Here is a 72,089-nt window from a genome sequence, read left to right as displayed (position 1 = left end):
TACAGACGATACTTGCCAGCGGAGCCGGGTGGTTATGAGATGCCACTGTAATCAGCCTGCTAGGCCTTTGATTTATTTCCTCAATGAATGAGGGTATTAACCCTTCCAGGACAGGAGTCCTACGTTTCTGGTCCTTTGTTGCGGCTGCCAGTTTGTCCACGGCTCAGTGGTAGGTGTTGACCACTGAAATCACAAAGTCAGCAAGGCCACGTTTGTTTCCAGGACCTCCTGCCTGCTTTTGTACCCCACACCAAGTTGTGCCTGTTCCTTTGGTTGCACCTTTTACCCTTCCCCCCCTTTTTAGGTTGATCAGGGGTATTACAGCACTTGTCTTTGCTGTCCTTTTATTGTGCAACTTCATACTAAGGAACCGTGCCCGGAGACAGACTCAAAAGTACCTGAGCCTCTGAGATTCTTATTCTTTTAAAAGTAATGTGCCCAGAGATGGACTCCACCGCATGAGAGCCTCTGTGATTTAATAAGAAATAACCTGGGTACGGACTCATGTTTGTTCTTTGAGCCTCCAAGAACTTTTATACTGTTTTATCCATTTTGCTGTTCTATTATGGACTTATTCATTGTCATAGACTATCCTGGTTATAATGTTACGCTGTGCCAGGTCAGCGTCCCCGTTCCATTCATTATCCTGAGAGAAGAGAACGACGCCCCTTGTCACTACCCTTCACTTTTGCCAATTGGACCTGATGTAAATGCAGATGAATTACATGTATGTATGCCTGCATGTCTCTATTTTCTATTTCAGGTAGAGATTCCAGTTGGGCGACCCATAATGGAGTACGAGGTCGTACTCAGCTTAAAGCAGTGGGGTATGTAGTGTACGGGAACTGTAATGCCCGTCACTACCAAAGTGTCCCTTAGTGTGCTGTCGTCCCTCCTAATTATGGGGAAGTTGTTATATGTCAGTTTTATAAAATGTCATGTAATGTATGTATTTTTCTGTTACTGAAACTTGCATGTACAGGCTTGCTAGGGATGTCATTTCAGCTTCTAGTCGATAGAGGGAGCTAGGGAGCCCTAGTTTATATAAGGCCCAGTCAGGGAAGTGCAAGGCAGACGGAGTCTAGTGTCTGTAATCTACAGTTGGAGATTAGACAATGTCTGAGACAAGTCCAGGCCTGAAGCCTGCTGTCCAGGAGAAGATTCCCTCCTGAATTCCCATATGCAGAAACAGGAATATGTTAGCTCAAGAGCCTGAGGAAGTTTCCAGAAGCTGAGAGAGACAGAGGCAAAGATCAGAAAAGCCAGAGGTACTCAGAAAGACAGAGGAGGTACTTATAAAAGCCATAGCCAAGGATATAAAGCCAGAATTAGGTTAATGGGCCTTGGTGAAGAATTGCTGTATTCCAGGATCAGACAGAATTAGAGTGCAAGCTCCTGTGCTGCAAGTCCTGTGTTCAACACTCTGTAATTACCCTGCTGTAACTGAATTGCCTGCATCGACCGAATTGCAAAATCGACTGTATGCTTAGGAACTGCATTTCCAATATTGTCTCTGCTTGCAAAACTACTAAAGTTGGAGTTCTGTTTTAAGACCACGTTTCCTCGATTTATTCCTGTATCCGCAAACGGCGTGCCACCGTTTACTTGGCACTGGCGTCACGAACTATCTTTACCTATACCTGCCCTTGCAGAGAGTCAGCTGTACCAGGTTAGTGTCTATTGCACTACATCACCCAGAAACACCTACTACACACAACTTGAGTACGCTGCAGGGTGCCATTAAAGCGCTCGCAGAGACTGTTAGTCTGTGGGTGGTAAGGTGAACTAAGCAGCGGGTTAATGCCGCACACCTCCCACAGCTGCTGGGTGAGCACAGCGGTAAATTGGGTTTCCTGGTCAGAGAGAATCTCCTTAGGGAACCCCACTCTAGTAAAGATCTTAACCAGGGCATCAGCTACTGTCTCTGCCTCTATGTTGGACAGAGCTACTGCCTCTGGGTAACGGGTTGCATAGTCCACCACGGTGGGAATATATTTCTTCCCGGATGGACTAGCCCTGGCCAGTGGACCCACGATGTCAATGGCTATGTGGGAAAAGGGCTCCCCAATAATAGGCATAGACATGAGTCTAGCTTTTGGGTGGTCCCCCCACTTACCTACCCGTTGGCATGTGTCTCACGTCCTACAATACTGTCGCACAGCCTGGTTAAAGTTGGGCCAAAAGAAATTCTGAGTAATCCTATGCCCTGTGCGACGTGACCCTAGATGTCCGGCTAATGGTACATCATGCCCGATTCGCAAAATCTCCAGCCGGTATTTCTGGGGCACCACCAGCTGGCGTTTCTGCGAAGGGGCTTTACTTTTCTGGGATGGCTTGGGGATCCTATACAGTCTATCCCCCACCCACTCATAGCATTCACCGTCTGCCCTCTCTTCCCCGGAGTCTGCCTTAGCCCTATACTTGTATAAAGTCGGGTCCTCCCGGGTTTCCCTCCTAAATGCCTCTGGGGTATCCCAACCTAAGGGGGCTCAGTCCACAGTAAATGTCGGGGGATGTGGTCTTACCTGGGTCTCAGCAGCAGGTGGGTCGGCTCCGGCAGCACGGGTCTGGGCACGGGTGGTCACAGCGTTGGCTTCAGCGTGGCCCATCGGGGCGTAAGCGGACACCAGGGGGGCCAAATCATTTCCCAGTAATACATCAGCAGGTAAGTCCTTCATAACTCCCACATGAACATGTCCAGAGGCCACCCCCCAGTCCAGGTGGACACAGGCCACAGGTAGACTAAAAACTGTACCTCCAGCTACCCCTAGTGCCACAGTGTCCCCGATGTGTTGACTCTCAGGGACAAGGTTCTTTTGTAAGAGAGTCATGGTAGCACTGGTGTCTCTCAATCCAGCGGCTGCTTTGCCATTGACTCGAACTGACTGTCGGTGCTGTTGCCGGTTGTCCCAGCTGGCTGCTTGCGCTGGATTAACCGCATGCAGGATACCCCAGCACTCCTCTTCTTCCACACAATGGGCAGCTGGTACTGCTGGATGGTTGTTTCCCCATGCTTGTTCCCTCCAGGACTGGGCCTGACCGTCCGGGTTCAAGGGACAGTCCCATCTGGTGACAGCCATGGCACTTGATATTCTGAAAATAATTATGGGGACTGAACCTCGGTGGTTGTGGTTTTGGGTTCGTTGGAGGGGGTGCTGCAGGTCGGTAGTGTTGTGTCGGTGGGGCGACCACTTGTCTGTACTCGGTACGAGAGGCAGCTTTGGGTGCTTGGGTATCCAGCTTGCAGGCATCAGAGTACTCATCCACTAAGTGAGCTGCCTCTGGTAGGGTGAGCAGCTTTCTATCCCGGACCCATTCTCTTACCCCTGAAGTCAGCCTTTCGTAGAAATGTTCTAGCATGAACAACTGTAGCACCTCCTCCCCGGACACCGCTTGGCATCCAGCGACCCAGTGGTCAGCCGTGCGATGGATACGGCATGCCCACTCGGTGTATGAGTCCCCACTCAGCTTATTAGTGTCCCGGAACCTCCGCCGGTATGCCTCTGGGGTCATAGCATACCTGGCTAAGAGGGCTTCTTTAACAGACAGGTAACTTGTAATCTCCTTATCGGGGATGGCTCGGAAGGCTTCGCTTGCCCGGCCAGATAGCTTCTCAGAGAGGATGGCGACCCACTCGTCTGCGGGTACCTGGTGTAGAACACACTGTCTTTTAAAGTCAGCCAGGTACCCATCGATCTCCCCCTCCATTTCTACAAAGTTTTTAAATGCAGCGAAGTATACCTTCTTCCTTCCGTTATAGTTAGGTACCTCCGCTGCTGCAGAACCTCTTTGCTGAAGATCCCGGTTGGCATCTACGGCTGCCATGACCCGGTCGACGAGCTCTGGGGTCGGGTTGGGACCATAGTATGCCAGCCCGATTTGGACTGCCCGGTCAAAGCTTGCTTCCTCGGGTGTCCGTTCCATGATGCTGGGCACGTTAACTCTCCCGATTCCTTGTGCTCCGTCCATGTTGACTAGCACTGCAATAATCTCTCCTTTTTTCAGGTTACTGGCTTGTCGTCCTCGGTGTTCCAGTAGATCCTTAAGGGTAGCATGCTTTAGTTTCTCATATGTTATTTCCATCAGTCTGGATTGTGTTGCTGACCTTCTGGGCTGTGAGGACCATCCCACCGCTGCCACCAGTTGTTACGGTATAACCCGGTATAGTGAGGGTTAATACCGTTCGGGCGATTCACCTGGCAAAGAGAGCAGCAACCCACGAACACTCGAATCCATCGAATTGGAACCATGCGAAATCCACCTTTCTGGGAATGGGCAAAAGAATATTCCAAAGTAGCAATTCCCCCCCCCCCCTCCCACAAGTACGAGACGAGGCTGCATATTGATGGTTAAACAGGAATCTGGTTTATCGAGGGCTACCTAACCGGTATTTATGCAGGACACTCCCCTAGGGGACCAGAAGGAAGACTGGGACACAGGAGATACAATAGCCAATCACAGTGGCACAGGCATAAACCCTTCTCCTTTAGTTACACAAGCCCTCCCCTCTATCCCGGAGACAATGGGTAAGTAATCCAATTATCTCCCAGGATAGAGATAAAACTCAATTTTTATAGTGGGTGAAAAAAGAGCATAAAAATAGATAAAATACAAAGTACCGTCTTTCACATAGTCTTTCGGTATGCACGGCTCCATGGCACAGCTATCTGAGGGTAATGTCTTTCGTGTGGTACGTACCGGATGGGCCGACGTTGGTATGCAGGAACGAACCAAGAAGGGAGGCTGGTGGCTTTCAGCAGTGTTCGAGAAAAATAGTAACCATTTTGCGTTCCATAGAATCGTCGTCTAACACCGCTGGGCATTCGTGTGTCCAAGATGGCCGCCGCCTCGTGGTTTGTATGCGAACGACGGCCAAGGGGTTGACAAGCAGCACACTTCCATGCTGGGTGGCCGGCCGTTCGGTAGTTCTTCGGTAGAAAACAAGGGAAAACATGGGGCCTGTACGGGCAAGGAAACAGCCGAACAAACAGACGAATGGAAGGAGAATACAAGCAATCCATAGACAGACGGTTCTGTCACACAAGATGAGATATAACCTGTAGCCTGGATACAAGATTAGATACGGCCTCTAGCCTGGATACAAGATGAGATAGGGCCTCTATCCTATATACAAGATGAGATACGGCCTCTAGTCTGTATACAATATGAGATACAGCCTCTAGCCTGGATACAAGATGAGATGCAGCCTCTAGCCTAGATAAAAGATGAGATACAACCTCTAGCCTGGATACAAGATGAGATACAGCCTCTAGCCTGGATACAAGATGAGATACGACCCCTAGCCTGGACACACGATGAGATACCGCCTGTAGCCTGGAAACAAGATGAGATACGGCCTCTAGCCTGGATACAAGATGAGATGCGGCCTATAGCCTGGATTCAAAATCAGATACGGCCTCTAGTCTGGATACAATATGAGATACAGGCTCTAGCCTAAATACAAGATGAGATATGGGCTCTAGCCTGGATACAAGATGAGATACAGCCTCTAGCCTAAATACAAGATGAGATACGGCCTCCAGCCTGGATACAAGATGAGATATAACCTGTAGCCTCGATACAAGATTAGATACAGCCTCTAGCCTGGGCACAAGATGATATACAGCCTCTAGTCTGGATACAAGATGAGATACGGCCTCTAGCCTGGATACAAGATGAGATACTGCCTCTAGCCTGGGCACAGGATTAGATACAGCCTCTAGCCTGGATACAAGATGAGATAGGGCCGCTATCCTGTATACAAGATAAGATACGGCCTATAGCCTGGATACAAAATGAGATACGGCCTATAGCCTGGATACAATATGAAATACAGCCTCTAGTCTGTATACAATATGAGATACAGCCTCTAGCCTGTATACAAGATGAGATGCAGCCTCTAGCCTAGATAAAAGATGAGATACAACCTCTAGCCTGGATACAAGATGAGATACAGCCTCTAGCCTGGATACAAGATGAGATACGACCCCTAGCCTGGACACACGATGAGATACCGCCTGTAGCCTGGAAACAAGATGAGATACGGCCTCTAGCCTGGATACAAGATGAGATGCGGCCTATAGCCTGGATTCAAAATCAGATACGGCCTCTAGTCTGGATACAATATGAGATACAGGCTCTAGCCTAAATACAAGATGAGATATGGGCTCTAGCCTGGATACAAGATGAGATACAGCCTCTAGCCTAAATACAAGATGAGATACGGCCTCCAGCCTGGATACAAGATGAGATATAACCTGTAGCCTCGATACAAGATTAGATACAGCCTCTAGCCTGGGCACAAGATGATATACAGCCTCTAGTCTGGATACAAGATGAGATACGGCCTCTAGCCTGGATACAAGATGAGATACTGCCTCTAGCCTGGGCACAGGATTAGATACAGCCTCTAGCCTGGATACAAGATGAGATAGGGCCGCTATCCTGTATACAAGATAAGATACGGCCTATAGCCTGGATACAAAATGAGATACGGCCTATAGCCTGGATACAATATGAAATACAGCCTCTAGCCTGAATACAAGATGAGATATGGCCTCTAGCCTGGATAAAATCTGAGATACGGCCTCTATACTGGATACAATATGGTATACGGCCTCTAGCTGAGATAAACGATGGGATGCAACTTCTAGCCTAGATATAGGATGAGATACAGTCTGTATCCTGGATTCAAGATGAAATATAAGATGAGATACGGCCTCTAACCTAGAAACAAGATGAGAAACGGCCTCTAGATTGGATACAAAATGATAAACGGCCTCTAGCCTGGATACAAGATGAGATATGGCCTTTAGCCTGGATACAAGATGATAAATGGCCTCTAGCCTGGATATAAGATGAGATACGGACTATAGCCTGGATACAAGATGATATATGGCCTCTAGCCTGGATACAAGATGAGATATGGCCTCTAGCCTAGATACAAGATGAGATACGGTCTCTAGCCTGGATACAAGATGAGATGCGATCCCTAGCATGAATATAAGATGAGATACGGCCTCAATCCTGGAGACAAGATGAGATACGGTGTCTAACCTTGATGCAAGATGAGATACGGCCTCTAGCATGGATATAAGATGAGATTTGGCCTCTAGCCTGAACACAAGATGAGATACAGCCTCTAACCTAGATACAAGATGAGATACGGCCTCTAGCCTTGATACAAGATGGTATACAGCCTCTAGCCTGGATACAAGATGAGATACAGCCTCTAGCCTGGATACAAGATGAGATACAACCTCTAGCCTGGATACAAAATGAGATACGGTGTCTAGCCTGGATACAGGATGAGATACGGCCTCTAGCCTGGGTACAAGATGAGATACAGTTGTGCATGGAGATATACAGGTTCTGTATGTATCCTGCAGCACATTTTCCTACAGATATCACAGCTGGGCCTGTAGATCCTGCACACTTGTAGGTTGGATAAGCCGGCGTCCGAGCTGGTTGCAAAAATGCTGGATTGGTGATAAATCTGGTGATGTGCAGCCAAGAAAGTGTTGTAATCTGGAGAAGACAATCCTGGAAACCCCTTGCTGTTTGCGACCATTATCCTGCTGGAAAATACCAGTTGGAAGCCCTGCCATGAGAGGAACACACGTGGCAGCAGGATGTCCTGCACATATTGCTGATCTGTTGGTGTCCCTACATCTCGAGATAAACATTGTGATAGTAATAACTTATCATGATGGTCTTGGCCATATAGAAAAGAAAAGGCAAAGTAAAAGATTGTTAGATAAGGTAATATTAAACAGGATCAACTCTACGAGTTATTATGCCTGCTTTAATAGGGTTGATCCTGCTGAGGTGTGCTCTATGAGTCCCTTCTACAAACCATATTCAAGGCAGTGTAGAAAATGGTATAGCCGTTCATCATCCGTTTGTCATGTGATATTTTTCTGAAATGTTCCTGACCCCACTACTTGGAAGTTTCCACTTGTCACTGCTAACAAATGCATCTTCAGTACATTGCGTCCTATGGACTGACATTACCCAGAAGGTCTATATACCGCTCACTGACATGTGGAGGACACACCAAATGCTTTAACATCATCTATGTATCCAGGCATTCTGAGGCTCAATGTGATGGTTTATTGAATTTCATCCATCATCAGCCGACATAGAGCTGCCGCTGATCTCTACTGAGGAGGCTGTGCGGCCCCTGCAGATGAAAGGCCGCTCCACTATCACCTTATTCACACACCTCCATTCTCAGTCTAAATGATTACCTTTAGCTATTACGGTCATATCATTCATCAATGTGCGGCTCATGTTCACAGTCTAAAGGACAAACCTGTTGGCTGGCAGAAGGTCATAAAAGGAAGCGCAACACCACCAGGGATCCTGAAATATACCATTTGCTGACCATGACCATTAGGGACTTAACGATGTAGCTAAATCTGGCCATACTGTAGTGCTATATTGTTATACATGGGAGCAGTATTATAGTAGTTATATTCTTGTACATAGGAGCAGTATTATAGTAGTTATATTCTTGTACATAGGAGGCAGTATTATAGTAATTATATTCTTGTACATAGGAGCAGTATTATAGTAGTTATATTCTTGTACATAGGAGCAGTATTATAGTAGTTATATTCTTGTACATAGATGGCAGTATTATAGTAGCTATATTGTTATACACAGGAGGCAGTATTATAGTAGTTATATTCTTGTACATAGGAGGCAGTATTATAGTAGTTATATTCTTGTACATAGGAGCAGTATTATAGTAGTTATATTCTTGTACATAGGAGCAGTATTATAGTAGTTATATTCCTGTACATAGGAGCAGTATTATAGTAGTTATATTCTTGTACATAGGAGGCAGTATTATAGTAGTTATATTCCTGTACATAGGAGTAGTATTATAGTAGTTATATTCTTGTACATAGGAGGCAATATTATAGTAGTTATATTCTTGTACATACGAGCAGTATTATAGTAGTTATATTCTTGTACATAGGAGCAGTATTATAGTAATTATAGTAGTTATATTCCTGTACATAGGAGCCGTATTATAGTAGTTATATTCTTGTACATAGGAGCAGTATTATAGTAGTTATATTCCTGTACATAGGAGCAGTATTATAGTAGTTATATTCTTGTACATAGGAGGCAGTATTATAGTAGTTATATTCTTGTACATACGAGCAGTATTATAGTAGTTATATTCTTGTACATAGGAGGCAGTATTATAGTAGTTATATTCTTGTACATAGGAGGCAGTATTATAGTAGTTATATTCTTGTACATAGGAGGCAGTATTATAGTAGTTATATTCTTGTACATAGGAGGCAGTATTATAGTAGTTATATTCTTGCACATAGGAGCAGTATTATAGTAGTTATATTCCTATACACAGGAGCAGTATTATAGTAGTTATATTCTTGATCATAGGAGCAGTATTATAGTAGTTATATTCTTGATCATAGGAACAGTATTATAGTAGTTATATTCTTATACATAGGAGGCAGTATTATAGTAGTTATATTCTTGTACATAGGAGGCAGTATTATAGTAGTTATATTCTTGTACATAGGAGCAGTATTATAGTAGTTATATTCTTGTACATAGGAGGCAGTATTGTAGTAGTTATATTCTTGTACATAGGAACAGTATTATAGTAGTTATATTCTTGTACATAGGATCAGTATTATAGTAGTTATATTCTTGTACATAGGAGCAGTATTATAGTAGTTACATTCTTGTACATAGGAGGCAGTATTATAGTAGTTATATTCTTGTACATAGGAGGCAGTATTATAGTAGTTATATTCTTGTACATAGGAGAAGTATTATAGTAGATTTTTTTTGTACATAGGAGGCAGTATTATAGTAGTTATAAGTAGAGTTGAGCGGACACCTGGATTTTCGGGTTCGACGGGTTCGGTCGAACTTCACAAAAAAAGTTCGAGTTTGGGACCCGAACTTGACCCCGAACCTGAACCCCATTGAAGTCAATGGGGACCCGAACTTTTGTGCACTAAAATGGCTGTAAAAATGTCATGGAAAAGGCTAGAGGGCTGCAAATGGCATCAAAATGTGGTTTAGAGCATGACAAGTGCTGACAAACAAATGTGGATTGGGAAATGACTTTAAATAACATAAAATATGTAAAAATAAAAAATAATAATCTTGATCTAGGAGGACGAGGTCCATATGGAGTAGGAGGTTGAGCAGGCGGTGGATGTGGCGGTGTAGGTGGAAGCGGCGGTGGAGGAGGAGGAGGTAGCCTACACTGCTTTTTGGTTTTAAATTTATTTTTATTTTTTTAAATTAGGGTACACCTCAAAACATTGGGAAATATAACCTGTGATAACCCCTTCCAGTCGTGCTAAACACACGTTCAGATAATACACTGGCTGCAGGGCATGGCCAGCACCTCCAAGGCGTAAAGGGCAAGCTCAGGCCATGTGCCCAATTTGGAGACCAAGAAGTTGCAGGGGCAGACCCCTGTCAGTCAGTTTGTGTAGGCGTGTGCATACTTACTGCCCCATGTCGCACGTCCCCCCGTGATGTTCACGATCCAATTTGATATCTGCTCTATCAACTTTTGATGTTCTTTTATGCGCCTACCATGGTGATCACGGGTGGCAGGGAATCAGGGTTCCAGGCCGGAGAGGGAGCGTGAGAAAAAGAGACCAAATTTAAGGTAGATAAATTAATAAAAAATTTTAGGGATCGAGCGGAAATGTGGGAAAAGCTATTAAGGCGCAAATGTGGGACAAATTACAGAAGCCCAAATGTGGGCCAAAAGAGTGAAGCGGAAATGTGGGAAAAGCTATTGAGGCGCAAATGTTGTACAGATTACAGAAGCCCAAATGTTGGCCAAAAGAGTATAGTGGAAATGTGGGACAAATTATTGAAGTGCAAATGTGGTTCAACTTGTTTAAGTTTAAGCATTGAATCAAAGGAGGTGGCGCGCATCAATTAAAGAAGCATTTCAGAAATTTTATTCCCTGTCACCTATGCAGAGCAGGGGTTTATTCACATCTAAAATTGTATAATGTCAACCCAAGAATGTAACAGAAAAATTACAGAAATGTATTAACCTGTCTACTTGGTAGAGCAGGGGTCTATGACAGAAAACAATTGTTTATTGTCACCCGAAAATGTAAAATAAAAATTGTTGAAATTTATTAAGCTGTCAACTAGGTAGAGGAGGGGTATATTACACCCAAAAGTTGGTGAATTTGACCCTAAAATGTAACTGACAAATTTTTTAAAATATGTTACCGGTCTAATAGGTATAGCAGTGGTACATCACACTAAAAAATTGCTGAATTTCACCAGAAAATGTAACTGCCAATTTTTTTTTTTTTTTTACCGGTCTACTAGGTATAGCAGTGGTACTATACACCCAAAAATTGTTGAATTTCCTCTGAAAATGTAACTGACAATTTTTATTTATTTTTTAACCGGCCTACTAGGTATAGCAGTAATACATCACACCCAAAAATTGGCGAATTTCACCAGAAAATGTAACTGACATATTTTTATTTTTTAACCGGCCTATTAGGTATAGCAGTGGTACATCCCACCCAAAAATGTGTTAATTTCACCAGAAAATGTAATAGACAATTTTTTTTATTGTTTAACCTGTCTACTAGGTATAGCAGTGGTACTTCACACCCAAAAATTGTTGAATTTCAACTCAAATGTAAATGATAATTTTTTTTTTTTTTTACACAGGCCTACTAGGTATAGCAGTGGTACAACACACCCACAAATTGTTGAATTTTAACTGAAAATGTAACTGACAAATTATTATATTTTTTTAACCGGCCTACTAGGTAAAGCAGTGGTACATCACACCCAAAAATTGGTGAATTTCAACCGAAAATGTAAATTACAATTATTATTTTTTTAACCTATCTACTAGGTATAGCAGTGGTACTATACACCCAAAAGTTGGCGAATTTCACCAGAAAATGTAACAGAATTTTTAAAAAAATTTTTAACGGTCTACTAGGTATAGCAGTGGTATTATACACCCAAAAATTGGTGAAATAGTGAAATGATATAAAATAAAATACAGTCCTGATCAAAAGTTTAAGACCACTTGAAAAATGGCAAAAAATCATATTTAGCATGGCTGGATCTTAACAAGGTTCCAAGTAGAGCTTCAACATGCAACAAGAAGAAATGAAAGTGAGACAAAACATTTTTTGAGCATTTAAGTTAACCCCCTCAGCCCCCCTAGCTTAAACACCCTTAATGACCAGGCCACTTTTTTACACTTCTGACCTACAGTACTTTCACCGTTTATTGCTCGGTCATGCAACTTACCACCCAAATGAATTTTACCTCCTTTTCTTCTCACTAATAGAGCTTTCATTTGGTGGTATTTCATTGCTGCTGACATTTTACTTTTTTTGTTATTAATCGAAATTTAACGTTTTTTTTGCAAAAAAATGACATTTTTCACTTTCAGTTGTAAAATTTTGCAAAAAAAACGACATCCATATATAAATTTTTCTCTAAATTTATTGTTCTACATGCCTTTGATAAAAAAAAATGTTTGGGTAAAAAAAAAATGGTTTGGGTAAAAGTTATAGCGTTTACAAACTATGGTACAAAAATGTGAATTTCCGCTTTTTGAAGCAGCTCTGACTTTCTGAGCACCTGTCATGTTTCCTGAGGTTCTACAATGGCCAGACAGTACAAACACCCCACAAATGACCCCATTTCGGAAAGTAGACACTCTAAGGTATTCGCTGATGGGCATAGTGAGTTCATAGAACTTTTTATTTTTTGTCACAAGTTAGCGGAAAATGATGATTTTTTTTTTTTTTTTCTTACAAAGTCTCATATTCCACTAACTTGTGACAAAAAATAAAAACTTCCATGAACTCACTATGCCCATCAGCGAATACCTTGGGGTGTCTTCTTTCCAAAATGGGGTCACTTGTGGGGTAGTTATACTGCCCTGGCATTCTAGGGGCCCAAATGTGTGGTAAGTAGTTTGAAATCAAAATCTGTAAAAAATGGCCGGTGAAATCCGAAAGGTGCTCTTTGGAATGTGGGCCCCTTTGCCCACCTAGACTGCAAAAAAGTGTCACACATGTGGTATCTCCGTACTCAGGAGAAGTTGGGCAATGTGTTTTGGGGTGTCATTTTACATATACCCATGCTGGGTGAGATAAATATCTTGGTCAAATGCCAACTTTGTATAAAGAAATTGGAAAAGTTGTCTTTTGCCAAGATATTTCTCTCACCCAGCATGGGTATATGTAAAATGACACCCCAAAACACATTGCCCAACTTCTCCTGAGTACGGAGATACCACATGTGTGACACTTTTTTGCAGCCTAGGTGGGCAAAGGGGCCCACATTCCAAAGAGCACCTTTCAGATTTCACCGGCCATTTTTTACAGATTTTGATTTCAAACTACTTACCACACATTAGGGCCCCTAGAATCCCAGGGCAGTATAACTACCCCACAAGTGACCCCATTTTGGAAAGAAGACACCCCAAGGTATTCGCTGATGGGCATAGTGAGTTCATTGAAGTTTTTATTTTTTGTCACAAGTTAGTGGAATATGAGACTTTGTAAGAAAAAAACAAACAAAAAAAAACATCATTTTCCGCTAACTTGTGACAAAAAATAAAAAATTCTAGGAACTCGCCATGCCCCTCATGGAATACCTTGGGGTGTCCTCTTTCCAAAATGGGGTCACTTGTGGGGTAGTTATACTGCCCTGGCATTCTAGGGGCCCTAATGTGTGGTAAGTAGGTAAATGACCTGTGAAATCCAAAATGTGCTCTTTGGAATGTGGGCCCCTTTGCCCACCTAGGCTGCAAAAAAGTGTCACACATGTGGTATCGCCGTATTCAGGAGAAGTTGGGCAATGTGTTTTGGGGTGTCATTTTACATATACTCATGCTGGGTGAGAGAAATATCTCGGCAAAAGACAACTTTTCCCATTTTTTATACAAAGTTGGCATTTGACCAAGATATTTATCTCACCCAGCATGGGTATATGTAAAATGACACCCCAAAACACATTGCCCAACTTCTCCTGAGTACGACGATACCAGATGTGTGACACTTTTTTGCAGCCTACATGCGCAAAGGGGCCCACATTCCTTTTATGAAGGCATTTTTAGACATTTGGATCCCAGACTTCTTCTCACGCTTTAGGGCCCCTAAAAAGCCAGGGCAGTATAAATACCCCACATGTGACCCCATTTTGGAAAGAAGACACCCCAAGGTATTCAATGAGGGGCATGGCAAGTTCATAGAATTTTTTTTTTTTTGCACAAGTTAGAGGAAATAGTTTTTTTTTTTTTTCTCACAAAGTCTCCCTTTCCGCTAACTTGGGACAAAAATTTCAATCTTTCATGGACTCAATATGCCCCTCACGGAATACCTTGGGGTGTCTTCTTTCTGAAATAGGGTCACATGTGGGGTATTTATACTGCCCTGGCATTCTAGGGGCCCTAAAGCGTGAGAATAAGTCTGGAATATAAATGTCTAAAAAAATTTACGTATTTGGATTCCGTGAGGGGTATGGTGAGTTCATGTGAGATTTAATTTTTTGACACAATTTAGTGGAATATGAGACTTTGTAAGAAAAAAAAATAAATTCCGCTAACTTGGGCCAAAAAAATGTCTGAATGGAGCCTTACAGGGGGGTGATCAATGACAGGGGGGTGATCAATGACAGGGGGGTGATCAATGACAGGGGGGTGACCAGGGAGTCTATATGGGTGATCACCCCCCTGTCATTGATCACCCCCCTATAAGGCTCCATTCAGATGTCTGTATGTGTTTTGCGGATCCGATCCATGTATCCGTGGATCCGTAAAAAACATACGGACATCTGAATGCAGCCTTACAGGGGGGTGATCAATAACAGGGGGGTGATCAGGGAGTCTATATGGGGTAATCACCCCCCTGTCATTGATCACCCCCCTATAAAGCTCCATTCAGATGTCCGTATGTGTTTTGCGGATCCGATCCATGTATCCGTGGATCCGTAAAAAACATACGGACATCTGAATGCAGCCTTACAGGGGGGTGATCAATGACAGGTGGGTGATCAATGACAGGGGGGTGACCAGGGAGTCTATATGGGGTGATCACCCCCCTGTCATTGATCACCCCCCTATAAGGCTCCATTCAGATGTCCGTATGTGTTTTGCGGTTCCGATCCATGTATCCGTGGATCCGTAAAAAACATACGGACATCTGAATGCAGCCTTACAGGGGGGTGATCAATGACAGGGGGGTGATCAATGACAGGGGGATGACCAGGGAGTCTATATGGGGTGATCACCCCCCTGTCATTGATCACCCCCCCATAAGGCTCCATTCAGATGTCCGTATGTGTTTTGCGGATCCGATCCATGTATCCGTGGATCCGTAAAAAACATACGGACATCTGAATGCAGCCTTACAGGGGGGTGATCAATGACAGGGGGGTGATCAGGGAGTCTATATGGGGTGATCACCCACCTGTAAGGCTCCATTCAGACGTCTGTATGTGTTTTGCGGATCCGATCCATCTATCAGTGGATCCGTAAAAATCATACGGACGTCTGAATGGAGCCTTACAGGGGAGTGATCAATGACAGGGGGGTGATCAATGACAGGGGGGTGATCAGGGAGTCTATATGGGGTGATCACCTCCGTCATTGATCACTCCCCTGTAAGGCTCCATTCAGACGTCCGTATGTGTTTTGCGGATCCGATCCATCTATCAGTGGATCCGTAAAAATCATACGGACGTCTGAATAGAGCCTTACAGGGGGGTGATCAATGACAGGGGGTGATCAATGACAGGGGGGTGATCAGGGAGTCTATATGGGGTGATCACCTCCGTCATTGATCACTCCCCTGTAAGGCTCCATTCAGACGTCCGTATGTGTTTTGAGGATCCGATCCATCTATCAGTGGATCCGTAAAAATCATGGGGGGTGATCAGGGAGTCTATATGGGGTGATCTGGGGTGATCAGGGGTGAATAAGGGGTTAATAAGTGACGGGGGGGTGTAGTGTAGTGTGGTGCTTGGTGCTACATATTACTGAGCTACCTGTGTCCTCTGGTGGTCGATCCAAACAAAGGGGACCACCAGAGGACCAGGTAGCAGGTATATTAGACGCTGTTATTAAAACAGCGTCTAATATACCTGTTAGGGGTTAAAAAAATCAAATCTCCAGCCTGCCAGCGAACGATCGCCACTGGCAGGCTGGAGATCCACTCGCTTACCTTCCGTTCCTGTGAACGCGCGCGCCTGTGTGCGCGCGTTCACAGGAAATCTCGCGTCTCGCGAGAGGACGCGCCGGCGCGTCCAGGAGGAATCAATCAACCACCTCCAGGACGCGTCGCTGCGTTCGGCGGTCCGGAGGTGGTTAATGAAAACAAGGAATAAACTGAAAGTTTAGGACCACACCTCCAAAAAACATCTAAACCACCCCAAAACAGAAATCCAACTTCCAAACATGAACTCAGTAATGAGTAGCTCCGCTGTTATTTTTTATCACTTCAAAAATTCGTTTTGGCATGCTTGATGCAAGCGTTTCCATGAGGTGAGTGGGAACATTTCTTCAAGTGGTGAAGACGGCCGCACGAAGGCCATCTACTGTCTGGAACTGTTGTCCATTTTTGTAAACTTCCATTGCCATCCATCCCCAAAGGTTCTCAATTGGATTTAGATCAGGGGAACACGCAGGATGGGCCAAAAGAGGGATGTTATTCTCCTGGAAGAAGTCCCTTGTCCTGCGGGCATTGTGTACTGTAGCGTTGTCCTGTTGAAAAACCCAGTCGTTACCACACAGACGAGGGCCCTCATTCATGAGGAATGCTCTCTGCAACATCTGAAAAAGCACCCAGACCATTATGGCGCCCCTCCACTGTGGCGCGTAGAAAACATCTCAGGTGGGATCGGCTTGTCATGCCAGTAATGCTGGAAACCATCAGGACCATCAAGGTACAAAAAAATCTCATCAGAGAATAAAACTTTCTTCCACCTTTGAATGTCCCATGTTTGGTGCTCTCTTGCAAAGTCCAAACGAGCAGTTCTGTGGCGTTCAAGGAGACGAGGTCTTTGAAGACGTTTTTTGTTTTTGAAGCCCTTCAGTCTCAGATGCCGTCTGCTGGTTATGGGGCTGCAGTCAGCACCAGTAAGGGCCTTAATTTGGGTCGAGGATCGTCCAGTGTCTTGACGGACAGCCAATTGGATCCTCCGGCTCAGTGCTGATGACATTTTTGTTGGGTCTTCCACTTGACTTTTTTGTTCCATAACCCTCAGGATCATTTAAGAAATTCCAAATGACTGTCTTACTGCGTCCCACCTCAGCAGCGATGGCGCGCTGTGAGAGACCCTGCTTATGCAGTTCAACAACCCGAACACGTTCAAAAAGGGAAAGTTTTTTTGCATTTGCCATCACAACGTGTGACTACCTGACAGAAAATGACAATGAATCTACATCTTTGCACAGATTTGGCCTTTTAAAGGCATGTGGTCCTAAAATTTGGATCAGCTGAAAAACAGCCTGTTTCAGTTTAATCGTTATTTTCAATTAATTGAATGCTCAAAAAATGTTTTGTCTCACTCTCATTTCTTCTTGTTGCATGTTGAAGCTCTACTTGGAACCTTGTTAAGATCCAACAATGTAAAATAGGATTTTTTGCCATTTTTTAAATGGTCTTAAACTTTTGATCAGGACTGTACGTACAAATAATATTTTAATTTTTTTATGAGGTGGAGTTCCATATGGAGTAGGAGTTTGAGGAGGCGGTGGACGTAGCTGTGTAAGTGGAAGCGGCGGTGGAGAAGGACGAGGTAGCCAACACAGGTTTTTGGTTTTAATTTTATTTTTTAGTGTGAAATATCCAAAATACAAGAATGAGCAATTGCGCTGCAGTATAACAATGGCTGGTTAGTGCCAGTATACATGTCTATTCTGCACAAGGTACGGACAAGTCCTGAGGGATCCATGCCTGGTTCATTTTAATGAACGTGAGCTTGTCCACATTGGCTGTGGACAGGCGGCTGCGCTTGTCTGTGATAATGCCCCCTGCCGTGCTAAACACACGTTCAGACAATACACTGGCTGCAGTGCAGGCCAGCACCTCCAAGGCGTAAAGGGCAAGCTCAGGCCATGTGCCCAATTTGGAGACCCAGAAGTTGAAGGGGGCAGACCAGTCATTCAGTACGTGTAGGCGTGTGCACACATACTGCTCCACCATGTTGGTGAAATGCTGCCTCCTGCTAAGACGTTCCATATCAGCTGGTGGTGCTGGTTGTTGTGGCGTGCAGACTAAGCTTTTCCACATTTCGGCCATGCTAACCCTGCCTTCTGAGGTGCTGGCGGTGCCCCAGCTGTGTTGGCGACCTCTTCCTCTGCCTTCGCCTTGTGCTTCCACTGTGCCCCCCGCTGTCAGGTGGGAATGCCACCAGCAGCGCGTCTACCAGCATGTGCTTGTACTCTCGCATCTTACGATCACGCTCCAGTGACGGAATTAAGGACGGTACGTTGTTCTTGTAACACGGATCCAGCAGCGTGGCCACCCAGTAATCAGCACAAGTTAGAATGTGGGCAACTCGGCGGTCGTTGCGGAGACACTGCAGCATGTAATGTGTGCCAGGCTGCCCAGAGGCAACGAAAAGCTGACCTCTGTGGGAGGTTTATCGTCTGTGTCCTCTGTATCCCCCCAGCCACGCACCAGTGATGGCCATGAGCTGGTCTGGGTGCCACCCTGCTGTGAACATGGTTCCTCCTCCTCCATCTCCTCCTCCTCATCCTCCACCTTGTCATCCTCCAGAACAGTGCCCTGGCTGGACAATTGTGTACCTTGGGTTTGTGGGTGCAGGAACCCACCCTCGGAGCCACTTGGGAATGACTGGCCGGAAACCCTACGAAACGATTCCTCTTCCACCTCTTCCATCCTCTTCTATCATCTCCAGAAGTGTTTTTTCAAGGAGGCATAGAAGTGGAATAGTAACGCTGAGAACGGCGTTATTGGCACTGGCCATGTTGGTGGAGTACTCGAAACAGCGTAACAAGGAACACAGGTCTCGCATGGAGGCCCAGTCATTGGTGGTGAAGTGGTGCTGTTCCGCCGAGCGACTCACCCGTACGTGCTGCAGCTGAAACTTCACTATCACCTGCTGCTGCTCGCACAGTCTGGCCAGCATGTGCAAGGTGGAGTTCCACGTCGCATATGAGGCGGTGAGCGGGAAGGCCGAAGTTACGCTGCAGCACTGACAGACGAGCAGCAGCAGGGTGAGAACGCCGAAAGCGCGCACAGACGGCCCGCACTTTATGCAGCAGCTCTGACAGAATCTCTGCACCACCAAATTCAGCACATATGCCAGGCAAGGGATGTGCGTCAAACCGGCTAGTCCCAGAGCTGCTACGAGATTTCGCCCATTATCGCACACCACCAGGCCGGGCTTGAGGCTGACTGGCACCAACCACTCATCGGTCTGTAGGGTTTGGGGTTTGTCCCCCAAAAAGATAAATTTGAAAACTGACTGCTGTCGTTTACCCTTGGCTGTGCTGAAGTTGGTAGTGAAGGTGTTACGCTGACTGGATGACATGCATTTCAAAGGCCAGTAATTTAGAAATGCTGGCATTCTGGGCTAGGGATCGCGGGTGGGTAGGGGGGTACTTCCTCTTCCTCTCCAGCGTTTGGGAGATGGAGAGCTGAACGCTTCCGTGGGACATTGTGGAGATGCTTGGTGACCCAGGTGTTGGTGATGCTGGCAGATCCTCTGTTTGCGGGGTGGCAGGTGGCACTGTCACTCCAGAAGTGGATGAAGAGGCAGAGACTGTAGCACAAGAGGAAGCAGGAGGAGCCAGAGACCTTTCTTGATTTTTGAGGTGTCTACTCCACTGCAGGTCGTGCTTTGCACTTAGATGCCTGGTCATGCAGGTTGTGCTCAGGTTGAGAACGTTTATGCCTCGCTTCAGGCTCTGATTGCACAGCGTGCAAACCCCTCGTGTCTTGTCGTCAGCACATTGTCTGAAGAACTGCCACGCCAGGGAACTCCTTGGAGCTGGCCTTGGTGTGCTTGGTCCCTTGCTGCGGTGGGCAGTAGGAGGCGTACTGTCTAGAGGACGGCCGCTCCGCTTTTGCACCCTGCTCCCTCTTCTGCTGTCCTGGTGGCTCTGTGCGACCACCGCCTCTTCCTCCGAATTACATAGGTCACTCGCATGATCTTGATTCCATGTGGGGTCGAGGACCTCATCGTCCTCCACATCATCTTCCACCCAGTCTTCACCCCTGCCTTCCTTGTCGGTCTGCACACTTTCGAAAGCCCCAGCAGTTGGCACCTGTGTTTCGTCATCATCCGAGACGTGCTGCGATGGTCCTCCCATGTACTCATCTTGAAAGATAAGTTATTGGGCATCGGAGCACTCAATCTATTCCACTTCTGGGACAGGACTAGGTGGATGGCCCTGGGAAACCCTGCTAACACAGTCATCAAAAAGCAGAAGAGACTGCTGCATGACTTGGGGTTTAGACTGCTTGGCTGATTTTCAAGGGGGTGAGGTGAAAGACTGATGGACATCGGCTGCAGGTGCCAACTGTGGTCTTTCAGCAGGAGACTGGGTGGGGGACAATGTGAAGGAACTGTGTCCACTGTCAGCAAACCAATCTACTATCGCCTGTACTTGTTCAGGCCTCACCATTCGTAGAGCTGCATTAGGCCCGACCAAATACCGCTGCAGGTTCTGTCGCCTACTTGCACCTGAGGAAGGGTTTTCACTTGTGCGTGTAGCTGGCACAGATCAACTACGTCCTCTCCCTGCAACAGGAGCTCCACCAGCAGCACCACAACCTCGGCCACGTCCCTTATTTGACGCTCTCCTCATATTTCTCGAATTTAGGATCTTGCCCTAAATGGGTGTTTAATTAATAGTAGAATATAACGACAGTATGTAAAGGGTGTATCTCACACGGCCTGAACCAGACTAGGCCTCAATTAAACATTTGTTTGCCCAAAATAGCTGTATTTCAAATACCTGAATCAAACCCCTGTATTTAAAGGGTGTATCTCACACGGCCTGACCCACAGTAGGCCTGAATTAAAGATTTGTGCACCAAATGGCGGTATTTCAAATATCTGAATATAACCCAAATGTATAAAGGGTGTATCTCACAATGACATATGCAGCAAAGGCTGCCAAGTAAACTTTTTTTTTGCCCAAACGGGTGTTTGTTTAATAACTCTATATGGCAGCAGTATATAACCCAGGAATTTCAAGCGTCAAGATGCTGCAAGGCCTGAAATATTGTGTATTTTGCCCCAAAAATTGTGTTTTATTAATGAAAGAATATAAGCCCTGTAAATTCAGGGTGCATCTCACACGGCCTGACCCACAGTAGGCCTGAATTAAAGATTTGTGCACCAAATGGCGGTATTTCAAATATCTGAATATAACCCAAATGTATAAAGGGTGTATCTCACAATGACATCAGCAGCAAAGGCTGCCAAATAATTTTTTTTTTGCCCAAACGGGTGTTTGTTTAATAACTGAATTTGACAGCAGTATATAAGCCTGTAATTTCACACGTGCTGATGCTGCAAGGCCTGAAAATAGTGGTTTTTGGCCCCAAAAAATGTGTTTTTAAAATCCCAGAAAATCATGGCAGTATTTCTTGCTTAAATTGCACACTGACTAATCCAGATGTTGTATATTGCCAAAAAAGTGTTTTTTTGGTAACAGAATATGAAAGCTTTATATATTAAACTTGAATTTAACACTTGCAGATCAGGAAAATAGTTGTTTTTGGAAAAAAAAAGTGTGTTTTTAAGACCCCAGAAAATGATGGCTGTATTTCTAGCTTACATTGCACACTGACTAAGCCTGCAAATGCACCAGATGTTGTAAATTGGCCAAAAACTAACTGACTATTTTTTTTCGGTCACTGGGCTCAGGGCAGGATAAAAAAATTGTGCCCTGCAGACACAAAACACAATGTATGTAGATCGCTGAGTTAGATTCCGATTTTGAGCAAAGAGTCTCTCCTATTCTCTCCCTGAAATCACCAGCAGCATCCTCTCCCTACACTAAGCACAGCAGAGTGATGTGCAGCGCTATGTGACTCCAGCTTATATAGAGGCTGGGTCACATGCTACACTGGCCAATCACAGCCATGCCATTAGTAGGCATGGCTGTGATGGCCTCTTTAGGAAAGTAGTATGGCGCTTGTTGATTGGCTGCTCTGCAGCCTTTCAAAAAGCACCAAGAAAGCGCCGAACACCGAACCCGAACTTTTACTGAAATGTTCGGGTTCGGGTCCGGGGTCCAAAAATCCTAAAGTTTGGTACGAACCCGAACTTTACAGTTCGGGTTTGCTCAACCCTAGTTATAAGGCTTTAGCCTGGTCAAGACCAACAACATATCTCCCACACCGTAGAGCTTTACATCTCTCAAACATCTCCCTTATTGAGATGACTGCTCCAGAGATGTTCCGCCCCTTTACTGTGTGTGAGGGCAATTACCCCTGCGTCTATGATTATGGGTTCCAAATTTATATAGTGTAATGTGCACAGAGAAGGCTGATACACGCAATGGTTGTAATCAGTAATCTGCTTTATTGTAACATTAGCACATAATCTTATACCATAATTATTGGTAGACGCCCAACAGCCGTACGTCACATAAACCACAAAAAGACAGAAGAAATGAAACCTTCAGCAGAAAGAGGATCTTAAACTTAGAACAGCAGAAACTAGCATTTATACAAATAGAACAGGAGGGGGGGAGGTTGTCAGCTGAATCCCCCCCTTCCCCCCCCAGCGTGCCTGAAAAGAGCTGACACTTGTCTAACATTTTAATAACCTCTAATTGAACTCTGGTTCAGATAGATATAGGATATACAAGATGGAGTTCTATCTCTCACACTGTGTCAAACTGACAGCCTGCCATCAGTGCCCGGGACAAACAGACTAATCTAGAGAAAAGGATTTTTGCCAAAATATTCCTGTCGACATTCAAGAGGGCAATTGGCCTCCAGTTCTTGATGTCACTAGGCTCCTTACCTTTAGACAGCAGAATTAATGAGGACACCCTCATGGATGGCGACATCAGGTGGTTTTCTAGACAATTTCTGTACACGTCAACAAGAAATGGAACTAAGTGGTCTCCGAACTTCTTATAAAATTCAGCGGTAATACCGTCTGGACCTGGTGCCTTCTTCAGCTATAATTATCAATCGCCTCTTTTATCTCCTCCACCGTTATTTCTGCTGTTAAAGGAAAAACGTCAAAATCTACAGTATCAGGCACTGGAGTTGCATCCGAGAATTGGGTCACTTTTTCCTTATCCAAAGCCTTCCTCTGAAACAAGTCAGTATAGTAGTATCTCATCACCCCCAGGATACCCTCCCGAGATTCTTGTAAAACACCCTGGGAGTCAGTGAGACCTGTGATCAATTTTTTAGCGACGCGCTCTCGGCAATTCTCAAAGGGATCAGGTGACCCTAAGGACCCATAATCCTGTTCAGCTACCAGGGGGGTGTACCTGCTGTACTGATACTCTGCCTTATCTCAGATTTAAGCCGGTCAATCCTTTGTTGGTCATCCCCACCCGCAAAATAGAGTGACTCCCAGTGGCGTAACTACCGGGGAGAATGTGGGACAGTTTATTTTCAAGTTAGTTAAATATCGATTCTTGTCTTAATGTTCAGGGCCCCTTCACAGCAGCTGACCAGGCCCCCTCACTAATGTGATCTAATCTTACTGTCTCCTAAAGTCTCCTGATGTGTCTGGGATTCGAACCCACAACCTCCAATGTATCAGTGGCAAAGCATTTACCCACACAGCCATAAAGGCTGCATTGCAACTGATTGAAAAAATATGAGACTTCTACTGTTATAGCTGGCTATGTGTACATCTATACACATGACAGCTGCCCCAACACACCCAGCACTGCTATATCTCTATATGACAGCTGTCCCAGCACACTCAGCTCTGCTATAGCTCTATATATGAGCAGCTGTCATGTGTATAGATGTACACTTAGCCAGCTATAACAGTAGAAGTCTCATATTTTTTCAGACAGCAGCAAGGCAGCTCTTATGGTCTTGTGGTTAAGTGCTTTGCCTCTGATACAGAAGGTCGTGGGTTCGATGGAGAATCCCGACTCCAAGCATTCCCGGATGTCTGACCAGTACTGGTGTCCTTTTCTGAAATACAAGCACTGACTCCATATATGGACATACAGGGCGGGACACAGGAAGAGGCTGCATCGCATCGCTGACATGGAGGTAAGTAGAAGTGTTTATTATTTTTTTTAATACCCGACTGTTACTGCCATGGGGGGAGCGGGAGGCACTTGATACTGGCACATACTGGAGGGGGGTTGGCACCTGATACTGGCACCTGGGGAGGGAGGGGGGGTTGGCACCTGATACTGGTACATGGGGGGGAGGGGGGGTTGGCACCTGATACTCGCACATGAAGGGGGAGAGAGGCACCTGATACTGGCACATGGGGGGAGGGGGGTTGGCACCTGATACTGGCACAGGGGGGGGGGGAGAGAGGCACTTGATACTGGCACTTTTTTGTGGGGGGGGAGATGGCACTATGATACTGGGACATGGGGGGGGAGGAGAGAGGCACTTGATACTGACACCTGGGGGGAGGAGGGGGGTTGGCACCTGATACTGGCACAGGGGGGGGGAGGGGTTGGCACCTGATACTGGCACATGGGGGGGGAGAGAGGCACTTGATACTGGCACATTGGGGGGGGGGGGATGGCACTATGATACTGGCACATGGGAGGGAGAGGCACTTGATACTGCCACTTTTTTTTGGGGGGGGAGATGGCACTATGATACTGGGACATGGGGGGGGAAGAGAGAGGCACTTGATACTGGCACATGGGGGGGTTTGGCACTATGATACTGGCACATGGGGGGTGGGAAGGAGAGAGGCACTTGATACTGGCACATTGGGGGGGTGGCACTATGATACTGGGACATGTGGGGGGGAGGAGAGAGGCACTTGATACTGGCACATGATGGGGGGGCATCTATGGGGACACTTACTGGCACATTATTGGGGGGCATTATGGGGGACACTAGGCCGGCAGCCTATTAGAGGCCGGACACTGAGGGGCATCTACTGGGGCACTATATATGAGGCATTTTATATTGGTACATTATGGGGGGCACTAGCAGGAAGGGGGGAGAGGAGCACTATGGGGGAATTTACTTGGGGCAATATATAGGGGTTTTTATACTGGGACATTATGGGGGCACTATGGGGACATTAGCCCAACCGGGGGCATTACAAGGGGGTATTTTTGCACTGTCACATTATAAGGAGAATTATTACTACTGGGGGGGGGGGGCATTATAGTGGGCTTTATTACTCCCCCATGGTATGACCCCCTAGTAGCAGCACCAGCCTCTCCCTGCTCTGCTATCCCTCTGCCCCTTCTCCAAATCCTTATTATTAAATCTTTCTCATTAGAATAAAACACATCAGCTCCGCCGAGCCCCCGGCCAAAGTGTTGAAGTGGTGTCCGAGATCCCCAAGGGTCAAGTAACTGTAAGTTTTCATATGAAATATGTTTATGTTATACACATATAGCATCCACTGTGCCACACAATATACAGTATACCGCTACACTGTGCCAAAGAAGTGGGGTTTACACAGGAGGAGGGAGGTGCGAAGCGCGCTGGTGGGGCCCTTACAAATATTTGCTGTTGGGCCCAGTCACTTCTAGTTACGCCCCTGGTGACTCCAGATCTTTGCGCAGTCTCACATCCTGGCCATACTTACTCTTCCCCTTCTTAATTGACAGTCTCTGTACGAGGGACTGGATCTCCTCCTTGACATCCTCCCACCAGTCAGCCATGTTATCATAGAAATCCACTCTGTCAAGTTGATTCTGAAAGAAAGAGTAAATGTATTCCTGGACAGAGTTATCATCTAAAAGACTAGAATTCAGTCTCCATAGCCCTCAACATCTGGATGCTTAGTGGCACCCAAACAAAAGTACAAGGCCAAATGATCAGAATAAGGGACTGTTTTTTCCCTTATTTCACTGATGGCTTCAGTAGGACTCACCAGAGCCAGATCTATCCTACTACTGCGTCCTGCACAGATGTAAGTGAATTTTGGACACCTACCACCCTGTACAAAAACATCAGACAGGCCAGCCTGCAGAATAATATTGTTTAGGACCTTACAGTCCCTAGTAAGGGGTCTACCACTCGGCCTGTCACTGGTTGTAGTGGTGGCATTAAAGTCTCCAGCCATGATAACAGGAATAGATGTAAATAAGTATGGCTTAACGTCATTAAAAACGGAGTCCTTTCGCTAACTGTCTGTGGCCCATAGATGTTAATAAGCCGGAGTCTTCTACCTCGGATGGTAATCTATAGCAGCAGGCACCTTCCCATCGAGACCTCCGTTAGTCTATGTACAATTACATCACGGGTGTTAAACAAGATAGTAACCCCGGCATAAGGCCTCCACAGACATCAACCAAAAGGACGGACCAGACTGCCATTCTCGCTCTGCCTCTCGTATGAGAACTAAGGTGTTTAAGCATGTCTCCTGCAAGAAAAACACATCGACCTTGAGGTATCTCAGGTGTTCGTAGATGGCATGTCTGGTCCTTCTAGCCCTAAGGCTATTCACATTACTGGTGACCACTTTAAGATGGAAGTCTGCCATCAGGAGAAGAAAAAGAAATATAACCCCCATCATCATAAATCAGAGTCAGAGTTGTCTTGCTAACTACCAGTTTCCATATCCCATACAGACTGTGATTCGGCATGAAGAGGTCTCCTTTTTGTGGGAGGATCCCCTCCTGGGTCGTCATCACATTCCGCTATCATACACTTAAGCTTGCTCTCTATTTCTGCCTCTCCATCTGATTCAGACAGCACTCTGTATCTGTTGGTTGCTACAGTTACATCAGCCTGTCTGTCCACTCTCATTTTAGTGGGTTTTTGGACGGTGGTCAATGCACCCTCAGGCCTGTGGCTAAACTTATCTTTTTTCCATTTTTTAAGGCTTTTATTTTCCCCAGTGGTGGGTGCTGGGGCAGGGGGAGAGACAGACACTGGATGCTCTACAAGCTGCTCCACAACCTCCATGTCCCCCTCAGTGTTACCTGCCTGCGGGTGGTCCGGCAAAGTACTACTCATGTGTGGGGTTTCTGGTACTGTGTACAATGACCCTGACAATAGCGCTTCCTCCTCCTGCTCCTCATCTGGGACATCTGTCCCTTCCACCAAGTCCTCATCAGGTAGATCTCTACAGATGTTATGCCACGCTTTAGGCTTGTCTATGGGGGTGACCGATCTTACTGCACAGGTTACACCTTATGTTCTGGAAGGTGGCGCTCACATGGCCGATGTCCCCGCACAGGCTGCCCTTCATCATGGTGCAGACACTCGCCACGTGACCCGATTTCCCACACTTAAAGCATAGTCTGGGCTGACCAGCATAGAAACAAACACCTTTCTCCCAGCCAATGAAGAAGGAATTTGGAAGGTGATGGGTGATGTTCTGGTGCTGATGTAATGTAACCAGGACCCTCCACCCCCCGGTCCAGATTTCATTCTCATCCCTGGTCTTGGTCAGGTTTGACATGAGGTCACAATGTCTCCTGAGCCAGATAATATCCTGAGGGGGGACAGACTCGTTCCAGAAAATGATGGTGACATTTACAGTGTCAGGCTTAGAGATGGAAATAAAGCTGAACTTATTCCACCCCTCAGTATCTCTGACCCGGGTGTAGAGAGCCCAGAATCGGTCCAGATCAGACATGAGCTGCTCCTAGTCACCTCCATGTGCATCAAGCAACCAATGGGAGGAGGAGTAAGCACACCTATATGTACCACCTAATCAAGGCGCTCTATTGGATAGGAAGGGCAAAAGTGCAAAGGAATGCTACTCCCAAGATAAAATAGGTGCGCATTCACACTTGAAGGTGCCACTCCCTCAAGCAAATACTACATAGACAAAATATAGTTGTGCTTGCTCCTCCTCCCATTGGTTGCTTGATGCACATGGAGGTGACTAGGAGCAGCACACCATATGTGCGGCGTCTGCGCTCCTGAACATAGAAGCCCAATGGCTTAGGTAGGTTTAGCGTAGGACCCGCCTGACCTAAGACCACCTTAGCACTTGGTAGGCGGGCTCAGATGTGTTTTGATCAAAATATATTGGCTAAGTGTCTCAGATTTTATCATATCAGAGTGAGGACTTTGTCCATATATAATGCTTGCATCTACTTTACATAAGTGCATTATCTTATTTCTGTGATATTCTTCAATAATATGGCCAGTGACATCCGCACATTTGTGTATCATACCGTGCAGGATGTTTTTATCTTAGTTTTTTCTGTGATTTTTTTTTTTCCCCTTTATGTCTAAACCTGACAACGTTCCTTCTCTTAAAAGCCTGGCCTGTGTATCTGGTGTTAGAGGGAAATGATGGAGAACCCCGACTCCAAGCATTCCCGGATGTCTGACCAGTACTGGTGTCCTGCGGGGGGCGATGTGTGGGCTGCTGACCGCCCGTACTATGGGGCTCTGCTGCCTGTGGTGTAACTAAAGGGGGGAACTCCTCAGCCTGAGACTGCACTGCCCCCTCCCCACCATCAATACCAGGGTTCTCTATGTTACCAGATGCCATAGATGACTCCTCAGCTGGGACATTATCACACACAGAGACATCAGCAGCATCAGACATCTCAGCAGCATTACAGTCCTCAGTATTAACCCCCTGCACATCACAGTCCTGAGCGTCCTGCTCAGATACACCCTGAGGTGCTGCTGCATTGCTACCCGCAGGTGTCAGTCCACAGTCCTTCTGCAGAGCACTGCCTCCTGGGACTTGTGGTGTCTGCACTGCCACTTCACTGCTGTCATCAGGTAAGAGTCCACAGTTTTCATTTTGCGCAGTACTTACTGCTGGGACTTGTAGTACCTCACCGGGGGCTGATGCAGGACTTGGCTGTTGTTGATCAGATGTTCTTTTCTTGTACAACTCTCCTCAAAAGGAAGAGTTGCTGGCTGTAATATGGGTCTTACGTGGGACTGCAGGGTTTCAGACCTGGATGTTGAAGTAGTCTCAGAGTTCTTGTCTTTTTCAAACCTCTGCATGGTTCCTGTATGTCTCTCCCACTAGTCCCATTTTCTCCAAGACAGAGTCAATCTTCTGTACATTGTCAGCACAGTTTATCTGTTTTTGCAGGTACAGTTTATGTTTCTTCAGTGTCTCCATTCTTCTCACCAGTGCTGGGATCTGATCAGCCAGGTGGAGCTCAGGTGGTTGCTCTGCAGGCCTCTGATTGTTGCTGGGGAGTTTTGCAGGCTGTTTGATCGCAGTACAGGTTCCTGTAGGTACATTCTCTCCATTCTTTCCTGGCAGGAGACTCTGCATTTTTGGCGCAGAACCTTGCAGTCCCTGGAGTTTTGCAGCTTCTGTCGCTGCCCTTAGGTCACAATCTCCTGATGGGTGACTGGATCCCGGATGCGTAGCAGAGACGGCACTGCTTGCATGCCCCCAGACCTTCTGCGCTCAGATTCTATCACCAAACGCTGCTGCAGATTCTCTTGGATGGTTTGCTTTTCCAGAGATGTCCTCCTCGGCCTTCCTGGGGTGGAGGTGGATTGTCCACTTGAGGCCGGTAATGGAGATTGTCTCACCTCCTGCACACTCTGCATCTTACTTCTGTACTCTCCAACAGTTTGGTCTTGATCCTTCATTCACATGGCAGGTGGTTTCACCAGACAGTTACTTGTTGCTTCTTCTGGTCTTACACTGGAACTGGTACTGCTGACATACTTTCGATCCATAGAAACATTGAGATTTACATCCCCTGACTGAGTTGTCTGGGTATTGTTTCTCAGATTTGGCCTAGAAGCCTGGGCCTTGCTTGGGGAGCTTCCCCTCCCAGGGTGTCCCCAAACTGGGCTTTCTCCAGACATCCAAAGACTCAGGAGAGCTACTGACAGACAACCTCTTAGCAAGGAGGCAGTATTATAGTAGTTATATTCTTGTACATAGGAGGCAGTATTATAGTAGTTATATTCTTGTACAAAAGAGGCAGTATTATAGTAGTTATATTCTTGTACATAGGAGCAGTATTATAGTAGTTATATTCTTGTACATAGGAGCAGTATTATAGTAGTTATATTCTTGTACATAGGAGCAGTATTATAGTAGTTATATTCTTGTACATAGGAGGCAGTATTATAGTAGTTATATTCTTGTACATAGGAGCAGTATTATAGTAGTTATATTCTTGTACTTAGGAGCAGTATTATAGTAGTTATATCCTTGTACATAGGAGGCAGTATTATAGTAGTTATATTCTTGTACATAGGAGGCAGTATTATAGTAGTTATATTCTTGTACATAGGAGCAGTATTATAGTAGTTATATTCTTGTACATAGGAGCAGTATTATAGTAGTTATATTCTTGTACATAGGAGCAGTATTATAGTAGTTATATTCTTGTACATAGGAGCAGTATTATAGTAGTTATATTTTTGTACATAGGAGCAGTATTATAGAAGTTATATTCTTGTACATAGGAGGCAGTATTATAGTAGTTATATTCTTGTACATAGGAGCAGTATTATAGTAGTTATATTCTTGTACATAGGAGGCAGTATTATAGTAGTTATATTCTTGTACATAGGAGAGGCAGTATTATAGTAGTTATATTCTTGTACATAGGAGCAGTATTATAGTAGTTATATTCTTGTACATAGAAGGGAGTATTATAGTAGTTATATTATTGTACATAGTGAGTAATAATACTTTACAGTTGATTGTAGGAATTTATTTAATGTATGTATCTGTGACCCAATTCTGTTTCCACTGTATCAGATGAAAGACATTATTAATTTTTTTTTTCCTCTGTTAAAATTCTTACCCTGGAGGCTTCTCTCTTTCTCTCTTTTTAACCGATCTTCACATATGAGAATATTCAATTTGTCTCTGTGACTGCCACTGGCAAGGTCTTGTGACCTGTGTCAGATATGTGAAAATTCTTCTTCTGGCCCCTATATCATCCCAGTTCCAACTTCCATGAAGACGAAGATTTATGGTTTCCTTTTTTCAGTTGCCCGCATAATATTTTGTAGTGGCTGAAATGCGTGATCTGTACATTGTAACCTAGACCCTGCATGTGGCATGTTATACTGGGAAATTTTGTCAGTGTTAGGCTCTTACAGCAAATTCTCAGAAAGACTGCATTACTTTTTCATTATGCCAGCCATGGAGCAGGACCTAGATAGGTAGATAGATGTCGGTTTCATCTAAAAAATACTCCCAAGTTATTTTCTTTTTACTGCACAAAAATAAATGTGATCTGCGACAAAATAGTCCCATATTTGTAGCTTCCAAGCTGGGGATACAAGGTACATGTAAATCTTAGCAGAGAGGATATGTATCTGTCAGACAGCCTTCTGGTGATCTCGCCCTCTATATCATTCTTACTCTTCTTTTTGGAAAAGTCAATACTGACAAAAAAGTTTACAAAAAACGTAAATCACTTTGCGTTTTACCAGAACGGTGTTTTATTTCCCGTCGTAAACAATATCATCTCTTTGTTATGCATCAATAATTCACGTTCGCTTTGAGTTTACAGGGACAACAATTTCGTTTTTTGTAAATCTTTATATACATTCTATAAATAATCACGATAAAAAGATGTCGTTCCAAAGGGCAAACATGTCAGCGTGGGCACAGGATCTCATTCATCAAGTCTGCGCTATCTGCCATCATTCACTCAAGCTAATCTCATCTCCTCTCCCCGGCTGAAGGTATTATCCCTGTTTGATCACAAGGACTGAAACCAAGGCCATAATTCATGGAAGAGCTAGCCATTGACTGTCTACTGAGGGGCCATTGATCCAACGTTCTCGTCACACACGAGATGCCAAGGCTCTTCATGAGCTTCTACGCAATCATCTTTATAGAAACCTGATATCAAGGGCATAGAATAAAAGTCATCCTAGCAAATTTTTAAGGAGAGCATGGCGAAGGAGATCCTACCTCATTTTCTTCATCAGTCTACACCATGGGTGGTTTGATCCTCTTCATAACTTCTTTCCCAGGTGGGAAGAGGCAAGATCTGGCCTAGTCTCCAAGCAGGGGCGTTGCTAAAGTCTGAAGAGATCTGGGGCACGAGCCCATGTGAAGCCACGCCCCCACCCTATAAAGCCACGCCCTCATCACTACCGGCAGGGGGGCCTTCACAGTAGTTATTAACCCCTTTCAGCAGTCCCCCTTCAGTGAATGGGGGACTGCTGAATGGGGTTAATAACTACAGTGAAGGGCCTAGCCGTCTGGGCAACCCTACAGATCATCCATAACAGTGCCATCCACAGATCCCCCATAAGTGCCATCCACAGATCCCCCATAAGTGCCATCCACAGATCCCCCATAAGTGCCATCCACAGATCCCCCATAAGTGCCATCCACAGATCCCCCATAAGTGTCATCCACAGATCCCCCATAAGTGTCATCCACAGATCCCCCATAAGAGTCATCCACAGATCCCCCATAAGTGTCATCCACAGAACCCCTCCCCTACCCAGCGCCGCCTCCTAGATACAGTCCTGATCAAAAGTTTAAGACCACTTGAAAAATGGCAAAAAATCATATTTTACATTGTTGGATCTTAACAAGGTTCCAAGTAGAGCTTCAACATGCAACAAGAAGAAATGAGAGTGAGACAAAACATTTTTTGAGCATTCAATCAATTGAAAATAACGTTTAAACTGAAACAGGCTGTTTTTCAGCTGATCCAAATTTTAGGACCACATGCCTTTAAAAGGCCAAATCTGTGCAAAGATGTGGATTCATTGTCATTTTCTGTCAGGTAGTCACACGTTGTGATGGCAAAGGCAAAAATACTCTCTGTTTTTGAACGTGGTCGGGTTGTTGAACTGCATAAGCAGGGTCTCTCACAGCGCGCCATCGCTGCTGAGGTGGGACGCAGTAAGGCCTCATGCACACGACAGTATTTTTTCACGGTCCGCAAAACGGGGTTCCGTTGTTCTGTGATACGTTTCCGTTTTTGTTTCCGTGTGTCTTCCTTGATTTTTGGAGGATCACCAGACATGAAAGGTGAAAAAAAAATCTAAGTCAAGTTTGCCTTGAAAATGATAGGAAAAAAACGGACACGGATCACGGACACGGATGACAATCTTGTGTGCCTCCGTGTTTTTTCACGGACCCATTGACTTGAATGGGTCCGCGAACCGTTGTCCGTAAAAAAATAGGACAGGTCATATTTTTTTGACGGACTGGAAACACGGATCACGGATGCGGATGACAAACGGTGCATTTTCCGAGTTTTCAACGGACCCATTGAAAGTCAATGGGTCCGCAGAAAATCACGAAAAAAAGGGACACGGAACCCAACAACGCTCTTGTGCATGAGGCCTAAGACAGTCATTTGGAATTTCTTAAATGATCCTGAGGGTTATGGAACAAAAAAGTCAAGTGGAAGACCCAAAAAAATTTCATCAGCACTGAGCTGGAGGATCCAATTGGTTGTCCGTCAAGACACTGGACGATCCTCGACCCAAATTAAGGCCCTTACTGGTGTTGACTGCAGCCCCATAACCATCAGACGGCCTCTGAGACTGAAGGGCTTCAAAAACAAAAAACTTCTTCAAAGACCTCGTCTCCTTGAACGCCACAGAATTGCTCGTTTGGACTTTGCAAGAGAGCACCAAACATGGGACATTCAAAGGTGGAAGAAAGTTTTATTCTCTGATGAGAAAAAAATCGAACCTTGATGGTCCTGATGGTTTCCAACGTTACAGGCATGACAAGCAGATCCCACCTGACATGTTTTCTACGAGCCACAGTAGAGGGGGCGCCATAATGGTCTGGGTGCTTTTTCCTTCAGTGGAACAATGGACCTTCAGGAAGTGCAGGGGCGTCAAACGGCCGCTGGCTATGTCCAGATGTTGCAGAGAGCATTCCTCATGACTGAGGGCCCTCGTTTGTGTGGTAACGACTGGGTTTTTCAACAGGACAACGCTACAGTACACAATGCCCGCAGGACAAGGGACTTCTTCCGGGAGAATAACATCACTCTTTTGTCCCATCCTGCGTGTTCCCCTGATCTAAATCCAATTGAGAACCTTTGGGGATGGATGGCAAGGGAAGTTTACAAAAATGGACAACAGTTCCAGACAGTAGATGGCTTTCGTACGGCCGTCTTCACTACTTAGAGAAATGTTCCCACTCACCTCATGGAAACACTTGCATCAAGCTTGTCGAAGCGAATTTTTGAAGTGATAAACAATAACTGCGGAGCTACTCATTACTGAGTTCATGTTTGGAAGTTGGATTTCTGTTTTGGGGGGGTTTAGTTTTTTTTTGGAGGTGTGGTCCTAAACTTTTGATCAGCTGAAAAACAGCCTGTTTCAGTTTATTCGTTGTTTTCATTAAATTGAATGCTCAAAAAATGTTTTGTCTCACTCCCATTTCTTCTTGTTGCATGTTGAAGCTCTACTTGGAACCTTGTTAAGATCCAGCCATGCTAAATATGATTTTTTGCCATTTTTCAAGTGGTCTTAAACTTTTGATCAGGACTGTAATTTATTCACTTCACTTGCCTCTGTGTAATCTCGCCTGGCAGAGGCATCTTCTAACGAGGTGCGCTGGAAGACGATGCCTCTGCCAGTGCAAGATTACAAAGAGGCAAGTAATTTATTCACTTCATCTAGGAGGCGGCGGCGCGGGCCGGGGTCCCCCGCCGGCCCTGCATTCAGCCCCGAATGTTTTGACCTAACGACGCCCCTGTCTCCAAGCCTGGTCACTTCTTGACCTCATGGCTGACATCAAATCTAGCTTGCAAGAAGGTTGAAAATATTCTCATGCACATCTCAGACTGCATTGGAATCGCACTGCTGATTTTTTGAGGGCATCAGAGGGAGGGTGTGGCCTTGGGTGTTCTGGTTCAATAAACGGCAGATTATCGATATGTTTAGAATCATTACACCCATCTTCCACTCGCTCCCCAAGGCCCACAAGGGTGTTTTTCTTCCCCCACTAAGGCCTAGACTGGCAGGTATTGAGGAGCGTTTGGGAGAATGGGTGGACTATAGAAATGAGCAAATTGGTTCATCCCACTATGGAAAACCCGATTTTCTTATCATATTTTCTTTACTGTGGCCGAGGGATTGTCTTTATAATGCTGTTAAAAATGTATTCTTTCTAATGAGGCCAGATTAGGATGGCCACCAGTCTCCCGAGAGCATCTTAATCTCACGAATGCGCTGTTACTTTGAGTAGCTGCCCATGCACTCATATACTTCATTACGAATCCATACCCTTAAGACCTCAAATCTGAATCCCATATCGGACCTTAAATCAGACCCCTATATCAGATCCTCAGATTAAACCCTCATATCAGACCTCAAATCAGGCCCCTTTATCAGGCCTCTGATCAGACCCCCATATCAGAACCCCTTTTCAGACCTCAGATCAGACCCCCATATCAGATCCTCAGATCAAGCCCCCATATCAGACCTCAGATCAGACTCCCATATCAGACCTCAAATCAGACCCCCAAATCAAATCCTCAGATCAGACCCCCATATCAGATCCTGAGATCAAACCCCTATATCTGACCTTATATCAAATCCCCATATCAGACCTCAGATCAAACCCCATATGAAACCTCAGATCAGACCTCCATATCAGATCCCTAAATCAAACATTTATTTTAGACCTCATATCAAACCCCCATGTCAGACCTCAGATCAGACTCCCATATCAAACCTTAAATCAGACCCCCAAATCAGATCCTTATATCAGACCCCCATATCAGATCTTGAGATCAAACCCCTATATCAAACCTCAGATCAAACCCCATACCAGACCTCAGATCAAATCCCATATCAGACCTCTGATAAGAACCCCATAACAGACTTCATATCAGACCCCCATATCAGACCTCTGATCAGACCCCTATCAGAGATAGAATAAATTAACTTACCTCTCCTGCTCTGCAGATCTGGTGGTCTCTCCTGTAGTCACGCTCCCTGGTCTTTCTCTGTGTCCGTACTGTGACCTAACTGTGTGCAAGGCAGCAGCAATCGCTCCCCGTGCCTCCTGCTTACCATAATGAAAGAGCTCATTAGCATTCGCTTTAGAAGACGCACTGCCATTTCCCCCCACTTTTGGGGGGAAAATGTATGTATTATAAACCGAAAAATACTAAATATATGGCCAATTTGGAGATTTATTTAATCAATGAATTTATATTTGTCTTTCGTCCATTATTTGGTACAGAAGATATATTACAAGAACGCATCACTTATCTAGCAAGGATATCCCCTTCTGGATATTAAATAATCCAACCAGGAGGATTGAATCACTATCGCTACATATAGAAATCAGAGGAAACACTATATTACTAGCGCCATCCTGTCACCCATGATATGTGGTTAATATCATTCCTTATGAAGAATACATCTAACATTATGTAGCCGGCAGCCCTCAATATTTGTAATGTGCAATACGTTGCATGAATAAACCAGAAACTTGCAGGAGAAAATACCTTTCCAATGCTGCAGCGACCCCCTGAGGAGCCGGTGTAGAGGATAGGAGTGGTAGTGGCCCTGATGAAGTGTTGTGTCACGGTGTACTCACTCAGGCCGTTGCTCCCTGGGGATCGGTGCAGTGGAATTATAATACTGAAGAACAGGGCCAGAGTTAGGCCTCTTTCACACTACCATTCGTTTTTTGCGTTCCGTATACGGAACCATTCATTTCAATGGTTCCGCAAAAAAAAGGAATGTACGTATGTGATCCGTTTCCGTATATTTCCGTTTTTCCGTTCCGTTGAAAGATAGAACATGTCCTATTATTGCCCGCAAATCACGTTCCGTGGCTCCATTCAAGTCAATGGGTCCGCAAAAAAAAACTGAACACATACGGAAATGCATCCGTATGTCTTCCGTATCCGTTCCGTTTTTGCGGAACCATCTATTGAAAATGTTATGCCCAGCCCAATTTTTTCTATGTAATTACTGTATATGCCATACAGAAAAACGGAACGGAAACACAACGTCAACAAATAAAAAAGGAACAAAGGATCAGTCAAAAACGGACCGCAAAACACTAAAATAGCCATACGGTCGTCTGAAAGAGGCCTTAAACGTAACAAAGAACTTTCTACTAAGTGCAACGTAGAACTTGAAATACATAAACACAGTGCAATTCTTCTCAGGCTCCAGCAAGGATATTGAGGCAGGTTGGTTGGTGATAATTCAGCACTTAGGTGATACTTGCCTAGTGGTTATTGGTGATGGGTGGCTTGGCTGTGGTCCCTTACCTTGGTCAGCCTTCTGTTTGGAGTCTCAAAGCTTCACTTGAGGACAATTCAGAGTATTTCTCCGTGAAGAAACTGTAAGGCCCCTTTCACACGGGCGAGTATTCCGCGCGGATGCGATGCGTGAGTTGAACGCATTGCACCCGCACTGAATCCCGACCTATTCATTTCTATGGGGCTGTTCACATGAGCGGTGATTTTCACGCATCACTTGTGCGTTGCGTGAAAATCGCAGCATGCTCCTCTTTGTGCGCTTTTCACGTAACGCAGGCCCCATAGAAATGAATGGGGTTGCGTGAAAATCGCAAGCATCCGCAAGCAAGTGCGGATGCGGTGCGATTTTCACGCACGGTTGCTAGGAGACGATCGGGATGGAGACCCGATCATTATTATTTTCCCTTATAACATGGTTATAAAGGAAAATAATAGCATTCTGAATACAGAATGCATAGTACAATAGGGCTGGAGGGGTTAAAAATAAATAAAAAATAATTTAACTCACCTTAGTCCACTTGATCGCGCAGCCCGGCATCTCCTTCTGTCTCCTTCTTTGCTGATTGTAGAAACAGGACCTGTGGTGACGTCACTCCGGTCATCACATGATCCATCACATGATCTTTTACCATGGTGATGGATCATGTGATGGACCATGTGACGACTGGAGCGACGTCACCACAGGTCCTGTTCCTACAATCAGCAAAGAAGGAGACAGAAGGAGATGCCGGCTGCGCAATCAAGTGGACTAAGGTGAGTTAAATTATTTTTAAATTTATTTTTAACCCCTCCAGCGCTACTTTACTATGCATTCTGTATTCAGAATGCCATTATTTTCCCTTATAACCATGTTATAAGGGAAAATAATACAATCTACAGAACACCGATCCCAAGCCCGAACTTCTGTGAAGAAGTTCCGGTTTGGGTACCAAACACGCGCAATTTTTCTCACGCGAGTGCAAAACGCATTACAATGTTTTGCACTCGCGCGGAAAAATCGCGCATGTTCCCGCAACGCACCTGCACCTTTTCCCGCAACGCCCGTCTGAAAGAGGCCTAACCGGAGCAGGAGCACAGCAAGCTGCTTCCTCTCCCTTCCCTGTCTCAGCAGGAACTCCTCTTTCTTGGCGGGGAGCAGAACCATCCCATTCCTATCAAGACTGGAGGAACAGGTTGATCTACTTTGTTCCTTCCAAGTTTTGTCATTCCTTTATTGCTCGTAGGAACAGCCAGGAAACATACAGTAAAATACATAACATAATAATAAACATTTTATAATTCCCCCAGGTCTGGAAAACCTAGTAAAGATACACTAAATATATCCATGCTACCAAAGCACTATAGAGATGTTCACGGCAGGTCTAAAAAGTGGGCATGGCGCGGGCAGGGAGGGGCCGGCAGGTCCGTCTCATTCATCATTTTCTGTGCCTGTTTTAGGTGTAAAAAACTGTCTAAATGTAAGACTAGCCTACATTTAGACTAGCGCAGGGGCTTATTGTCACCGCCACTTCTGTGAGAAGGTCTGACAGTCGTCCTTTCCTACCTCTTGCATGATGTTATTTGTTTTGGTTTCCCTCCCATACTGCCTCACTTTGCGGTTTATACTACTTCCTGGATTGAAGTGTTCACTGCTGGAGGCTTCTGTTGCTGCTTGTTCAGATAAGTCCTTTCATGTATTGTGTTTCCTTGCTGGCTTGATTCTAGGTGACCCTGACTCCCTCCGTATTAAGTGCAGGGAGCCGGTGGTCGTGTCCCCTCACTATTATAGGGTTTTCAGGTGTCACACAGTCTAGGTACGAGGGCATGCAATCGTCTACCTCTGAGACCCATGTATGTGCTTAGCAGTCAGGGCAAGCTCTTAGGGTTTTATAGGGGTCACCTTTATGCTCCTTAGTTTGGGATCAAGCCAGTCGGATGTTTATCCATAACTTCCAGCTATCTGCAACATCATCTGTGACACTTATTAAGACCGGCGTGTAAAACGCCATTCTCAATAAATGACCCCCTTTGTTCTAATTATGGGGTCTTACTGTCATACATGTGTCACTGATTGACCAACAGTCATGTATTTTTAAGAGGAGGGTTTTCATATCTTCAGATTAGGTTATGACTAAGACTATCCGCCAAAACGCGTGAACCTTGACCCTGTATCTGAGATTTTAATGTCAGATCCAATAAAAGGGAAGTCGTAACAGGACCTCGTGTGGTGCTGGGATCTGCAGATGCAACCTCAATGCTGGGAGGAAAAAAACCCACAAAAACTGTGAAAAATGGTTGCAATCTGAAGCTGTTAAAATCCTGTATTTGACTAAGGCCCCTTTCACACGAGCAAGTTTTCCACGCGGGTGCAATGCGTGAAGTGAACGCATAGCGCCCGCACTGAATCCTAAACCATTCATTTCAATGGGTCTGTGTACATGAGCGTTGTTTTTCACGCATCATTTCTGCGTTGTGTGAGAAGTGAATAGAAGTAGAATGGGGCTTCAGTAAAAAAACGCATTACATCCGGATGCAAAGCGTTTTTCACTGATGGTTGCTAGGAGATATTGTTTGTAAATATTCATATTTTTTTTTTCATGAGCGTGACAAATGCATCAAAACGGATCGCTCCTTCGTGGAAAAACTGAAACACTGAACGCAATTGCAGACAAAACTGACTGAACTTGCTTGCAAAATGGTGCGAGTTTCACTGAACGCATCCTGACACAATCCGTATCGTTGGTGTGAAAGAGGCCTAAGTCATGTGCAACCTATATGTCAGTCCTCCTCAGAACCCTTTTTTTGATCCGTGTTCCCCTTTAAATGGACTGTAAGCATCAGCAGCTGTAAACGACAGAAATCTCAGCCGGCGCGCTCTCCGCACTGTTCCTGTCTGGCTCTTTTTTATCAGGTAATTAAGCACAATGTGACAACTCCTTGATAAAGTATCACTGTACATCTGCACTGTGCAAACATGGAGGCACAAAACAAATCATTCTGCCTCTCCCATAAAAAACAAAAATGCTGCGGTGTCGGAACAATAAGGGAGCGGGACTCCAGAAATCTCTGCAGCTCGGGATGTGTTTTACATTGTTTTATGATTTGATATAAAGTAATGACTGTAACATAAATGTAACAAAGAATTGTGTGTATCCAGAAGAAGGAGCAAAAATGGAACAGCTCGGGAGGGCCTCCACATGTCAGGAAGCCGGAGCACAACACCATGGATCTCAGCTGCTCAAAACCAAATGGATCTCCACCCTGCAGAGAGGAAGATATGAGGGAAATTACAGAAATCCCATAATATATTGTGATGAGCAGTAATGGTAGGGATATAAGAGCAGAGGGGGTTGGACAACTTTTAAGTGACTATGCTGGTGCCAGCTGGATCCTTATGCCATTAACCCCTTGACTACCTTAGATCAACATCAATTGAAGGACCACCTAGGACGTCACCTGGAACATTATTTGAAAAACATATTACCTAGTTGTAACAGCAGTTATGAATCCAATATTCCTACTGAATGGATTTAGCTTGGGGCTACTTCTGAGGGCATTGCTAAGGTGCACCCCTGGTTTTTACCCTTACACCCCCGTAAGGAGATCTGGACATCGCCGCAGGGGACACCAAGCCATGACCTTCAGGGGCTGCTGACCCAGTCAGATCAAGAGACACTGGTGGGAACACCAAGGTGAAAGGCAAAAGCATGGCCAAAAGGCAAGCCAAGGTCAGGACAAGCAGTACAATAGGTCAGGTCAGGCAACACATTCTCAATACAGTGATCAAGCAGAGGTCAGGACAGGAGGCAGAGGATCAATTCAGTAAACAAGCAAAGGTCAGGACAGGAGGCAGAGGATCAATCCATTAAACAAGCAGAGGTCAGGACAGGAGGCAGAGGATCAATCCAGTAAACAAGCAGAGGTCAGGACAGGAGGCAGAGAATCAATCCAGTAAACAAGCAGAGGTCAGGACAGGAGGCAGAGGATCAATCCAGTAAACAAGCAGAGGTCAGGACAGGAGGCAGAGGATCAATCCATTAAACAAGCAGAGGTCAGGACAGGAGGCAGAGGATCAATCCAGTAAACAAGCAGATGTCAGGACAGGAGGCAGATGATCAATCCAGTAAACAAGCAGAGGTCAGGACAGGAGGCAGAGGATCAATCCAGTAAACAAGCAGAGGTCAGGACAGGAGGCAGAGGATCAATCCAGTAAACAAGCAGAGGTCAGGAACGAGAATACCCACCTCTGTGACCCTCCCAAATCTGCAGAATGGGCCCCCGATTTTAAGGGTAAGCAGCAGCTCATGCACGCCCACTCTCCCTTCTGGCAATCCCATAGCAGTGAATAAAGAAGTGGCCGCGCTTGTGCAGTGTGCTCTTCTTCACTTTGCGTGCCCCATTCTGAAGATAGGAGCAGATCACAGAGGTGGGACCCAGCATCTATCTGACATTAATGGCATTTCCTAACAATATGCCATCAGTGTCCCAGAAGGGAATACCCCTTTAACAGCTGGAGAGGGCACACATCCCCTAGGGGAGCAAGTAGCAGGAAGCCTATAAAAGAATACAGTATGGAGGGTGAATACTGCCTGGCGGGAGAGGAACGATGCCAGCGGGCATTGACTGCTGACATCACAATGGCAGTATTTTTTCCCACCATGGTGAGGTACTATGTAGGTGCTGTAGGGTAGCATTATTTTGTCACTACTTTTTCTTTGGATCCATATTATTATATGGATATTGTATGCTGATACTGTACTGTAGTATTTACTTTTGCATTTAATTGCGCTACTATTTGGGTTCCTCGTGGACTGAATGGGATTATTATTTTGCATTGTGTGAGGGTCATTATACTGTGTGAGGGGGCCACTCCGGATCATTATAAGATGGGAATACCCCGTTAAGTTGTACCCCACTGATTTTCACCAGAGTTTGCCCCAATAAAAATTGGCAGTAAGACTCCCTCACGAGCAGAATAGCCCCATTAATAAAGATAGTCAGTGCCTCCATAAATAGTATAACCCTAACCCCCCCATCCCCTCCCCATGATTAGCATTAGCAGAACGCCCCCATTACTAATACTAATGAGGAAACTCTGGAGACTGATGGCACCATGCATGTGTTTGTAGTGGCTGGACATGACCTTAGATGACCTGCCTAAATCTGAATAGGTCCAGAGGTCCAGAGGCGCTGATAATCCAGCAGCAATCCCAGCGATTCCCGTTCTTTAGTTTTTGCAGTGCCCTCTGATGGCTCCATACATATTATCACGCAGTGATACGAAATAACAGATCCACTTGTTAATTTCCGACAATATCCCTATCTCAGCAGTAATTAAGATAATTATGAATGGTCCAATGGAAACATGAAAAGCCAGAGATACGACGTAACAATATCCATGTTTTATGGAACGATCAGCCCGTCCTCCGGGGAAACACAACCAACATGGATACATTTGTCATTGCGGTAATGAAATATTTCACATTAGACGCTGAGAGGCCTTATTGCATTTTAATGATTCACTACTAGAGGTAAATGATTCCGCTTAATTGATATGACCTTAACCAGCGTTTAACTCCTGCCGCTGTAATATCTGTGAGGAGCGCAAAAAGGGAGGGGGGGGGGGGACGTCAGCTCGATATAACTGACGCCGCAGAAGACAAGCTGCAGATTGTGGGAGATACAGAAGAGAACTATAATCTTCTGACAATTAGGAAATTTTCCCATCTTAAGGGCTCATTTACATGACTGCATCCTTTCCGTAATTATGTTCATTTCAATGAATCCGTATCCGTCGTTCCTTTCCGTGGCCCCGCAAAAAATATAGAGTATGTTCTATTCTTGTCCGCAATTGCAAACAAGAATAGGCAATTTCTATGATGACGGCGGTACACAAATTGTGGAACGCACACAGGCCGGTATCTGTGTTTTGCGGATCCGCAAAACACTACGGTCGCGTGAACGTTACGTAATTTGAACAGCTTTGCAAGTGATGTATTCATTTTAGACTGTATATATAATTTCTCATACTCCAGTCACATCCAAAGCAAAGTAAAACCAAACCCAGCTACGGTTTATCTACACTCCACAGTCACCTCAACCAAAGGACTGGTGCGGCGCTGGTTTTTATAGACTGCGCTAAGGATCTTCTATCTTCATTTAGCAGTACCTGCGATGACATCTCCGCGCTCACCACGTGACATCATCGAAGGTCCTTTTGCAGGTCCTGAAGAAAGAAAAGGATACCGGCTGCGCGATCAAGTGGATAAGGTGAGTTTTTTCTTTATTATTTTGAACCCCTTAATGGCCATTTTATTTAGCATTCTATCTTAAGAATGCTGTTATTTTCCGTTATAACCATGTTATAACGGAAAATAATAAAGTGAAGTTCCGATCCCTATTGACTTTAATGGGGTTCGGTGTTCGGGAGTTCGGGTCCCAAACCTGAAGTTTGACCTGAAGTTCGGCCGAACCCGGCAAACCCGAACTTTACCGGGTTCGCTCATCCCTAAATACTATCTGTACCTACATCATTTACATAGAGAAATAGGGAGGCAGTACTATCCGTATCTACATCATTGACAGAGAGATAGGGAGGCTGAACTATTTGTATCTACATCAGTTACATAGAGAGACAGGGAGGCAGTACTATCTGTATCTACATCATATACAGGGAGAGACAGGCAGTACTATCTTTACTTACAGCATTTACATAGAAAGATAGGGAGGCAGTGCTATCTCTACCTGCATCATTTACATAGAGAGGGAGGCAGTACTATCTGTACCTACATCATTTACAGGAAGAGACAGGGAGGCAGTACTATCTGTACCTACATCATTTACAGGAGACACAGAGAGGCAGTACTATCTGTACCTACATCATTTACAGGAGACACAGAGAGGCAGTACGATCTTTACTTACATCATTTACATAGAAAGATAGGGAGGCAGTACTATCTGTACCTACATCATTTACAGGGAGAGACAGGGAGGCAGTACTATCTGTACCTACATAATTTACAGGGAGAGACAGGGAGGCAGTACTATCTGTACCTACATCATTTACAGGGAGAGACAGGGAGGCAGTACTATCTGTACCTACATAATTCACAGGGGACACAGAGAGGCAGTACTATCTGTACCTACATCATTTACAGGTGACACAGAGAGGCGGTACTATCTGTACCTACATAATTTACAGCGGACACAGAGAGGCAGTACTATCTGTACCTACATCATTTACAGGTGACACAGAGAGGCGGTACTATCTGTACCTACATAATTTACAGGTGACACAGAGAGGCGGTACTATCTGTACCTACATAATTTACAGGTGACACAGAGAGGCAGTACTATCTGTACCTAGAGAGATAGAGAGGCAGTACTGTCTGTAACTACATCATTTACAGAGGGAGACAGGGAGACAGTACTATGTGTACCTGTACCATTACCAGGAAGAAACATGGAGGTTGTACTTTCTGTATTCATCATTTGTATCCAGATAGGGGCAATATCTGTGCCTAAATCATTTTATAGAGAGACATGATATTTACTATGGCATGACAGTAAATGGTGCTGCTTCTAAGGCACTGCCCAATATATTATTTCTGTTATGATACATTCTGGATTATGGGACAGTAATAAAAAAGTACATAGATTTTAAAAAATATATATATGTTGATCAGTTTTCTAACAACATTGTGGAATTCTCTTCTTAGGAGCATGACCAGAACCTAAGATCTGCACATAAATGTATATTTAGCCAATGATGATAGATATGAGCCAATGAGCCTTCACCATCCCCCCAAGTACAAGGACATGGGGGTCGTTATCCACTAATTCCTGACACCAGTGAGAACACCGCACTATATTTTACCACATCTCCCGTCGGCCCAGCGTGTTATCTGCAATATTTTTATTATGTGTTAGTTGCATTAACCTGCGCCCTCGTGCGACATTGCTCTATTCGGCATAAATACATATTTGGCGGAATAACTTTGTCTTCTCTTGAAATTCATTGAGCAGGAAGCTCTTATTACATATATTCAGTCACTGTCCCGCTGAGTCACTCTGATCCTACAATCGCTAAGCTCTATTGATTGGAGAGAATCATTCAGGATGTGCTACCTCCAACCTACTTTGTCAGATTGCAATAATTACTGCAGGAATAGTCAAGTGCAGCTCACGCTGACAGCGTCCCATGCTGATCCTCAAGTGCTCTCGTAATTCAAAGATCCCCGATTTCCTCCTCTCGAGGAGACCAATTTTCTTAACAGCTCTCAGCATCCCAGACGTGTCACTGTTACTTTAAAAGCTAAATCTTCTGATCTTCTGTTCGGAAACATTATCCTAGAAGGTTCTAATCATGGAGTGATACAATGGACCCCGCTGTCCCATTCTATCGACCACTTTATGATCCTGGTAGGTGGTGTTCCAGTGCTGATGGAAGGTTTGGGAAATTTCTTCTCTCCGCTGGAGATCTCGCCTCCAGAAATACATTACAGATGATCTTATTCTTTACATACAATGGGTTCATTTGTTTCATGCAAAGCTTGGAGGACCTGTGAAGACCCAGCTCTGGAACATCATCTGCCTCAACTCGTAGAAAAGAATTTAGTTTTGAAATTTTTACCAAAATCTGGAAATTCGGAAAAAACATATTTAAAGTTCTCCAACTAAATTCACTTTTATATAGTAACACTGTTGTCTCTATGGTCAGTGGACTGTTGGGTCCTCCAGAAGCTCCTTTTGGTTGCTTTGGCTAATTGATGAGTGTTATAGGGTTAACCTAACAGCTGGTCCACTGATAGGTATGGCTGCTGGAAAAACATTTGTTGGCAGTTTGTGGCCTGAGTATAAGGCAGGAAGCCTGGATATAACGTGACATCCGAGGTGTAGGATGAATGACTTGGGTATAAGCTAGAAGACACTAGTATAAGATGGGAGACCTGGGTATAAGATGGAGGACCTCACTATAAGATGGGAGGTCTGGATGTAAGATGGGTGACCAGGGTATAAGACACAAGGCCTGAGTGTAAGATAGCAGACCTGGGAATAAGGTAGAATATAGGAGGCCTAGTTATACGGTATGAGGCTTAGGTATAAAATAGGATGCCTGGATATAAGATGGGAGGCCTGAGTATAAGAAAGGAGTCCAGGGTATTAGAAGGGAAGCCTGGGTATAAGATAGGAGGCCTGGTAAAAAAAAGGGGTGGTCTGGGTAAAAAAAGGGAGACCTGGGTATAAGATGGAAGGTTTGTTTATAGGAAGGGAGGTGAGGGTAGAAGATGGGAGGCCTGGGTTTAAGAAGGGAGGCCTGAGTATTAGAAGGGATGCCTGGCTATAAGATGGGAGGCTTGGGTATAAGATGGGAGGTCTGGGTATAAGAAAGGAGGTCTGGGTATAAATTAGTAGGCCTGGGTATAAGTAGTGATGGCTGTGTATGAGAATGATGTCTAGGCATAAAAATGGAGGCCTGGGTATAAGATGAAAGGTTTGTTTATAAGAAGGGAGGCTTGGGTATAAAAAGAGAGTCCTGGGTATAAGGTTGGAGGCCTGGGTATCAGATAGGAGGTCTGGGTATAAGAAGACAGACTTGGGTATAAGATGGGAGGTCTGTGTATAAGAAGGGAGGCTTGGGTATAAGATAGGAGGTCTGGGTATAAGAAAGGAGGTCTGGGTATAAAATAGTAGGCCTGGGTATAAGAAGTGATGGCTGTGTATGAGAATGAGGTCTAGGCATAAAAATGGAGGCCTGGGTATAAGATGAAAGGTCTGTTTATAAGAAGGGAGGCTTTGGTATAAGAAGAGAGTCCTGGGTATAAGGTTGGAGGCCTGGGTATCAGATAGGAGGTCTGGGTATAAGAAGACAGGCTTGGGTATAAGATGGGAGGTCTGTGTATAAGAAGGGAGGCTTGGGTATAAGATGGGAGGTCTGGGTATAAAAAGAGAGTCATGGGTATAAGGTGGGAGGCCTGGGTCTAAGTAGGGAAGCCTAAGTATAAGAAGGCCGGTCTGGGTATAAGGTGGGAGGTCTGGGTATACGATGAGATACCAATAATATATTATATAATTTAGCAGCCATACAGTCTTAGAATTAATTTGGCTTAAAGCCCCCACTAGGGGGTGCTCCTTGAATCCAAATGTATAGTTGGTAATGGTATAAACCTGTATGCAGTGTCTTCCCCCAGAATTATATCATATAGCTCTATGGCTGTATGAAGAGAAGTCGGGGGCCTGGAGGTCTGTAACCTATAAAACATAACTCCGAACAGGATAGATTTGTTACGGAATAAATCAGCACAGAATGTTGGACCTACTAAAATTAAATAAATTACATTTCCATTTGAGCTCCTTATTGCCCCGACCATTGTATATGTCTAACCCCTTTACCATCCCAAACCGCAAGAATATTAGGTGTAAACCTCTAACCCACCCTAGATTTACAGTGATACTTTTTTCTTAACCATAACCATCCTAGAGCACAAGAGATATCAGGATTAACCCCTTCACCACCCTAGAGCACCAGAGATATCAGAATTAACCCCTTCACTACCCTAGAGCACTAGAGATGTCAGAATTACCCTTTCACCCCCCTAGAGCACCAGAGATATTAGGTATCTAGCATTCATTAAACTGATCACATTTGTATGTGTTGCTTTGTTTGCATAACTCCCATTCACTTGTATAGCAGTTTCCATAGCTCCAGCCACCCGTGGCCGCAAACAGTTGCGATAGATATACTGTAACCCTTTAAGCTACCTCCTCAAATCAACAAACATTCCTCCTTTATCACCCCATGTGCCCTTCTACCAGTCTCCCAATTCACCAAAATATCCATCAGAGGCTTCATATTCTTGTAAGATGGTCAAGACAGCGTTAACTAGGCATTTATACGAGGAGTGTAGTGGTCATCACCCCATAGAGGAATGGTGGGGCAGAACAAGGGTATCCAACTGAACTGGAGTTTCATTGATTGGCAGTTTCTTAATACAAGCTCATACACTTGACGGTCACACAATACAGGCACATATGCTTGACGGTCACACAATACAGGCACATACACTTACGGTCACACAATACAGGCACATACGCTTGACGGTCACACAATACAGGCACATACACTTGACGGTCACACAATACAGGCACTTACGCTTGACTGTCACACAATACAGGCACATACACTTGACAGTTTCTCAACACGGGCACATACACTTGGAAGTTTCTCAATACAATCTCATAACCTTGACGATTTCTCAATACAGACACATACGCTTGCCGGTTTCTCAATACTGGTACATACCCTTGATGGTTTCCCAAAACAGGCGCATATGCTTGAAAGTTTCCCAACACAGGCACATACACTTGTAACTTTCTCAATACAGGCACATATGCCTGATAGTCTCTCAAGAGAAGCACATATACACTTGGCAGTTTCCCAATACAGGCACATATGCTTGTTGGTTTGAGCACATACACTTGGCTGGTCACAAATAAAGGCACAGTCTTTAGTAACAAATGTCTGCTTATCACAGGTCATTCACTGTCTCTCTCTCTCTCTACTTGTCTTCCCTTGGTCCCCTTCCTGCACCCATCTCTCTGTCAGCCAGCCTCCTCACATCGACCTTAGCAGCAGCAACCACCATCCTCTGACAGCCTCCCTTTAGACCTATCTTAGGTCGGGTTTTTCTAGGCACCTTCTCTGCCATTCATATCTTGGACTCACCGTGATGAACAGGAACAGTACTCAAACAGATGGATCCGGCCGGTTAACGGCAGAGCAGTGGTACACTGACACGGCTCCATTCAGCTCTAGAGTGATACACTGGTTTATGGATATTAGGTGTGTGTAAGTTCTGACAGACTAAGACAATGGATGACAAACCAGAACTCAAATGAAATTTTTAAATGAAATTGATGCAAAGCTGCATGAAGGTGCTGAGTAGAGATGAGTGAATCGAAGTTGATGAAGTGGAATTCGATCCGAATTTCAGGAAAAATTCGATTTCACCGAAGTCAAATTTCCTCACGCTTCGTGGTAACGAATCGTCTTTTTTCCTAAAATCAGCAGCCAGCCCTGTGATGTCACAGCCCTATAAATAGCCTCATCCATTTTGGATTCTGCCATTTTCCAGTGTACTTAGTGCAGGGGGAGACGTCAGCAGGCGCTAGGGACAGTGCTAGGAAAGACTTCATTGTGTTGAAAAAAAGATTTACAAGTTCAGGGAAAGATTATTCAAGGTGTAGGGAAAGGATAGGGAGGAATCATCAACACTATAAAATAGGAGAGTGTACAGCCTGGGTAATAGGAGCGATTCTATTACACCTTGCTGCACTTATTGGGGTTACTAAAAGTGACCTAATACTAGAGATTTTATGTTGTTTGCACTATATGATACATCAGTAATTCCAGCAAACCTTGCTTGTTATTGGGGTGCACGTTCCGTGTGATACAGCCATTTACAGGGTGTATTTATAGGAAATATACTTGCGTACTATTAGCCATTCTGCAGTAAATTTACCTCACCACTATGTCACTGGGCCACTCTGTGGTCTCCTCATGCTGCTTCCACCTCACCACTATGTCATAGGTCCACTCTGTGGACTTCTCATGCTGTTCCCACCCTCCCCACTTCATGACACTATTTTGCCTTTTTGGCCTGGTTGACATCATCATTTATTTGACCCTTCTTCTGATCTGTCAAAAGGAAGGAAAAATGAGATACCCAACGGATCCTGTCTGTCGAGCAGCTGTAACTTAAGGCCTGTATGGTCCCATCGGAATTGGCTTATGATTTGGTAGCCAAAAGCAGGAGTGGGCACAAAACACAGAAGACATGCAAATATTCCATTCACGTGTCATCTCTGTTTTGGATCCACTCCTGTTTTTTTTTTGGCTTTAGCAATACTGATGGATTACTGACCAGGTGCTGACTGAGTGAAGGCGGATGCTCCACAGACAGGATCCGTTTTTTGGGGGTTATTGTTCTGATGGATCAGAGGAAGGGCAAAATAATCAGTGACGTCAACACAAACTTACTGCTGACCCACTCTCCACTCTGTCGGGGGGCTCTACTTGTATAAGCGTTTAATAGAAGAGGTTCTGCAGACATCTATGTGGAATCAGCTGATGACGGTGTAAAAGGAGTGCGCTTCTTCTTGGCGCTAACATCGACCTGTAAGGCTGAGTTCACACTTGAGTTATTTGGTCAGTTTTGGCCCCGTGACTGCCCAAATAAGTGAAGTGTGCAGTGATTCTAAGAGCGACGCCTGTCATCTGCATGTCATACGGACTGACAGTATTGTTTCACTACCCCAGCAGACTCCCTATGCGTGTTACTGCAAGGCACAGTGTTCTACACCGCTATACAGGCACAGTGTTCTACACCGCTATACAGGCACAGTGTTCTACACCGCTATACAGGCACAGTGTTCTACACCACTATACAGGCACAGTGTTCTACACCACTATAAAGGCACAGTGTTCTACACCGCTATACAGGCACAGTGTTCTACACCACTATACAGGCACAGTGTTCTACACCACTATACAGGCACAGTGTTCTACACCACTATACAGGCACAGTGTTCTACACCACTATACAGGCACAGTGTTCTACACCGCTATACAGGCACAGTGTTCTACACCGCTATACAGGCACAGTGTTCTACACCGCTATACAGGCACAGTGTTCTACACCGCTATACAGGCACAGTGTTCTACACCGCTATACAGGCACAGTGTTCTACACCACTATACAGGCACAGTGTTCTACACCACTATACAGGCACAGTGTTCTACACCACTATACAGGCACAGTGTTCTACACCGCTTTACAGGCACAGTGTTCTACACCGCTATACAGGCACAGTGTTCTACACCGCTATACAGGCACAGTGTTCTACACCGCTATACAGGCACAGTGTTCTACACCGCTATACAGGCACAGTGTTCTACACCACTATACAGGCACAGTGTTCTACACCGCTATACAGGCACAGTGTTCTACACCACTATACAGGCACAGTGTTCTACACCGCTATACAGGCACAGTGTTCTACACCGCTATACAGGCACAGTGTTCTACACCACTATACAGGCACAGTGTTCTACACCGCTATACAGGCACAGTGTTCTACACCGCTATACAGGCACAGTGTTCTACACCGCTATACAGGCACAGTGTTCTACACCGCTATACAGGCACAGTGTTCTACACCGCTATACAGGCACAGTGTTCTACACCGCTATACAGGCACAGTGTTCTACACCGCTATACAGGCACAGTGTTCTACACCGCTATACAGGCACAGTGTTCTACACCACTATACAGGCACAGTGTTCTACACCACTATACAGGCACAGTGTTCTACACCACTATACAGGCACAGTGTTCTACACCACTATACAGGCACAGTGTTCTACACCGCTATACAGGCACAGTGTTCTACACCGCTATACAGGCACAGTGTTCTACACCGCTATACAGGCACAGTGTTCTACACCCCTATACAGGCACAGTGTTCTACACCACTATACAGGCACAGTGTTCTACACCACTATACAGGCACAGTGTTCTACACCACTATACAGGCACAGTGTTCTACACCACTATACAGGCACAGTGTTCTACACCACTATACAGGCACAGTGTTCTACACCACTATACAGGCACAGTGTTCTACACCACTATACAGGCACAGTGTTCTACACCACTATACAGGCACAGTGTTCTACACCACTATACAGGCACAGTGTTCTACACCACTATACAGGCACAGTGTTCTACACCACTATAAAGGCACAGTGTTCTACACCACTATACAGGCACAGTGTTCTACACCACTATACAGGCACAGTGTTCTACACCACTATACAGGCTCAGTGTTCTACACCGCTATACAGGCACAGTGTTCTACACCGCTATACAGGCTCTCTGCAGCCAGGAAATAGCTTTAACGAGATTTGCCATGAATAAATTTGGATCTAATCAAATCTTTTTGGAAAATTCGGTGAACAGAACACATCGAATTTTTGAGAAATTTGCTCATCTCTAGTGCTGAGCGTAAAGTTTTATATTGTTTACATCCGCAATGTTCTTTTTTTGCTGTTTTCTAGAAATATACAGCTTTTGTTAAAACAATAATAATAGTTTGTGTTATAAAATTTAAAGCTTCATTAAATTTGTATATATAAAAAAAATATAACTTGTTGTGTTCCCAGAACCGTCTGTATACATGTGCCTGTGAACTCTTCAGAAAACACCTTTTCTGGTATTTATGGCATCTTAGTTTTCTTGCAGACTAATTTTATTTTGAATGTGTCTTAGGTGCAATATTTTCATGCAACTTTAACTTAAAATCGCTGTTTGATGCAAAGTCGCATGAAGGTGATTGAAAGTGTAAATTATCACTGAGGTTTAATTTTATAGCCTTCTGTAAAACATTACATTTGATACTGTATATTTTTGGGATGTTAACACAGCTTTCCTTCAGAAGAAGGAAAACTGACTCTCTGTCACCACCTATAGGTGACTGTCCGACACCTCAAGGAGTTTTGTCTATCCTTCTAAGAAAGTGCTTTCTGTAGAACAAATAAGAATTGTTCTGGATGCTGGTTGTGCAAGCTTTTATTAAGCAGTTTATCTGACGCTGGTCTCCTGCCCTATGTCTATCTTATAAACGGTTACAAGACGCACTTAGCCGGGATGGAGAATCGATAGTCCTGTTACATTATAGGGACACTAATGCTCTCTGGACAATGTATTAGAGGAGCAGTACACGGGACGGCGTATTGATGTAATGACACATGAGATTGGAAAAGCCAATAGATGCCTCGTTTGTTTCGCTCGTGCCTTTGTACCGGCTGATATAGGTCTAAAGGAAAAGAAAATAGGAACTCGAGAGAAAATTAGTTTTCTGGAGGTAAAATATTGCACCACGTTTAAAGGAATGGATTTAGTGCAGGATTTATTTGGTTTAAAAAGTTGCAAAACCAGGTAACAGGTTATTGAAAAAAATCAGTCATTCAGAACCGCACGGCGACTTTGCAGGGAAATTATAAAACCACTGATAAAAGCCTAATGAAGCAATCTCTATACATTTTATTTTAAATTAGAAATGCAAATATAAAATAGTGCAGAGCACATTCTTAAAAGGGAATGTCCACCTTTGCATCCATTCCAGTCCTCTACAATAATACAATTCTCTTTATTATAAATCTCCTTCCATTCTGAGCCTTCAGCTCCTATATAGAACTATATGTCTCAAAGGTTACATACTCTGTGCAGTCTGACCCTTCAGTTAGGTGTTCTAATCCCTTCAACTGCCTGTAGGTTTTCAATAAGAGGGAGCAGACAATCTGTTGCCATGGAGACGTAGAATTCTGATAAGGAACTGTAAACTCAAAGCAGACTTTTTGCAAAGTTGATTTTTTTATTTTAAGATGCATTGCAGTGATGAATATGGAGTTGCAAAAGTCTAAACGCCCCCTGAGAGTTGGGTCACATATTCTATGCAGTATTATATGCAGCGATAATTCCCAAGATAGTAAGACTAGAGCTTACTTAAGATGCACTATTGATCAGCTCAAAGTCATCTACAGCTGTTTAAAGGGGTTGTAGAAGATTGGATTTTGAATCATATGCATTAGAAATTCCAATTTTGTAAGACTAGAGCTTGGATACGATTGTTGCTCAGCCCAAGAAAAGTCATCTGTAGCCATTTAAAATTGGATTTGCTAGAAACTGGGCCTCTAATGTCCAAAGGCTGCGTTTAGTGTTGTAGCTCAGCCCCATTCACCTAGAATACAAAACACGGCCCATAGAAAAAGGATGAGTTTTGTTTCTTTCTGATAGATTTTGCAATTCAGTTCCTCACTATTTCCAATATCTCTGAGATCTGAGATTCAGGAAAAAGTAGACTTTTTCACCTCTCCCTAGTAATAATAATTTTGGAGCATTTATACTTATGACTGTTGTGATATGTTGTGCCGTTTCTGTATTATTCCTGCTAGAAGTTTAGAAATAAATTACCAGCAGTCTGCAGTAAAGGTACTGCTGGGTGTTGCCAGTAGCGGATGTGTCTGATTCTGTCCAATCAGTGCTACCGGTGTCAGACTGTGCAGGGACACACCCCCAACTGGTAACACCCATCTGTACCTCTACTGCAAGCTGCTGACAATTCATGTAGAAATTCTCGTAGAAATAACAGAGGAACGGCACAACATGGAGTCATAAGAATAGATGTTCCAGAATTGTTATTACATGGGGAATGCAAGTAGCTACTATATATATATATATATATATATATATATCATACAGAGTACAGTCACCTAAAGCCATGAAAACAAATGGGCGAGCTCCACATCGATGAGTGCCCAAAATGGCACTCGGCTAACACCCATATGATACAAATCGAGGTGACAGTAGCAAGACTCATCTTACCCTGATGATATCTTCAATGGAGCTGAGCTCTTTGTTACATAGCTAGAAGGTTTCCAGTCTCCTGGCCTTCGAAGCCCCACCTAAAAGGTCAAAGGACACATGTACAGTTACTTCAATCTTCAGGAATTCGGTATAAGGCATCAGTAACCAACTACATTACAAAGATTTAAAGAGGAAGGACCACTAAATACCTTGCTATACATCTATACATGTCCTGATCTAATACTATCCACAGCTGAAGATTCCTTAAAGAGGACCTTTCACAACTCCTGACATGCCTGGTTTATTGGCTTCATGCATTCCCCATGTAATAACAGTTCTGGAGCACCTATTTTTATGACTCTATGTTCTGTCATTCTTTTATTATTTCTACTAGAAGTTATGAATAAATTGCTAGCAGTCTGCAGTAAGGGTACAGAGGGGAGGTAACCAGTTGGTGGCGTGTCCCTGCACAGTCTCACTCTATCCAATCAGTGCTGCCATTTTCAGACTGTGCAGGTACACACCCCAGCTGGTTACCTCCCCTCTGTACCCTTACTGCAGACTGCTTAGTCTAATTTATAACTTCTAGTAGAAATAATAAAGGAGCAGTGAAACATTGAGCCATAAGAATAGATGCTCCAGAATTGTTATTACATGGGGAATGCATGAAGATATTAAACCAGGCGTGTCAGGGGGGATGACAGGTCCTCTTTAATGAATCCTCAGCTGTGGATAGTATTAGATTAGGACATGTATAGCAAGGTATTCAGTGGTCCTTCCCCTTTAAATCCTTGTAATGTATTGGGTTACTGATGCCTGATATCTAACTCAATTCCTGAAGATTGAAGTGACTGTACATGTGTCCCTTGACCTTTAGGAGGGGCAGGAGACTAGAAAAATTCTAGCTATGTAACAAAGAGCTCAGCTCCATTGAAGACATCATCCGGGTAATGATTTCTGTTCTGATGGCCGGCTACAAGGTAAAGTGTATCAGTCTGGAGTCCAGAGTATTTAGCTTCCTCTACTGGCCTTCGTAATCCCATGACTGATAAGAGGCCCAATGCATTTCAGGCATGTTATACTATAGATCAAAATCCATGAACATGGATATGAGGGGTTAATAAAGACTATATACTAATGATTGTTATTATTGAAAAATAATATTTTCAAAAATAAATAAATAAAAAAAATCATCTTTATAACATTTTGTAAACCTGTAAACCACACTGCCGCTCCGGCCGCTGATGTCGATGGATGATTTCACAGACTTCAGGCTTCTTGCTTGATGATTTTGTTGCAAATTGGAAGCTGTGTGTAATAAAAGGTGACCCGTGATGACAGTTCTGAAAAATCCACGTGAGCTATAAAAGCGGACGTTTTCCAACTGAACGACTTCATTACGGAGTCACCCCCTCCCCCCACCCAAGCCAGAGGACAGCATTGAGCTCCACTCCAGATTTTTTGGCCATTTTTTAGGTCATAACTTTCCCATTTCGTCCTTTTTGTTAATATTTGATATTTTTTTCTCATTACTGTCACTCGGCTCAGAATCTCACAACCCATTCTCCAGCAATTTCTCAAACTCTATCCTTAATGACTTATCTCCAGCGCTGTCATCTGCTCCAAACCATTGATGAATTGTCCGGCCGTCTGCTGTTGTTGCGGCATTTTCGCCCCTGCACTGATTAAAGTCGAGAGATTTTCAGAAATTAAATTCTTTGCAAATCATTTTGATCTTCATGGATATAAAGCATCACGACTTCTGTCATAAAGATGATCCGTTCATCAATCAAAGCTTAGCGGAGGAAAATACAACACTGAGAAATTCTGTACTGTAAGAGGGGTCACACTGTGGAGGACTCAACTGTAAGAGTGGTCACACTGTGGAGGTCTCTACTGTAAGAGTGGTCACACTGTGGAGGACTCAACTGTAAGAGCGGTCACACTGTGGAGGTCTCTACTGTAAGAGTGGTCACACTGTGGAGGACTCAACTGTAAGAGTGGTCACACTGTGGAGGTCTCTACTGTAAGAGTGGTCACACTGTGGAGGACTCAACTGTAAGAGTGGTCACACTGTGGAGGTCTCTACTGTAAGAGTGGTCACACTGTGGAGGACTCAACTGTAAGAGCGGTCACACTGTGGAGGTCTCTACTGTAAGAGTGGTCACACTGTGGAGGACTCAACTGTAAGAGTGGTCACACTGTGGAGGTCTCTACTGTAAGAGTGGTCACACTGTGGAGGACTCAACTGTAAGAGCGGTCACACTGTGGAGGACTCAACTGTAAGAGTGGTCACACTGTGGAGGTCTCTACTGTAAGAGTGGTCACACTGTGGAGGACTCAACTGTAAGAGCGGTCACACTGTGGAGGTCTCTACTGTAAGAGTGGTCACACTGTGGAGGACTCAACTGTAAGAGTGGTCACACTGTGGAGGTCTCTACTGTAAGAGTGGTCACACTGTGGAGGACTCAACTGTAAGAGCGGTCACACTGTGGAGGACTCAACTGTAAGAGTGGTCACACTGTGGAGGACTCAACTGTAAGAGCGGTCACACTGTGGAGGTCTCTACTGTAAGAGTGGTCACACTGTGGAGGACTCAACTGTAAGAGCGGTCACACTGTGGAGGACTCAACTGTAAGAGCGGTCATACTGTGGAGGTCTCTACTGTAAGAGCGGTCACACTGTGGAGGACTCTACTGTAAGAGCGGTCACACTGTGGATGTCTCTACTGTAAGAGCAGTCACACTATGATGGTCTCTACTGTAAGAGCAGTCACACTATGATGGTCTCTACTGTAAGAGCGGTCACACTGTGGTGGTCTCTACTGTAAGAGCAGTCACACTGTGGAGGACTCTACTGTAAGAGCAGTCACACTGTGGAGGACTCAACTGTAAGAGCATTCACACTGTGGAGGTCTCTACTGTAAGAGCAGTCACACTGTGGAGGTCTCTACTGTAAGAGCGGTCACACTGTGGAGGTCTCTACTGTAAGAGCGGTCACACTGTGGAGGACTCAACTGTAAGAGAGGTCACACTGTGGAGGTCTCTACTGTAAGAGCGGTCCCACTGTGGATGTCTCTACTGTAAGAGCGGTCACACTATGGTGGTCTCTGCTGTAAGAGCGGTCACACTGTGGAGGTCTCTACTGTAAGAGCAGTCACACTGTAGAGGAATCTACTGTAAGAGCGGTCACACTGTGGAGGACTCTACTGTAAGAGCGGTCACACTGTGGAGGACTCAACTGTAAGAGCATTCACACTGTGGAGGTCTCTACTGTAAGAGCGGTCACACTGTGGAGGTCTCTACTGTAAGAGCATTCACACTGTGGAGGTCTCTACTGTAAGAGCAGTCAAACTGGGGAGGTCTCTACTGTAAGAGCGGTCACACTGTGGAGGTCTCTACTGTAAGAGCAGTCAGATTATGGAGGTCTCTACTGTAAGAGCAGTCACACTGTGGAGGTCTCTACTGTAAGAGCAAATGTAGCAGGATCACGAAATGGCGCATACAACACCGGCCACAACACTTGTAGTGTAAATGAATGGTTTCTTCTTTATTTAGGTGATGCTCAGCAGATAAAACATTGCGTTTCGGGGATACTTAGGTCCTCTTCATAAGGTTAGAAGCTGAATATGTTATCTTATCAGAATCTTATTCAGCTTCTTAACCTGATGAAGAGGACCTAAGTATCCCCGAAACGTGTTGTTTTATCTGCTGAGCATCACCTAAATAAAGAAGAAACCATTCATTTACACTACAAGTGTTTTGGCCAGTGTTGTTTGCGCCCATTCGTGATCCTGCTACATTTCTACTTTAGGCCTTTGGAGAGACTGGGCTTCTACTCCTGAAGCTTTGGACCACTACGGCTGCATACCCGGTGACAGAATACTTACCTTCTACAAGTCCACAATAGTGTTGTGCCTATCTCTAGCACAACACACTAAGGTGAGCCTCCATTTTTTGTTCTATCAACTAGTTTGGAAATCTAGAACATACGACCCTATGGTGCTCTTTTCTTTTGTATGCTTTCCCAGCTACTGAACTCCTAATTACATAAACTCTACTGTAAGAGAGGTCACACTATGTAGGTCTCTACTGTAAGAGCGGTAACAATAGGCAGGTCTCTACTGTAAGAGCAATCAAACTATGGAGGTCTCTACTGTAAGAGCGGTCACACTATGGGGGTCTCTACTGTAAGGGCAGTCACACTGTGGAGGTCTCTACTGTAAGTGTGGTCACACTATGGAGGTTTCTACAGTAAGAGCGGCCACACAATAAAGGTCTCTACTATAAGAGCGGTAACACTATGGAAGTCTCTACTGTAAGAGCAGTAACACTGTGGATGTCTCTACTGTAAGAGCAGTCACACTATGGAGGTCTATACTGTAAGAGCAACATCACTATGGAGGTCTATACTGTAAGAGCAGTGACACTATAGAGGTCTATACTGTAAGAGCAGTCACACTATAGAGATCTCTACGGTAAGAGCAGTGACACTATAGAGGTCTCTACTATAAGAGCGGTCATACTATGGAAGTCTCTACTGTAAGACCAGCCACACTATAGAGGTCTCTACGGTAAAAGCAGTCACACTATGGAAGTCTCTACTGTAAGAGCAGTCACACTATGGAGGTCTCGACTGTAAGAGTGGTCACACAATGAAGATCTCTATTGTAAGAGCAGTCACACTATGGAGGTCTCTACTATAAGAGCCGCCACACCATGGAGGTCTCTACTGTAAGAACAGTCACACTGTGGAGGTGTCTACTGTAAAAGCAGTCACACTATGGAGGTCTCTACTGTAAGAGCAGTAAAACTATGGAGGTCTCTACTGTAAGAGAGGTCACACTGTGGAGGTCTCTACTGTAAGAGCATTCCCACTATGGAGGTCTCCACTGTAAGAGCAGTCAGATGATGGAGGTCTATACTATAAGAGCGGCCACACTATTGAGGTCTCTACTGTAAGAGCAGTCATACTATAGAGATCTCTACTGTAAGAGCGGCCACACTATGGAGGTCTCTATTGAAAGAGTGGTCACACTAAGGAGATCTCTACTGTAAGAGCAGTCACACTGTGGAGGTGTCTACTGTAAGAGCGGTCACACTATAGAGGTCTTTACTGTAATAACATTCGCACTATGGAAGTCTCTACTGTAAGAGCAGTCACACTATGGAGATCTGTACTGTAAGAGCTGTCACACTATGGAGGACTCTACTGTAAGAGCGGTCACACTATGGAGGTCTCTACTGTAAGAGGGGTCACACTATGAAAGTCTCCACTATAAGAGCAGTCATACTGTGGAGGTCTCTACTGTAAGAGCAGTCACACTACTGAGGTCTCTACTGTAAGAGCGGTCACACTATGGAGGTCTCTTCTGTAAGAGCAGTCACACCATGGAGGTTTCTACTGTAAGAACAGTCACACTGTGGAGGTGTCTACTGTAAGAGATGTCAAACTATGGAGGTCTCTACTATAAGAGCGGCCACACTATGGAGGTCTCTACTGTAAGAGCAGTCACACTATGGAAGTCTCTACTGTAAGAGCAGTCACACTATAGAGATCTCTACTGTAAGAGTGGTCACACTATGGAGGTCTCTACTGTAAGAGTGGTCACACTAAGGAGGTCTCTACTGTAAGAGTGGTCACACTATGGAGGTCTCTACTGTAAGAGCAGTAAAACTATGGAGGTCTCTACTGTATGAGTGGTCATACAATGGAGGTCTCTACTGTAAGAGAGGTCAAACTATGGAGTCTCTACTGTAAGAGCGGTCACACTATGGAGGTCTCTACTGTAGGAGCACTCACACTGTGGAGGTCTCTACTGTAAGAGCATTCCCACTATGGAGGTCTCCACTGTAAGAGCAGTCAGATGATGGAGGTCTCTACTGTAAGAGCAGTCATACTATAGAGATCTCTACTGTAAGAGCGGCCACACTATGGAGGTCTCTACTGTAAGAGTGGTCACACTATGGAGGTCTCTATTGTAAGAGTGGTCACACTAAGGAGGTCTCTACTGTAAGAGCAGTCACACTGTGGAGGTGTCTACTGTAAGAGCGGTCACACTATGGAGGTCTTTACTGTAAGAGCGGCCACACTATGGAGGTCTCTACTGTAAGAACAGTCACACTATGGAAGTCTCTACTGTAAGAGCAGTCACACTGTGGAGTTTTCAACTGTAAGAGCAGCATCACTATGGAGGTCTCTACTGTAAGAGCAGTCACACTATGGAGATCTGTACTGTAAGAGCGGTCACACTATGGAGGACTCTACTGTAAGAGTGGTCACACTATGAAAGTCTCTACTATAAGAGCAGTCATACTGTGGAGGTCTCTACTGTAAGAGCAGTCACACTACTGAGGTCTCTACTGTAAGAGCGGTCACACTATGGAGGTCTGTACTGTCAGAGCAGTCAAACTGTGGAGTTGTATACTGTAAGAGCAGCATCACTATGGAGGTCTCTACTGTAAGAGCAGTCACACTATGGAGGACTCTACTGTAGGACTCTACTGTAAGGTCACACTATGAAAGTCTCTACTATAAGAGCAGTCATACTGTGGAGGTCTCTACTGTAAGAGCGGTCACACTATGGAAGTCTCTGCTGTAAGAGCAGTCATACTGTGGAGGTCTCTACTGTAAGAACAGTCACAATGTGGAGGTCTCAACTGTAAGAGCAGTCACACTATGGAGGTCTCTACTGTAAGAGCTGTCACAATATTGAGGTCTCAACTGTAAAAGCAGTCACACTGTGAAGGTCTCTACTCTAAGAGCAGTCACACTATTAAGGTCTCTACTGTAAGAGCAGCCACACTATGGAAGTCTCTACTGTAAGAGCACTAACACTATGGAGATCTCTACTGTAAGAGCGGTCACACTATGGAGGTCTCTACTGTAAGAGCGATCACACTATGGAGATTTCCACTGTAAGAGCGGTCACATTATAGAGGTCTTTACTGCAAGAGCGGCCACACTGTGGAGGTCTCTACTGTAAGAACAGTCGCACTATGGAAGTCTCTACTGTAAGAGCAGTCACACTATGGAGGTCTCTACTGTAAGAGCGGTCACACTATGGAGGTCTCTACTGTAAGAGCGGTCACGCTATGGAAGTCCCTACTGTAAGAGCGGTCACACTATGGGGATCTCTACTGTAAGAGCAGCCACACTATGGAGGTCTCTACTGTAAGAGCGGTCACACTATAGAGGTCTCTACTGTAAGAGCGGTCACACTGTGGGGGTCTCTACTGTAAGAGCGGTCGCACTATCGAAGTCTCTACTGTAAGAGCAGTCACTCTATGGAGGTCTCTAATGTAAGAGCGGCCACACTATGGAGGTCTCTAATGTAAAAGCGGTCAAACTATCTAGGTCTCTACTGTAAGAGCAGTCACACTATAGAGGTCTCTCCTGTAAGAGAGGTCACACTATGGAGGTCTCTACTGTAAGAGCGGTCACACTATAGAGGTCTCTACTGTAAGAGCGGTCACACTATGAAGGTCTCTGCTGTAAGAGTGGTCACACTATGGAAGTCACTACTATAAGAGCAGTCACACTATGGAGGTCTCCACTGTAAAAGCAGTCACACTATGGAGGTCTCTACTGTAAGAGCAGTCACACTATGAAGGTCTCTAATGTAAGAGCGGCCACACTATGGAGGTCTCTAATGTAAGAGCGGTCACACTATGGAGGTCTCTACTGTAAGAGCAGTCATACTGTAGAGGTCTATTCTGTAAAAGCAAGTAGTAGAGTGAAGAACCGCACTCAATCAATTGTCTCTGGTGCCAATCAAGGACTGCGAGCAGTCGGTAAACATGAAATGAAAATTGCGGCACTCAGATACTGGATTATTGCGTGTAAAACTTTTTTATTTTTTCATTTTGTCAAGCATTTAGCAGTGATTCATCCAAAACAGCCCAATTTTAGATCCTTGGTACAAACAGTGGATTTAAGACCAGACGTTTCGGTCGTGACAGACCTTCATCAGTGGTCACATATTTTATCTGTTCTTGTAGGGTCCGGACATCTGGGCTTGGATGCATGCATCCAAGCCCAGATGTCCGGACCCTACAAGAACAGATAAAATATGTGACCACTGATGAAGGTCTGTCACGACCGAAACGTCTGGTCTTAAATCCACTGTTTGTACCAAGGATCTAAAATTGGGCTGTTTTGGATGAATCACTGCTAAATGCTTGACAAAATGAAAAAATAAAAAAGTTTTACACGCAATAATCCAGTATCTGAGTGCCGCAATTTTCATTTCATATTCTGTAAAAGCAGTCACACTGTAGAGGTCTTCACGTTAAGAGCAGTCACACTATGGAGGTCTCTACTGTAAGAGCAGTCACACTATGGAGGTCTCTACTGTAAGAGCAGTCACACTATGGAGGTCTCTACTGTAAGAGCGGTCACACTATGGAGGTCTCTACTGTAAGAGCGGCCACACTATGGAAGTCTCTACCGTAAGAGCGGTCAAACTATGGAGGTCTCTACTGTAAGAGCCGTTAGATTATGGAGGTCTCTACTGTAAGATTGGCCACACTATGGAAGTCTCAACCGTAAGAGCGGTCAAACTATGGAGGTCTCTACTGTAAGAGCCGTCAGATTATAGAGGTCTCTACTGTAAGATTGGCCACACTATGGAGGTCTCCACTATAAGAGCGGTCACACTATGGAGGTCTCTACTGTAAGAGCAGTCACACTATGGAGGTCTCTACTGTAAGAGCGGCAACACTATGGAGGTCTATATTGTAAGAACGGTCACACAATGAAGATCTCTATTGTAAGAGCAGTCACACTATGGAGGTCTCTACTATAAGAGCCGCCACACCATGGAGGTCTCTACTGTAAGAACAGTCACACTGTGGAGGTGTCTACTGTAAGAGCAGTCACACTATGGAGGTCTCTACTGTAAGAGCAGTAAAACTATGGAGGTCTCTACTGTAAGAGCCGTCAGATTATAGAGGTCTCTACTGTAAGATTGGCCACACTATGGAGGTCTCCACTATAAGAGCGGTCACACTATAGAGGTCTCTACGGTAAAAGCAGTCACACTATGGAAGTCTCTACTGTAAGAGCAGTCACACTATGGAGGTCTCGACTGTAAGAACGGCAACACTATGGAGGTCTCTATTGTAAGAACGGTCACACAATGAAGATCTCTATTGTAAGAGCAGTCACACTATGGAGGTCTCTACTATAAGAGCCGCCACACCATGGAGGTCTCTACTGTAAGAACAGTCACACTGTGGAGGTGTCTACTGTAAGAGCAGTCACACTATGGAGGTCTCTACTGTAAGAGCAGTAAAACTATGGAGGTCTCTACTGTAAGAGAGGTCACACTGTTGAGGTCTCTACTGTAAGAGCATTCCCACTATGGAGGTCACCACTGTAAGAGCAGTCAGATGATGGAGGTCTATACTATAAGAGCGGCCACACTATTGAGGTCTCTACTGTAAGAGCAGTCATACTATAGAGATCTCTACTGTAAGAGCGGCCACACTATGGAGGTCTCTATTGAAAGAGTGGTCACACTAAGGAGATCTCTACTGTAAGAGCAGTCACACTGTGGAGGTGTCTACTGTAAGAGCGGTCACACTATAGAGGTCTTTACTGTAATAACATTCGCACTATGGAAGTCTCTACTGTAAGAGCAGTCACACTATGGAGATCTGTACTGTAAGAGCGGTCACACTATGGAGGACTCTACTGTAAGAGCGGTCACACTATGGAGGTCTCTACTGTAAGAGGGGTCACACTATGAAAGTCTCTACTATAAGAGCAGTCATACTGTGGAGGTCTCTACTGTAAGAGCAGTCACACTACTGAGGTCTCTACTGTAAGAGCGGTCACACTATGGAGGTCTCTTCTGTAAGAGCAGTCACACCATGGAGGTTTCTACTGTAAGAACAGGCACACTGTGGAGGTGTCTACTGTAAGAGATGTCAAACTATGAAGGTCTCTACTATAAGAGCGGCCACACTATGGAGGTCTCTACTGTAAGAGCAGTCACACTATGGAAGTCTCTACTGTAAGAGCAGTCACACTATAGAGATCTCTACTGTAAGAGTGGTCACACTATAGAGATCTCTACTGTAAGAGTGGTCACACTAAGGAGGTCTCTACTGTAAGAGTGGTCACACTATGGAGGTCTCTACTGTAAGAGCAGTAAAACTATGGAGGTCTCTACTGTATGAGTGGTCATACAATGGAGGTCTCTACTGTAAGAGAGGTCAAACTATGGAGTCTCTACTGTAAGAGCGGTCACACTATGGAGGTCTCTACTGTAGGAGCACTCACACTGTGGAGGTCTCTACTGTAAGAGCATTCCCACTATGGAGGTCTCCACTGTAAGAGCAGTCAGATGATGGAGATCTCTACTGTAAGAGCGGCCACACTATGGAGGTCTCTACTGTAAGAGTGGTCACACTAAGGAGGTCTCTACTGTAAGAGCAGTCACACTGTGGAGGTGTCTACTGTAAGAGCGGTCACACTATGGAGGTCTTTACTGTAAGAGCGGCCACACTATGGAGGTCTCTACTGTAAGAACAGTCACACTATGGAAGTCTCTACTGTAAGAGCAGTCACACTGTGGAGTTTTCAACTGTAAGAGCAGCATCACTATGGAGGTCTCTACTGTAAGAGCAGTCACACTATGGAGATCTGTACTGTAAGAGCGGTCACACTATGGAGGACTCTACTGTAAGAGTGGTCACACTATGAAAGTCTCTACTATAAGAGCAGTCATATTGTGGAGGTCTCTACTGTAAGAGCAGTCACACTACTGAGGTCTCTACTGTAAGAGCGGTCACACTATGGAGGTCTGTACTGTCAGAGCAGTCAAACTGTGGAGTTGTATACTGTAAGAGCAGCATCACTATGGAGGTCTCTACTGTAAGAGCAGTCACACTATGGAGGACTCTACTGTAGGACTCTACTGTAAGGTCACACTATGAAAGTCTCTACTATAAGAGCAGTCATACTGTGGAGGTCTCTACTGTAAGAGCGGTCACACTATGTAAGTCTCTGCTGTAAGAGCAGTCATACTGTGGAGGTCTCTACTGTAAGAACAGTCACACTGTGGAGGACTCAACTGTAAGAGCAGTCAGATTATGGAGGTCTCTACTGTAAGAGCTGTCACAATATTGAGGTCTCTACTGTAAAAGCAGTCACACTATGAAGGTCTCTACTGTAAGAGCAGCCACACTATGGAAGTCTCTACTGTAAGAGCACTAACACTATGGAGATCTCTACTGTAAGAGCGGTCACACTATGGAGGTCTCTTCTGTAAGAGCGGTCACCCTATGGAGATTTCCACTGTAAGAGCGGTCACATTATAGAGGTCTTTACTGCAAGAGCGGCCACACTGTGGAGGTCTCTACTGTAAGAACAGTCGCACTATGGAAGTCTCTACTGTAAGAGCAGTCACACTATGGAGGTCTCTACTGTAAGAGCGGTCACACTATGGAGGTCTCTACTGTAAGAGCGGTCACGCTATGGAAGTCCCTACTGTAAGAGCGGTCACACTATGGGGATCTCTACTGTAAGAGCAGCCACACTATGGAGGTCTCTACTGTAAGAGCGGTCACACTATAGAGGTCTCTACTGTAAGAGCGGTCACACTGTGGGGGTCTCTACTGTAAGAGCGGTCGCACTATCGAAGTCTCTACTGTAAGAGCAGTCACTCTATGGAGGTCTCTAATGTAAGAGCGGCCACACTATGGAGGTCTCTAATGTAAAAGCGGTCAAACTATCTAGGTCTCTACTGTAAGAGCAGTCACACTATAGAGGTCTCTCCTGTAAGAGAGGTCACACTATGGAGGTCTCTACTGTAAGAGCAGTCACACTATGGAGGTCTCTACTGTAAGAGCGGTCACAGTATGGAGGTCTCTACTGTAAGAGCAGTCACACTATGGAGGTCTCTACTGTAAGAGCAGTCACACTATGGAGGTCTCTACTGTAAGAGCGGCCACACTATGGAAGTCTCTACCGTAAGAGCGGTCAAACTATGGAGGTCTCTACTGTAAGAGCCGTCAGATTATGGAGGTCTCTACTGTAAGATTGGCCACACTATGGAGGTCTCCACTATAAGAGCGGTCACACTATGGAGGTCTCTAGTGTAAGAGCAGTCACACTGTGGAGGTCTCTACTATAAAAGCGGTCACATTATGGAGGTCTCTACTGTAAGAGCGGTCACACTATAGAGGTCTCTACTGTAAAAGCGGTCACACTATGAAGGTCTCTGCTGTAAGAGTGGTCACACTATGGAAGTCACTACTATAAGAGCGGTCACACTATGGAGGTCTTTACTGTAAGAGCAGTCACACTATGAAGGTCTCTAATGTAAGAGCGGCCACACTATGGAGGTCTCTAATGTAAGAGCGGTCACACTATGGAGGTCTCTACTGTAAGAGCAGTCATACTGTAGAGGTCTATTCCGTAAAAGCAGTCACACTGTAGAGGTCTTCACGTTAAGAGCAGTCACACTATGGAGGTCTCTACTGTAAGAGCAGTCACACTATGGAGGTCTCTACTGTAAGAGCAGTCACACTATGGAGGTCTCTACTGTAAGAGCGGTCACACTATGGAGGTCTCTACTGTAAGAGCGGCCACACTATGGAAGTCTCTACCGTAAGAGCGGTCAAACTATGGAGGTCTCTACTGTAAGAGCCGTCAGATTATAGAGGTCTCTACTGTAAGATTGGCCACACTATGGAGGTCTCCACTATAAGAGCGGTCACACTATGGAGGTCTCTACTGTAAGAGCAGTCACACTATGGAGGTCTCTACTGTAAGAGCAGTCACACTATGGAGGTCTCTACTGTAAGAGCGGTCACACTATGGAGGTCTCTACTGTAAGAGCAATCACACTAAGGGGGTCTCTACTGTAAGAGCGGTCACACTATGGAGGTCTCTACTGTAAGAGCGGCCACACTGTGGAGGTCTCTACTGAAAGAGCGGTCACACTATGGAAGTCTCAACCGTAAGAGCGGTCAAACTATGGAGGTCTCTACTGTAAGAGCCGTCAGATTATAGAGGTCTCTACTGTAAGATTGGCCACACTATGGAGGTCTCCACTATAAGAGCGGTCACACTATGGAGGTCTCTAGTGTAAGAGCAGTCACACTGTGGAGGTCTCTACTATAAAAGCGGTCACATTATGGAGGTCTCTAAAGTAAGAGCGGCCACACTATGGAAGTCACTACTATAAGAGCAGTCACACTATGGAGGTCTCCACTGTAAAAGCAGTCACACTATGGAGGTCTCTACTGTAAGAGCAGTCACACTATGAAGGTCTCTAATGTAAGAGCGGCCACACTATGGAGGTCTCTAATGTAAGAGCGGTCACACTATGGAGGTCTCTACTGTAAGAGCAGTCATACTGTAGAGGTCTATTCTGTAAAAGCAGTCACACTGTAGAGGTCTTCACGTTAAGAGCGGCCACACTATGGAGGTCCCTACGGTAAGAGCAGTCACACTGTGGAGGTCTCTACTGTAAGAGCGGCCACACTATGGAGGTCTCTACTGTAAGAGCAGCCACACGTTGGAGGTCTCTACTGTAAGAGCAGTCACACTGTGGAGGTCTCTACTGTAAGAGCGGTCACACTATCGAAGTCTCTACTGTAAGAGCAGTCACACTATCGAAGTCTCTACTGTAAGAGCAGTCACTCTATGGAGGTCTCTAATGTAAGAGCGGTCAAACTATGGAGGTCTCTACTGTAAGAGCAGTCACACTATGGAGGTCTTAACTGTAAGAGCAGTCACACTATGGAGGTCTCTACTGTAAGAGCAGTCACACTATGGAGCTCTCTACAGTAAGAGCGGTCACACTATGGAGGTCTCTACAGTAAGAGCGGCCACACTGTGGAGGTCTCTACTGTAAGAGCGGTCACACTATAGAAGTCTCTACTGTAAGAGCGGTCAAACTATGGAGGTCTCTACTGTAAGAGCAGTCAGATTATAGAGGTCTCTACTGTAAGATTGGCCACACTATGGAGGTCACCACTATAAGAGCGGTCACACTGTGGAGGTCTCTACTGTAAAAGCGGTCACATTATGGAGGTCTCTAAAGTAAGAGCGGCCACACTATGGAGGTCTCTACTGTAAGAGCAGTCACACTATGGAAGTCTCTACTATAAGAGCAGTCACACTATGGAAGTCTCTACTATAAGAGCAGTCACCTAGTGGAGTTCTCAACTGTAAGAGCAGTCACACTATGGAGGTCTCTACTGTAAGAGCAGTCACACTATGGAGGTCTCTACTGTAAAAGCAGTAACACTATTGAAATCTCGACTGTAAGAGCAGTCACACTGTAGAGGTCTATTCTGTAACAGCAGTCACACTGTAGAGGTCTTCACGTTAAGAGCGGTCACACTATGGAGGTCTCTACATTGAATGCGCAACGGCTTTGGGAAAAAGAAGAAGCCGCGTCTCTTTGGTCAGGGGCAGATAGAAGACATGTTGGTGCCTCCGCACTCTACACATGATTGTGCTCACGTCGCCAACTTTTCCCATGCACCATATCACACATTTTCTTAGGGAGTGATGAATTCTTAAAAGGGTCAGCGTTTTGCATAGAAGCCCTCATTTGCATAAAGTTTTTCTCGAACCAGATTAGACGGGTATCATTTTAATCAGCAGGATCAACCCCAGCACACAGTCTGACAGGTACCATTTAAAAAGCTAGTTTTAATATTTTTTTATAATTTATTGCCCATTTTCCCCCAAATTAAATGAAAAGAAAATGTATTAATAAAGATCCCTACGTGTCATGCAAAAATTCTGCTGGTAGCTTAAAGGGGTTTTCCAAGATACTGTTATTGATGAGCTATCCTCGGGATAGGTAATCAATATCAAATTGGCAGAGGTCTGACACCCGGCACTCCGGCCAATCAGCTGGTTGAAGAGGACACAATGCGAGCGCAGCTTTCTTTTCAATGTTTACCTGCTCGCCGTCAACATCGCAGTCGAGAGCGGATGCAGCTACAAGTATGGCGTCCCCATTCACTTCAATGGGTCCACAAATCTGGAGATGCGTAACGGTGCGGAACGGAACCCTACTGAAGCACTACGGATTTCTTCCGTGGGGTTTCGTCCTGTACTTCCGTTTCCGCAAAAAGATAGAACATGTCCTATCTTTTTGCGGAACGGCCGGATCGTGGACCCATTAAAGTGAATGGGTCTGCGATCCGCTGCGGCTGCCCCACGGTGCATGTTCACGCATTGCGGCCACGGTGCGCACACGTTCGTGTGCAAGAGGCCTTAGCCTGGGATTTCAGTCTGTACTTTGATACATTTTCTTTGTTACATTTCCTGTTATTTCACATTGTAACCAGATGACATCACAACAAGGACAAACGTCCCATCCTGCGTCCCGTGTCTGTGTCTTCTGGCCTCTTTCCAAGGAGATACCAACAGGTGACCAAGACGACGAGGAAATGTGAGACAATCTTCTGATATTGTCACTGTAATACGGCACTTACTGCAGCCATTAACTCCATTGACAGTAATGAGCGACGTAATGAGACGGCTGGCTCCTCGCCATGCTTACAAGCTTCCATTAGCACGCTGCGGATGACGGCCTCACGCCCATACAGAGACCCCTCTAGTCCAACGACAAGTGCCTAATCTTTCCCATTGTTCATCATTTTCCATGTCTGATCTGCAGTCGCTCAATGTGTCAGCAGCTTTTGCCTGAGAGCACTTGTCGGCGGCTGGCTGTTATCAGGGATAGGAGACAATCAGATGTAAGAGGGCTGAGAGGACTCGGTTACGCTGACCTTGGCGTGGGATGGAGACGGAGAACTTGGCAGGAAACTTGCATCAATTCAGAGCTGAATTAAGGAAAGTTATCAGCGGGATCATTTCTCTATAGTTTAAGGCCTCCACATTATGTCCTATCATCGCTTGGACCATTTGCATCTCATTCCCTTTCAGTGGGTGAGCAGCAGCTCGCATAAGATCCGCAAGCACCTGCATCTCCCCAGATGGATAGAAAATATTCCCTCACATGTAGCCCCAGAGATACATATGGCATGTAACGCCCCCCACAATTTCCATCTGCACTCTCTAGAGACAGATATAGGAGTAGGGATGAATGAATGGTGTCTGAGCCGCCTCACTCCACACTCCTCCAAGCACTGAATGCAGGAGAAGGTGGACCAGAAAGAGACGCACCAGGGGGCGCTACCAAAGAGGAAAAAACTAAACACTTTTATTGCATGTATAGTGCAATAATACTTCATCTTTTTAATTACTAGTAATACTTTACGTGGGATAAACCCAACCCTCAGAACCTGGAATCTGCATCAATATACACTGATGAGCAAAAGGGTAACAATGTTTTGAACTTTTGACTTTCAGGCTCCATATGTCCCCATCCACTGGAGCTTCGGACATGAGACTCCCATCATCCCATAGACCGTCATCTCGGCTATCTCACACATACATTGAACTAGTAACTATTTAGAATAGGATTAGTTCTGCAGATTCTTCTAATGTTACTGCATTGTTACTGTTCTTCTCCTGCTGGTGCAACAATCTTTTTCCTGTCCTCACATTCCCTAATCGCTCATTGTTATTAGGTTGAATCCCAAGTGAAACGTCCAGGAGCCGCCATGAAGAAGATTTCCCAAGAAAAGAGAAACAGCATCATCCAGGTCATCGATAGCGGTATTTTGGCCAAGAAAACCGCTAAACTGCATCATATGAGCGCTGTGACAGCTGGAAGAGTACAAAAGGAAGTCCATCCATCCATTCCAAAGCCAAGAGGTGGACGTCCAGGCAAAATATCGGAGTCATCAAGTCTGCTCATCACAAGGTCTATCAGTTCTGGTGCGACAAACACGGCAGCGGAGGCAGCTCGCGTGCTTCGTAATAGTGAGATCACAAGACGTCCATGTAAACATCGTGAGAAGAGCATTACACAAGTCTGGGATGGTGGCCCGAAAAAAGGTGAACAAGCCTCGGCTTCAATATCATCATAAGAAGAGTCGGAACGAATTTGCAAAAAAGTACAAACAGTGGACAGTAGAAGATTGGAAATGGGTGATTTGGAGCCTTGAGACGAAAGTTAATGGACTGGGCCCTGATGGGTGCAAATGGGTCTGGAAGAAACAAGCAAAAAGGAGGCTAATGGATCGAGAAATTGAAGGAACTGTCAAGTTGGGTGGAGGAAGCCTGATGATATGGGGTTTTGTTTCACAGCCAAAGGTGTTGGATACTTGACCAGGATTGATGTGGTCTCAGTGCTGAGCTACATGTGAGTGTCCTACAAGACCAGTTACTTCCTACTCTCGAGTACTATGGGTACGAAAAGGACGACAGTGTTCTGGCAGGACAACGACCCGAAGCATACGTCGAGATTGGTGAAGAAA

Source organism: Bufo bufo, chromosome 5, assembly GCF_905171765.1.
Source record: "Bufo bufo chromosome 5, aBufBuf1.1, whole genome shotgun sequence".
NCBI classification, from domain to species: Eukaryota; Metazoa; Chordata; class Amphibia; order Anura; family Bufonidae; genus Bufo; species Bufo bufo.
The sequence above is the reverse complement of the archived record's forward strand: the minus strand, read 5'-3'. Positions refer to the sequence as shown.